We start from the raw sequence: 61466 nt of genomic DNA on the forward strand, positions 1-61466 counted from the left end.
AGGTATGTTTGAAGCTAGGGCTTTAGATGTAGTATACAGAAAATGGTGAATGTGTTGGAAATGAAATATTTGATGGCAATATGTAGTGTGAAGAAGGGTTGATGGAGCAAGGAATGGTAGGGTAAGGAAGAGGTATTGTAACAAGAGGAGCATGATTGAGAAAGCAGTAGAGGCTTTGCTAAAATGAATTAGGCATATGGAGAAAATGAGTGAGGTGACTTTGACAAAGAGGGTGTTGTATGTGTCAAAAGTTGAGACACATGAAGATGAAGACCAAACTGGAGATGGTAGAATGAAGTGAAAAAGCTTTTGAGTGCTTGGATGTAAGATATACATTGGGTAGAGTGAATTAGAATGATGTGCTATGAAGGTGGTAACATGCTGTCAATGGACTGAAACCAAAGCATATGGAGAGGTGAGTGGGGCCCGCTTCTGTAAATGGTCCTTTTCATTATGTATGATGACTGAAAAATATGTGTGAGCAAGTGAAGCCATTTCTCTTCATTAAGCCATGATTAAAATTGTTCGAGATAAGTCCAAAGTTGATTGTGTACTTTTCAGCAGAGATGAGCACCTTAACAAAACAAGCAACACATGTAGGTATGCTTTATTTTAGGCGTTTCATGGTAAAATGTTATTGTTAGAAGTCATTTACATTAACTTTCTAATTATTTTTTTATTTCTCAGCACAGTAACTTTCTAATTATTTTTATCTTTCTCAGCATTAGAGTCAGTGATATAAGAGAGTTATTTCTATTTTCAGGTCACGGTCTAGAAGCCGCTCTCGTTCACGTGGCTCTCGAAGATCACGGTCAAGGTCGCGTTCAAGATCAAGAAATACACGATCTCGTTCACGTTCTCGCTCTCGTTCACGTTCTCGCTCAAGGTCACGCTCAAGGTCCAGATCAAAATCAAGGTTGGTGGTCATTTAATTTCATTTCCTTATATATTACAAAATAAATTTTCTCAGTTCATACATTGCAGGTATTTCACAGCATAATGCTTTATTAGTACAATTGTATTTCATTAGTTTATGGTGTCTTCCAGTGGATTAGGCAGAGTAAGCAAGTTGTTTATAGCTTTGTTGTGTGTTGAGTGACACATTCCATTCAAGTGTTCTGTATTTTTGGCCTTATATGATGTGTTCTTTTCCAGAAGAATGTTTCCAAAAGTCACTCTGCTTCTTGTATGCTATTATAAGACCAAAACCGTCATGTGATTAAAATGGTCTTCATTTGAGCTAGAAATGATTACAAGTTAATGAATAAATGAAATAAGTGAAAGAAATGTAAATTAGCTCATACTAGAACATTTTCTGCTGCATTTGTACGACATTTCTTATATAGAAATTAATCCGTCTTGTGTAAAAAAAAAAAGAGTCATCCATTTTCACAAACTAAAACTAATGTTCCCTATGAACTGTACTAGGGAAAAGGCTAGAGAACTGAGGCAGCCATTGCCCTCTCTTTCTCTATATTATTATAAATCATTATGTAAGGAAGACCAGTGGAATGGACTGCATTTAGACAAAGAGGGGAAACGATTCAAAGTTAAGTTGGCAAATGGACTATTTTAAAATAAGGGAAATGGATTTTGTATTAAGTTAAATAGGGGAATGGACTAATATGTTAAGGGTGAGGATCCAGCAGGCTTTGTTTTTTAATAAAATCTTCATACACTCATCAGTTTCTTTTCCTTATTTTATCTTTTGTATAAAGTTATGTGGATTAGCCTTTAGTACATCCCACCTCTTCAATTCATCGTTTCCCAACTGTTATTAATATTATTGCCTACCTTTAACATTTTCTGTTATTTATTCTACATTACTAACAGACAAACCCTCAGTTGCATATGAAGAAGAAAATTACAATGAAATTAGAAAGAAAAGGCTGGAGAACTGAGTAAGTCAAGTGCAGGCTGGTTTATCACAGAGGAAAGACAGTATGCAACTCAAGACTACTTGTGCACTTTCTTGCCCTTTAGATTTTTATTGTTTACCTGTACATGAGCTTTAAGATTTTTTTTAGGGGATTAAAGGGAATATATTAATACATGGAAGGAAGTCATGCCATTTCATGTGTGGCGGGGTGGTGGCGGGAATGGATGAAGGCAGCATGTATGAATATGCACATATTTTTTATTTATATTTATTTTGCTTTGTCGCTGTCTCCCGTGTTTACGAGGTAGCGCAAGGAAACAGACGAAAGAAATGGCCCAACCCACCCCCATACTCAATGTATATACATACACATCCACACACGCAAATATACATACCTATACATCTCAATGTACACATATATATACACACACAGACACATACATATATACTCATGCACACAATTCACACTGCCTTTATTCATTCTCATCGCCACCTCGCCACACATGGAATACCATCCCCCTCCCCCCTCATGTGTGCGAGGTAGCTCTAGGAAAAGACAACAAAGGCCCCATTCATTCACACCCAGTCTCTAGCTCTCATGCAATAATGCCCGAAACCACAGCTCCCTTTCCACATCCAGGCCCTGCACAACTTTCCATGGTTTACCCCAAACGCTTCACGTGCCCTGATTCAATCGGATCACTGACAGCACGTCAACCCCAGTATACCACATCGATCCAATTCACTCTATTCCTTGCCCTCCTTTCACCCCCCTGCATGTTCAGGCCCCGGTCACACAAAATCTTTTTCACTCCATCTTTCCACCTCCAATTAGGTCTCCCACTTCTCCTCGTTCCCTCCACCTCCGACACATATATCCTCTTGGTCAATCTTTCCTCACTCATTCTCTCCATGTGCCCAAACCATTTCAAAACACCCACTTCTGCTCTCTCAACCACGCTCTTTTTATTTCCACACATCTCTCTTACCCTTACGTTACTTACTCGATCAAACCACCTCACACCATACATTGTCTTCAAACATCTCATTTCCAGCACATCCACCCTCCTGCGCACAACTCTATCCATAGGCCACGCTTCGCAACCATACAACATTGTTGGAACCACTATTCCTTCAAACATACCCATTTTTGCTTTCCGAGATAATGTTCTCGACTTCCACACATTCTTCAAGGCTCCCAGGATTTTCGCCCCCTCCCCCACCCTATGATCCACTTCCACTTCCATGGTTCCATCCGCTGCCAGATCCACTCCCAGATATCTAAAACACTTTACTTCCTCCAGTTTTTCTCCATTCAAACTTACCTCCCAATTGCCTTGACCCTCAACCCTACTGTACCTAATAACCTTGCTCTTATTCACATTTACCCTTAACTTTCTTCTTTCACACACTTTACCAAACTCAGTCACCAGCTTCTGCAGTTTCTCACATGAATCAGCCACCAGCGCTGTATCATCAGTGAACAACAACTGACTCACTTCCCAGGCTCTCTCATCCACAACAGACTTCATACTTGCCCCTCTTTCCAAAACTCTTGCATTCACCTCCCTAACAACCCCATCCATAAACAAATTAAACAACCATGGAGACATCACACACCCTGCCGCAAACCTACATTCACTGAGAACCAATCACTTTCCTCTCTTCCTACACGTACACATGCCTTACATCTTCGATAAAAACTTTTCACTGCTTCTAACAACTTGCCTCCCACACCATATATTCTAATACCTTCCACAGAGCATCTCTTTCAACTCTTGTCATATGCCTTCTCCAGATCCATAAATGCTACATACAAATCCATTTGCTTTTCTAAGTATTTCTCACTTACATTCTTCAAAGCAAACACCTGATCCACACATCCTCTACCACTTCTGTAATAAAATATATGTATACGTTAGATTTTCATACATGCCATTCCGCATTAGCGAGGTAGGCTACAGGGATGCTTGGGGATATCTCAGGCCCTTCTGTTCCTTCTTTGGAAAAAAAAAAAAAAAAAAAAAAAAAAAAAAAAACGAGAGGGGATTTCAGCCCGCTCCTTCCTTAGTGCTTACGCACGGGGAATCGTGGAAGTATCTCTCCTCCGGCGTCAATGTAGTATATGTGTGTGTGGACATGTATGTATATACATGTGTATGTGGGCCATTCTTTCATCTGTTTCCTTGTGCTAACATGGGAGACAGCAACAAAGTATAATAATAATAATATAATGAAGAAAAGTTATGTTTTGATGCTGTAGCCACAGCCGTAGCATACATGGAGACTAACCATAAGTAGCTCTCTTTATAATAGAATCAGCTTTGCCTCTTTCCACTTGTATCTAAATTTGTGAGATTTTAGTGGTACAGTTTTGGGTAACTCGCTCTAAAATGAATTTAAAAATTTGGCTTAGTGGCACTCAATTCTTTATGAAAAAAATTGGAAAAATGTTGAAATAGAACCAAAGCAGATGTTTTTATGCTGTAGCTGCAGCCGTAGAGTATTAGCTGAAAACTATGCTATTAATAAGAAGCCAAAGGCTCTTCATTGTTATTGTCAGTCCCACCTCATGGATAACTTGACTTTTTGTTGCTTTAAAATTAAACCTTTGCAGAAATGAGGAAAAAGTTGCAGCTCAGTGATAATTGTTCCTTTGGAAGGAAAAACCAGGAGAAATGTTAGTCTTAGATAATTTTAGAAATAGGGCATGCTAAGGTTAGGTAGCACTGGCAAGAATTCCACAGAATTTTCAAGGAACTTGTTATCTTTTCAAAAGGTATTCCTTATAAGATTAAGCTTGTCTCATGTCGTGGGAAATACAGTAAGTCTATATTTAAGTTAACCTAAATTACGAAGAAAGATGCCAGCAGATAAAAATTGCTGTAAGAAGGGTACTGTTATCTTTAGAAATTGAGGATTACTGTATTCTTTAGTTTTAATTGACTGTGCACTATTTGTCTCCCACCAGTGATGCAAAAAGATCAAGATCTAGAGAACATGATAGTCGATCACGATCTGGCTCGCATCGGATGTCTGCAGAACCTGCTCTTAATTCAAAGGAAGAGGAACATACTCGAAATGGGTCTCGCAGTCACTCAAGGTCCAGGTCACATACGCCTATAAATTCAAAACCAGAAGCTCCAAGGTCACGTTCAAGATCAGCCTCTCGTTCGCCTCGTGCTCAGGATAGTCGGTCACGATCACAATCCCCTCAAGAAAATGGACATGATAATCCTGATAACGAGTAGGTTTTGTAGTGCAAATACAAATCATGAAAGCATTGATAACATCAGCAGTTTGCTGATAATCATAGAGGTCATAGGGAGCCTCAGTGCATGTGGAACTAGAGTTGTTAATCAGCACATTATTTTTTATGAGAAATTGTATGTGGATGTATCAGAGAACAGTGTGATGAGTCAGTTTACTTGTATCCCATAATGGTGACAATATTGTATGACTGATGTGATGACACTGTATTTGGGGTTTAGACTGTTAGTAAGCAGCCCTTGCAGTTTTATTGTAGGGTGTTTCTTTGTAAATTAGTAGTGACATCAAAATTTTTAGGCATTCCTTGTCCTTTGAAGAAACCTCATTAGTGTTGAATATGATTTGAAAATGTGATTTATTGTATTAAGGTGTAAGGGTTTTCATATCCTGATGAAAAAATAAGGATGTACTCCTTTTATTATTGACAGTTGTGGTTATGAAAAATGTGATGAAATCCAAAATTTGATTTGATTTAGGTACTGTCAGCAATGTTTTCTATAAAAAAAAAAATAGTACAAATAACATCTGACATTTTTGTTTGGGTACATGTTATTGTAATTGTTTAAACATAATATACTAGCAGTATCAAATTCTGGAAGGGGTTCAAGCACTTGGCAGATTGTCGTGTCTCTTTGGTCTGTGGTTTAGAAAGTGCCTTTTGAGTTAAAATGTAAGCTTGTATGCAACAAAACCATACATTTAGTTGTAGGAAGGATGCTTATGTTAATTTGCTTGATTGTGCTCCTGTCATGCACCAAAATGCATAGTTTAATAGTTAATGTAGATTCAAATATTCTGTGATTTATTAACGATGAATTTTTGAATGATGTTCTGATAACAGTTTACCAACACAGTAAGTGGTGTAACATGCTAAATGTTTGTTGAGTGAAAGACATGATATAAGTATTTAGGCAGAATTCCAAGTTGGTAGGAGTGGTTCAGAGTTGAGGTTTAATTTCATAAAGTCTTGGGTTACCATTTGCTAATCCATGTAAAGTATAGCTTCAATAATAGTCACTTAATTATTATTCCATAAGAGTATAACTCAATTGAATTAAGCATAATTTTGTGCTTTATACCAAAGTTTTAAATGGCAGTGTACCAAGTGTTAAAATTCCTCTTAATTACACTGGCATCTTGTATAGCCATTGATTTGTGGCCATTTTGAATTGATGAATAAAACATAGATGTTGCCCCATATTTTACTAATAATGAAACTTTGAAGCCATAGGTAAGCATATGTACAGGACCCTGACTTATATGGTAATTTATGAAGTAATTCATGTTGATAGTATGAAACATAAGAAAAGGGAGATATGAGTTATCTTGGAGAGATAAGTCACCATTATGAAGAAACGTTCAGAGTTACTAATGATATGTGAATACAGTTAATGAAGTGCATGGATGAAGCTAGAAAATTGTGTAAAGAATATTTTCAGTATTGGTGAGTCAGAAAGAATAAGTTATTCTGTCCACTATAATCTCTCCTTGTCACATATATAATATAAACTTGGCAGCAATTTTAACTGACACAGCTCATTCTTTATAACTACATTTTCCTGCAGTGAGTGCTGTTCTCTAGCCCCAGCCCTTACCCTACTGTTCAGCAAAATGGTAAGAAGTAGTAAGATGGTACATTAGGTAGTAGTAGTAGTAGGCTGGAACTTTAGGTAAAAGTAGTCAGTAGGAGCATTAGTAGGAGCCTCTGGAAACACTGTCCTAGGGTTACACTATGCTAGTGGCCTCTTAAGGGTAAGGGAAGTAGCACTGGAGTTCACCAGTTATGGGGGTAACTTGCTGTGACCACCTCCTTAAGGGAGTTCCTAAAGGGAACGGGCATCAGAGATCTTTCAATGCATGTCTCATCCTTTAATTAAATGCTTTTTTTTTTTTTTTTTTAATGAAATGATGTCTGTTGTATCATTAATTTTTAGTTATCATGACAGAGCCAGAGCATCTTTAATTTTTATTGTGGATACCATGATACAAGAGTGTAATACAGAGTGTGAATTTTTCATTCGATAAAATTTCTTTGTCATTGAAGGGCACAAAAGGAAAGAAATTTAGGATTATTTTTAAGGTAAGAATGTACTGGCAATTGAAGGAGGAATCATTGTCTATTAGGGATAAACATAACATGTTTAAAGAGCAATCTTTACTGTTGTATAGGTGCAAGTCATAGGCAATTAATGGAAGAGGATAGACATGCTGGAAATATATATATATTTCCATATATTATATGGAAATATATAAGAGTAAATGTGAATAAGAGCAAGGTTATTAGGTACAGTAGGGTTGAGGGTCAAGTCAATTGGGAGGTGAGTTTGAATGGAGAAAAACTGGAGGAAGTGAAGTGTTTTAGATATCTGGGAGTGGATCTGTCAGCGGATGGAACCATGGAAGCGGAAGTGGATCATAGGGTGGGGGAGGGGGCGAAAATTTTGGGAGCCTTGAAAAATGTGTGGAAGTCGAGAACATTATCCCGGAAAGCAAAAATGGGTATGTTTGAAGGAATAGTAGTTCCAACAATGTTGTATGGTTGCGAGGCGTGGGCTATGGATAGAGTTGTGCGCAGGAGGATGGATGTGCTGGAAATGAGATGTTTGAGGACAATGTGTGGTGTGAGGTGGTTTGATCGAGTAAGTAACGTAAGGGTAAGAGAGATGTGTGGAAATAAAAAGAGCGTGGTTGAGAGAGCAGAAGAGGGTGTTTTGAAATGGTTTGGGCACATGGAGAGAATGAGTGAGGAAAGATTGACCAAGAGGATATATGTGTCGGAGGTGGAGGGAACGAGGAGAAGAGGGAGACCAAATTGGAGGTGGAAAGATGGAGTGAAAAGGATTTTGTGTGATCGGGGCCTGAACATGCAGGAGGGTGAAAGGAGGGCAAGGAATAGAGGGAATTGGAGCGATGTGGTATACAGGGGTTGACGTGCTGTCAGTGGATTGAATCAAGGCATGTGAAGCGTCCGGGGTAAACCATGGAAAGCTGTGTAGGTATGTATATTTGCGGGTGTGGACGTGTGTATGTACATGTGTATGGGGGGGGTTGGGCCATTTCTTTCGTCTGTTTCCTTGCGCTACCTCGCAAACGCGGGAGACAGCGACAAAGTATAAAAAAAAAAAAAAAAAAACTGGCAGTAGAGTTAGGCTAATCATAAAGAATGAGTGGAGAGAGAGGTGTACTTGTAAGTGTAGTTTGACGTAATTGTCAGAAGTGGATGGAACAAGAGGAAGGGTAGTATGTACTGGAATGGAAAAAAATTAAGAGGAGGAAGCTTTCATTTTTCAGATAGTGGGGTCCAAACCTCCAGGAGGTTGAAATGCATGCATGCATTTGTATAGTGCTGACATGCTGTAAGTTGGTTGAATCATGACATGAAGCAGAAAGCACAAAGAAGGGTGAATTAGTTGGCAATGAATTTTTTAAGGATAGTGATGGATACACAATATTTGAGGTTAAAATGACATTTTCATCTGTAGTGAGCAAGTGATATTCAGGGATTGGTTTGGAGTATATGGTGTGGGAGTTAAGTTGCTAGAAGCAGTGAAAAGTTTTTACTAAGGATGTAAGGCATGTGTACGAGTAGGAAGAGAGGAAAGTGATTGGTACCCAGTGAATGTCAGTTTGCGGCATGGGTGCATGATTTCTCTATGGTTGTTTAATTTCCTTATGGATGATGTGGTTAGGGAGGTGAATGCAAGAATTTTGGAGAGGAGTAAGTATGCAGTCTGTTGTGGATGAGAAGGCCTGGGAAGTGATTCAATTGTTTTTTGCTGATGATACAGCACTGGTGGCCAATTTGGGTGAGAACTGCAGAAGTTGGTGACTGAGTTTAGTAAAGTGTGTGAAAGAAAGTTGAGAGTAAATGTGAATAAGAGCAAGGTTATTAGGTTCAGTAGGGTTGAGGGACAAGTTAATTGGGAGGTAAGTTTGAATGGAGAAAAACTAGAGGAAGTGAAGTATTTTAGATATTAGCAGCAGATGGAACCATAGAAGCGGAAGTGAGTCACAAGGTTAGGGAAGGTTCTGGAAGCGTTGAAGAATGTGTGGAAGGCGAGAACGTTATCTCAGAGAGCAAAAATGGGTATGTTTGAGGGAACACCGGTTCCAACAATGTTATATGGTTGAAAGGCATGAGCTATAGATAGGATTGTGTGGAGGAGGGCAGATGTTTTGGAAATGAAATGTTTGAGGACTGTGTGTTGTGAGGTGGTTTGATCGAGTAAGTAATGAAAGGGTAAGAGAGATGTGTGGTAATAAAAGAGTGTGGTTGAGAGAGTAGGAGAGGGTATATTGAAATGGTTTGGACACATGGAGAGAATGAATGAGGAAAGATTGACAGAGGATATACATGTCGGAGGTGGAGGGAACAAGGAGAAGCAGAAAACCAAAGTGGAGGTGGAAGGATGGGATGAAAAAGATTTTGAGTGATCAGGGCTTGAACTTACAGGAGTTTGAAAGGTGTGTAAGGTATAAAGTGAACTGGAACAATGTGGTATACTGGGGTCAACATGCTGTCAGTGGATTGAACCAGGACATGTGAAGCATCTGGAGTAAACCATGGAAAGGTCTGTAGGGCCTGGATGTGGAAAGGGAGCTGTGGTTTCAGTGCATTACACATGGGGATAAGGGAGAAAGAATACTTCCCATGTATTCCCTGCTTGTCCTAGAAGGTGACTAAAAGGGGAGGGAGTGGGGGGCTGGAAATTCTCCCCTCTCGTTTTTAATTTTCCAAAAGAAGGAACAGAGAAGGGGGCCAAGTGAGGATATTTCCTCAAAGGCTTGGTCCTCTATTCTTGATGCTACCTCGCTGATGTGGGATATGGCGAATAGTATGAAAAAAAAATATAAATATATTTTTTTTTTTTTTTTATACTTTGTTGCTGTCTCCCGAGTTTGCGAGGTAGCGATAAATATATATATATATATATATATTTTTTTTTTTTATTTATTATACTTTGTCGCTGTCTCCCGCGTTTGCGAGGTAGCGCAAGGAAACAGACGAAAGAAATGGCCCAACCCCCCCCATACACATGTATATACATACGTCCACACACGCAAATATACATACCTACACAGCTTTCCATGGTTTACCCCAGACGCTTCACATGCCCTGCTTCAATCCACTGACAGCACGTCAACCCCGGTATACCACATCGCTCCAATTCACTCTATTCCTTGCCCTCCTTTCACCCTCCTGCATGTTCAGGCCCCGATCACACAGAATCTTTTTCACTCCATCTTTCCACCTCCAATTTGGTCTCCCTCTTCTCCTCGTTCCCTCCACCTCCGACACATATATCCTCTTGGTCAATCTTTCCTCACTCATCCTCTCCATGTGCCCAAACCACTTCAAAACACCCTCTTCTGCTCTCTCAACCACGCTCTTTTTATTTCCACACATCTCTCTTACCCTTACGTTACTCACTCGATCAAACCACCTCACACCACACATTGTCCTCAAACATCTCATTTCCAGCACATCCATCCTCCTGCGCACAACTCTATCCATAGCCCACGCCTCGCAACCATACAACATTGTTGGAACCACTATTCCTTCAAACATACCCATTTTTGCTTTCCGAGATAATGTTCTCGACTTCCACACATTCTTCAAGGCCCCCAGGATTTTCGCCCCCTCCCCCACCCTATGATCCACTTCCGCTTCCATGGTTCCATCCGCTGCCAGATCCACTCCCAGATATCTAAAACACTTCACTTCCTCCAGTTTTTCTCCATTCAAACTCACCTCCCAATTGACTTGACCCTCAACCCTACTGTACCTAATAACCTTGCTCTTATTCACATTTACTCTTAACTTTCTTCTTCCCCACACTTTTCCAAACTCAGTCACCAGCTTCTGCAGTTTCTCACATGAATCAGCCACCAGCGCTGTATCATCAGCGAACAACAACTGACTCACTTCCCAAGCTCTCTCATCCCCAACAGACTTCATACTTGCCCCTCTTTCCAAAACTCTTGCATTTACCTCCCTAACAACCCCATCCATAAACAAATTAAACAACCATGGAGACATCACACACCCCTGCCGCAAACCTACATTCACTGAGAACCAATCACTTTCCTCTCTTCCTACACGTACACATGCCTTACATCCTCGATAAAAACTTTTCACTGCTTCTAACAACTTTCCTCCCACACCATATATTCTTAATACCTTCCACAGAGCATCTCTATCAACTCTATCATATGCCTTCTCCAGATCCATAAATGCTACATACAAATCCATTTGCTTTTCTAAGTATTTCTCACATACATTCTTCAAAGCAAACACCTGATCCACACATCCTCTACCACTTCTGAAACCACACTGCTCTTCCCCAATCTGATGCTCTGTACATGCCTTCACCCTCTCAATCAATACCCTCCCATATAATTTACCAGGAATACTCAACAAACTTATACCTCTGTAATTTGAGCACTCACTCTTATCCCCTTTGCCTTTGTACAATGGCACTATGCACGCATTCCGCCAATCCTCAGGCACCTCACCATGAGTCGTACATACATTAAATAACCTTACCAACCAGTCAACAATACAGTCACCCCCTTTTTTAATAAATTCCACTGCAATACCATCCAAACCTGCTGCCTTGCCGGCTTTCATCTTCCGCAAAGCTTTCACTACCTCTTCTCTGTTTACCAAATCATTTTCCCTAACCCTCTCACTTTGCACACCACCTCGACCAAAACACCCTATATCTGCCACTCTATCATCAAACACATTCAACAAACCTTCAAAATACTCACTCCATCTCCTTCTCACATCACCACTACTTGTTATCACCTCCCCACTTGCGCCCTTCACCGAAGTTCCCATTTGCTCCCTTGTCTTACGCACTTTATTTACCTCCTTCCAGAACATCTTTTTATTCTCCCTAAAATTTAATGATACTCTCTCACCCCAACTCTCATTTGCCCTTTTTTTCACCTCTTGCACCTTTCTCTTGACCTCCTGTCTCTTTCTTTTATACATCTCCCACTCAATTGCATTTTTTCCCTGCAAAAATCGTCCAAATGCCTCTCTCTTCTCTTTCACTAATACTCTTACTTCTTCATCCACCACTCACTACCCTTTCTAATCAACCCACCTCCCACTCTTCTCATGCCACAAGCATCTTTTGCGCAATCCATCACTGATTCCCTAAATACATCCCATTCCTCCCCCACTCCCCTTACTTCCATTGTTCTCACCTTTTTCCATTCTGTACTCAGTCTCTCCTGGTACTTCCTCACACAGGTCTCCTTCTCAAGCTCACTTACTCTCACCACCCTCTTCACTCCAACATTCACTCTTCTTTTCTGAAAACCCATACAAATCTTCACCTTAGCCTCCACAAGATAATGATCAGACATCCCTCCAGTTGCACCTCTCAGCACATTAACATCCAAAAGTCTCTCTTTCGCACGCCTGTCAATTAACACGTAATCCAATAACGCTCTCTGGCCATCTCTCCTACTTACATAAGTATACTTATGTATATCTCGCTTTTTAAACCAGGTATTCCCAATCATCAGTCCTTTTTCAGCACATAAATCTACAAGCTCTTCACCATTTCCATATATATATATGTATATACCTTGTTGATGTAGGAAACAGTGATTTATTTTTTTTTATTTTTTTTTTTTTTTTTGCCGCTGTCTCCCGCGTTTGCGAGGTAGCGCAAGGAAACAGACGAAAGAAATGGCCCAACCCACCCCCATACACATGTATATACATACGTCCACACACGCAAATATACATGCCTACACAGCTTTCCATGGTTTATCCCAGATGCTTCACATGCCCTGATTCAATCCACTGACAGCACGTCAACCCCGGTATACCACATCGATCCAATTCACTCTATTCCTTGCCCTCCTTTCACCCTCCTGCATATTCAGGCCCCGATCACACAAAATCGTTTTCACTCCATCTTTCCACCTCCAATTTGGTCTCCCACTTCTCCTTGTTCCCTCCACCTCCAACACATATATCCTCTTGGTCAATCTTTCCTCACTCATTCTCTCCATGTGCCCAAACCATTTCAAAACACCCTCTTCTGCTCTCTCAACTACGCTCTTTTTATTTCCACACCTCTCTCTTACCCTTACGTTACTTACACGATCAAACCACCTAACACCACACAATGTCCTCAAACATCTCATTTCCAGCACATCCATCCTCCTGCGCACAACTCTATCCATAGCCCACGCCTCGCAACCATACAACATTGTTGGAACCACTATTCCTTCAAACATACCCATTTTTGCTTTCCGAGATAATGTTCTTGACTTCCACACATTCTTCAAGGCTTCCAGGATTTTCGCCCCCTCCCCCACCCTGTGATCCACTTCCGCTTCCATGGTTCCATCCGCTGCCAGATCCACTCCCAGATATCTAAAACACTTTACTTCCTCCAGTTTTGCTCCATTCAAACTTACCTCCCAATTGACTTGACCCTCAACCCTACTGTACCTAATAACCTTGCTCTTATTCACATTTACTCTTAACTTTCTTCTTTCACACACTTTACCAAACTCAGTCACCAGCTTCTGCAGTTTCTCACATGAATCAGCCACCAGCGCTGTATCATCAGCGAACAACAACTGACTCACTTCCCAAGCTCTCTCATCCCCAACAGACTTCATACTTGCCCCTCTTTCCAAAACTCTTGCATTTACCTCCCAAACAACCCCATCCATAAACAAATTAAACAACCATGGAGACATCACACACCCCTGCTGCAAACCTACATTCACTGAGAACCAATCACTTTCCTCTTTTCCTACACGTACACATGCCTTACATCCTCAATAAAAACTTTTCACTGCTTCTAACAACTTGCCTCCCACACCATATATTCTTAATACCTTCCACAGAGCATCTCTATCAACTCTATTATATGCCTTCTCCAGATCCATAAATGCTACATACAAATCCATTTGCTTTTCTAAGTATTTCTCACATACATTCTTCAAAGCAAACACCTGATCCACACATCCTCTACCACTTCTGAAACCACACTGCTCTTCCCCAATCTGATGCTCTGTACATGCCTTCACCCTCTCAATCAATACCCTCCCATATAATTTACCAGGAATACTCAACAAACTTATACCTCTGTAATTTGAGCACTCACTCTTATCCCCTTTGCCTTTGTACAATGGCACTATGCACGCATTCCGCCAATCCTCAGGCACCTCACCATGAGTCGTACATACATTAAATAACCTTACCAACCAGTCAATAATACAGTCACCCCCTTTTTTAATAAATTCCACTGCAATACCATCCAAACCTGCTGCCTTGCCGGCTTTCATCTTCCGCAAAGCTTTTACTACCTCTTCTCTGTTTACCAAATCATTTTCCCTAACCCTCTCACTTTGCACACCACCTCGACCAATTTAGTATAATGAATATAAAATAAATGAATATATAAAAAATCATTTAAAGAAAAAATGAGAATTTTTTTAAAGATAAATGAACTACAAAGTTATAGAGACACTTGCCATGGCCAACCCCTTGAAGGTCTTCCCAAAGGGAATGGGCATCAGAGACATGGACAGACAGGTAGTTTGTTATATGTGTGAAAAATTTTATGCCAAACGTGGTTACTTAATGAGAGTAAGACCAGCAATCTTGACAGAGAAGGCTCAAGGTTGGGACACAATTACTAATCTGCTGATGCTGTTTACAACCTACTACTTGTTATGGTATCATTTTTCTACCCTTCAAGGATTTTCTTGCATACATGATGTGTATTTTCAAGAGCAACCTTCTTGCTTTCTGTAGCACACTTTGTTGCTTTAAAGAAAAAAAAAAGGATGCACTTACCACCCAGTCTGAATACATGAAAAGTACAATACCCATGTTTATTTTATTTTCAAGTAAGTACTACACAACAGCTGGATAAGCAGCAAGGAAGAATATCCTGGTTAATGAAAGATTATGTCATACTTTCTTGCAGTTTCTCAAGCATTATTTCAATTCTACCGCGCATGACAGGCTGGCCTTTCTTTGTTTTCTGATTCAATTTTTTGAAGCGATGCAACCTGTTCTCTTTGTATTTCCTCTTAGCCTCCTCAATTTCTTCTTTTCTTTTTAGTGCTTCCTGCTTCTTCCTCGCTCTTTCAGCAACCTTCTTTCGATATTCTCCTTTAGCACGCTGCCAGCTATTCAGCTTCTTCCTGAATTGAAGATGTAAATTTATATATGACAAATTCAATACCTCTGTTTCAAGGGTTGACAAAAAATAATGTTTGAATTACAGAGATGTGTGCTGAGTTTACTTACTTGGTAAGTAGTATTGGAGAGTGGAAACAGAGGATGTTGCACAGGACTGTAATATAGAACCTCCCAAGAATTTGCTCTAGTTGAGGTCGAGACTTCAAAAATAGTAAGTAAGGAAGGAAACACTAACCTGGAGGGTTGCTCCCTACAACACTACCATGAGCAGATCCTATTTTCCATTTACTTAGAAAATAATTCAAAAGAATCCCTCTATTTATATGGAAGAATTTTTGTTGTAGTAGTCACTTTTTCTAGTTCACTGTGTTTACAGGATACAGAATTACTCTTTACCTCAAAAGCTGGATCTGTAGAAGGCATATGACAGGGTTGACAGAAGCTTCATGGAAGGTCTTATGAATACATGGCATGGGAGGTATGCTGCTAAAAGCAGGGAAAAGTTTTTGTCAAGGTTGTAAGGTTTGTGTATGATTACCTCATCTCTAGTCCTTCAAGGCAAAAATGCCCTCCAGATTCATGAAAATGCTAATAGCAACAATAATCATTTTGGCATTGTCTCTTGAAATACACCAAACTAATTTTGTCCATCTTTTTCTACCATCTAACGCTTTCCACACTTCTTTACACAGTTAGGCTAGTATCAAATCACGTTTGCATGTCAGATTAACTGAAGATTTCTTAACGCTATGAAAAGCATGATCTGGTAGTGATGCACACAAATAGTCTTTACTTCTATAGTGGCTCATTCCCTTCAACAAAATATTTTCAAATATTTCACATTTCTGCAAATGAATGAGTAAAATGTGTCAGACATATAACTTACCGTGACCTCTGGGAAGACAAAGATTCATCTTCAACAATATCTGTCTTCATCAGTGGGTTACTTTTGCTGTGAAGTTGTAATCCCTTAATTTGATCTGCAGGAGATTATGTACAATATAAGGGGGTATGATAACAATGTTTTCAACTTTATATGTGAAATATTTTCATTGTTTTTAAGAAACAAACAAGCGAACCATTGAGGAAATATCCTCTCCTGGATCCTTCCATTCTTACTTTAAGAAAGTGATAATGTAGTAGGAGAGGATCTCTGCCCTTCTTGGTCACCTATGATATGCAGCAGATTCGTGGATAATAATCTTTCATCCATAACCCCATGGTACTTAAGTCTTTACAACTTTCTATCCCCTCACCATAAAATAAAGTTATGAAATCTTTCATATCAATTTTCCAATAACGAACAACATTTTACCTTCTCCTTCCATTGACTGCAGATGTTGATTTCTTTTGCGCTGCCTCTCCTCATCTTTCCTTTGTTGGCGAAAGTAACGTTGAACTATGGCATTCTTTTGGACGAATGCAAGACCACGACCTATCAAAATCAATGCAGCACAAAAGGTAATTCAGTATTCTCATTTGGATAATTTGCAATTTTAAGAATTTCAACAGCCTAACTAGTTTTGTGATCTGAATAAACTTAAATCACTCTTACTCAAGCAGTGAATATTAAAATAACCTTCAGCACAAGAAAGTGCAATTCTCCTTACTGACATTTTGAGTACGTAAGAATCTCGATTACAAACTAATTTTCTTTAGGATAAGACTACATCCACAAATAAGGTAAAGCCAATTTTATATTGGTATTGTTTTTACATTAGGTTAAACATAAACTGATGATGCATTAAAATGAATTTGACTACAGAAAAATGACCATTTTCTTAGTATTTTTCTGTAATCTTAATTAGATTACTTAAAAAAACACTATGTTCACTAATCTAGACCATGAAAGCCAAATGGTGTAGAATTATTATGTGGGCATGGAAATTTCGCATGTGAATACTTATGAAAATTGCCAACTGACTTAACTATATCTTCAAACTTAACTTAGAAGTTAATTTTTTTTTATTTTTTATTATACTTTGTCGCTGTCTCCCGCGTTTGCGAGGTAGCGCAAGGAAACAGACGAAAGAAATGGCCCAACCCCCCCCCATACACATGTATATACATACGTCCACACACACAAATATACATACCTACACAGCTTTCCATGGCTTACCCCAGACGCTTCACATGCCTTGATTCAATCCACTGACAGCACGTCAACCCCGGTATACCACATCGCTCCAATTCACTCTATTCCTTGCCCTCCTTTCACCCTCCTGCATGTTCAGGCCCCGATCACACAAAATCTTTTTCACTCCATCTTTCCACCTCCAATTTGGTCTCCCTCTTCTCCTTGTTCCCTCCACCTCCGACACATATATCCTCTTGGTCAATCTTTCCTCACTCATCCTCTCCATGTGCCCAAACCACTTCAAAACACCCTCTTCTGCTCTCTCAACCACGCTCTTTTTATTTCCACACATCTCTCTTACCCTTACGTTACTCACTCGATCAAACCACCTCACACCACACATTGTCCTCAAACATCTCATTTCCAGCACATCCATCCTCCTGCGCACAACTCTATCCATAGCCCACGCCTCTCAACCATACAACATTGTTGGAACCACTATTCCTTCAAACATACCCATTTTTGCTTTCCGAGATAATGTTCTCGACTTCCACACATTCTTCAAGGCCCCCAGAATTTTCGCCCCCTCCCCCACCCTATGATCCACTTCCGCTTCCATGGTTCCATCCGCTGCCAGATCCACTCCCAGATATCTAAAACACTTCACTTCCTCCAGTTTTTCTCCCATTCAAACTCACCTCCCAATTGACTTGACCCTCAACCCTACTGTACCTAATAACCTTGCTCTTATTCACATTTACTCTTAACTTTCTTCTTCCACACACTTTACCAAACTCAGTCACCAGCTTCTGCAGTTTCTCACATGAATCAGCCACCAGGCTGTATCATCAGCGAACAACAACTGACTCACTTCCCAAGCTCTCTCATCCCCAACAGACTTCATACTTGCCCCTCTTTCCAAAACTCTTGCATTTACCTCCCTAACAACCCCATCCATAAACAAATTAAACAACCATGGAGACATCACACACCCCTGCCGCAAACCTACATTCACTAGAACCAATCACTTTCCTCTCTTCCTACACGTACACATGCCTTACATCCTCGATAAAAACTTTTCACTGCTTCTAACAACTTTCCTCCCACACCATATATTCTTAATACCTTCCACAGAGCATCTCTATCAACTCTATCATATGCCTTCTCCAAATCCATAAATGCTACATACAAATCCATTTGCTTTTCTAAGTATTTCTCACATACATTCTTCAAAGCAAACACCTGATCCACACATCCTCTACCACTTCTGAAACCACACTGCTCTTCCCCAATCTGATGCTCTGTACATGCCTTCACCCTCTCAATCAATACCCTCCCATATAATTTACCAGGAATACTCAACAAACTTATACCTCTGTAATTTGAGCACTCACTCTTATCCCCTTTGCCTTTGTACAATGGCACTATGCACGCATTCCGCCAATCCTCAGGCACCTCACCATGAGTCATACATACATTAAATAACCTTACCAACCAGTCAACAATCAGTCACCCCCTTTTTTAATAAATTCCACTGCAATACCATCCAAACCTGCTGCCTTGCCGGCTTTCATCTTCCGCAAAGCTTTCACTACCTCTTCTCTGTTTACCAAATCATTTTCCCTAACCCTCTCACTTTGCACACCACCTCGACCAAAACACCCTATATCTGCCACTCTATCATCAAACACATTCAACAAACCTTCAAAATACTCACTCCATCTCCTTCTCACATCACCACTACTTGTTATCACTTTGAAGTTAACATAATTGTACAGCAAGTTTAAACACATGGCTACAGTAAGTGAACAATAAAATTATAACATGAAAATGAGATAAAATAGCTTATCTGGGAAGTTTGAAGTTTCATTGATCCTTTTGCTTTCAGAATATATACTTGGCCTTAGATTTACTCTTACTTTAATACCCAACTTTTTTTTTTTTGATTACTGGTTATAAGTATTTCAAAGTTACCTCAAAGTTAATTCTGCTGGTAAAGCAGTACTATACTGGTATTCAAATTACCATAAATCTAGTGACACGAATTCTATTAATGATTATCACTTCTAAACACATATGTAACATAAAACTTTACTGACAGCATACACTGCGTTTACCTTGAAATCATTTTTATTAAGAAAAAATGTAAATTGGATGTTAGAGGGCTGTATTTAAAAGGTGTGGCATCAAATATAACTAATCCAACTTTAACTCGGCTTTAAAGCTACAAAAAAAGATCTTGACATAATATATGAAAATGACATTGTTACAGTTATCCAAATAATTTACCATGTGTCTTAAGAGTTAGAAAGCAATTTTCTGGCTACTGAATTGCAGCTATTAAAATATCTGGTATATGATGCAGGTAGTAGCGCCGCTATGCCCACTGGTAAATCTTAACTATGGTTTCCTATTACCGAAATGACTGCGAAATAAATTTCTAAAAATACATAAAGCAGTAAACTACAAATATGGACATGAATTTCCTTAGTTGACTGTCTCGAACAGTACTGAAGGTGTATTTCATCAACCCTATTGCAACCCCTGATCCTAACCTATCCAGTAATACTGTGGTGATGCAGGAAAACAAAAACTAGGTATTGTTGCCGATATACTTATAAAAACCTGTTAGCACACTAACCACGATGTTATTTACTTATATTCATTTAATTTACTTTGTCGCTGTCTCCCGCGTTAGCAAGGTAGCGCAAGGAAACAGACGAAAGAATGGCCCAACCCACCCATATACACATGTATAAAGATACACGTTACACATTACCAAGATGTTACCAACTAAACAATTGCAACAACGCACCCTCTTGCCGACTCCCGAAATTTGTCTTCAATTTTTGCTTAAGGTAAGCTCTTTTATTGAATTTCTTCTTCACGGTTCCTTTACTGGTAGAATCCATTGCCAAGGAATAATTTGACGTTTTCAACAAATTTGCCCTTGTCGGTGACACACAATTTCCCGAGTCCTTTCCTGTCTTTTTCTTGTATGGAACCAACTTCTTTTGGTCTTCCTCAAGATAATATTCACTTTCAATCAGCTGTCTTTTGTCCTGCGTGAGAGGCAGTATGGTCAGAGCCTTAGCTCATCTCCTATGGCTATTTGCCACGACCATGAAGCCCATCAACCACAGATAAAAAAAAAAACTATCCTGAATAACTTCCTCTGGCATTCAAGATCACTCTAACACCACACACGCAGGTTAATATGGCTCAGTCATAGACTATTTTCACCAGGTCACATGTCGAGAGTTTTTGTTTACAAACGTGTCGAGAAATGGGTGCATTCTGGTTCACAGTTCGGAAAACATTAATCCAATCTATAATGTCCAATACACCTTGAATAATTTTCAAAGGACTGTATAATTATGAAGGTCTTATAATAGGATGTCAGTCTATATTTCTACCTTAACCACATTAGACATGGATTGGAGTTGCATGAAATAAAATCAAGGACTCAGTGCACTCGATCCATCCTCCAGACTTGTGAAGGGATTATATCTAATATAGATATATATATATATATACTTCCAGAATGGTGATCGTTATATTCATCCTAAAATTCTTGCTTCCCTTCTGTCTGGCGAGTTGGTATTCATCTAATGATCAGACAAACAAATTCTTACTTTGGAAGTCATCTTCCACTTATTCTGAATTTGAATTTGGAGTCGAGGTACACTGTATAGAGAAAAAAAAACTAAACCAACCATATGATCCCTATTAAGCCAAACACAGAATAAAGATGATATAGTTTCCTCTTAGACATTTAGCGAACGTAATGAAAAAATTGCCTTGGAATAGATTAAAAGAATATACAGCGTTAGGAATACCAAGGTTAAGCAGATGCAAACGACGGGCTACTATAAAATCACAAGATTTAATAACGGTATCCATCCATCTACGTTTTTATTTCTGAAATATTTTTAACTTTTATTATGAAGAGAAACCATGAAATTGCCATCATAATTAATTATATATGATTGTCTTGTCTGTTTACATGTCCCGTGCCGTTGCTAGGGCGTTGCTAGGGTCTCGCATTGGCTTCCAGTATGGACGGTAGACGCAGAGAAAACCGTTTAGCTAACTACTCTGACATAGGATAAGGTAGTCATGTTTGTTCGACGTGATCTTTAAGTAATAGTAGATCAGCTGAACGTAATATTATAAGTCTACTCAATGTATATACGTAGGGTACACAATGTACATGATGTGTCCACCACCAGTCAAACCGAACGACGAGAATTTGTGGGATTTGGAATAATTACGATGACGTTAGACGTTAACGTATGTCATTATGGTTGTATTATCCAGTATCAGAGTGATAATGAAGCTGAGTGTGAAACTTTAACTCATTTTTATGAGACTCGAGGTGCATTAACCAACCACAGTCCACCTGGATTTCATGTCCAGACCATTGTGATTGTTGCATACCAGTAAACAGTAAAAAAAATATTTTGTAAAAAATGTTTCTCAATGTTTACTCTTACCAAGGAGAATTCTAGTCATTTAACTGCGTTAATTTATTACTAGTCTATCAAGTAAACATATTTGGAAGTGTGACATTTTGGCTGATAGGAAAATGTGATATTTTTCAAGTTAAGGCCCCACAGAAACTACGAAAGTTTTTATCTCTGCAATAGATGGATCTATTCTTTTAGAAGCTGTTGTCTAAGAATACTCATTTCCTAGGTTAGATTAGGTAGGGGTCATTAGATTAGGATGTATACCAACACTCGCCAAAAAATCTCTTTGATGTAGGAACTGTTAAATTACCGAAAATGCCAACTTAATATTGGACTTGGGATTTTACTTGAGAATTGATTAGTTTTTATTAGGATTCCACAGATACCAGGTATTAGGAAGAATTCATTTAAGGTATGTGCTTTGAATTCTTTATCTGACGGAATCATATGAAATTATTTGCATAATACAGTTGATTAAAGTCTGACATTTGTATATAAGTTTGGAGCTTTTGTTTCCCTCTTGGACTGAGTTTTGTTAGATTAAGGAAATGGAAGGTACAGTTATCCCAGAAGGACCTAACCTAATCAAGGAAAATAAATACTGGATGCTTACCTACCGCAGCCACATTATGAGTATCATTTGTAGCTGCAGTACATTATGCCGAGGGTAAAAGTTTATTTTAGCTTTACATACAAGGGTAATTTAGGTCATATTAAGTTGTTTACAAAATTTTTATCATCATTTATTATCCTTCAATAGAACATGATGTTCCTAATCATTCTTCTCAACTGTTATGGAATTGTGTAAATATACAATCAGTTAGGAGCGAGGTACCCAATGTGTGTTAACTCTGACATTAGATAGCTGGGTACTATGGCTACAAAAGCTCTTCCAAAGAAATAGGGAGTTCCCTGGAACGAGTAAATGGTTCCCAGTTTCTCTAGGTTGATTAGATGAGAGATAGGTTTGTGCAAGATTTCATGATTTAGTTAGATATTCATTTGTTATACGGTAGGCTACAGCCTGCACAGGAGCAGGGAAAGGTTGGTTCCTTCTGGGCTAGAAGATCCTCAACAGCACTGTACTCTCCACCAGCCACTAATGTTGATACAATCTCATTGAAGATGACTTTCTGCTCACAGGTGGAATACCATTCTGGTGCATTATTAGTGTTTTAGATTTTTTTTTTTACACGAGAGACATTGTGCAAAGATTAACTGTCTCTACACAGATTACTGTAATATAAAGAGCCCTTTCTTACATTAATTATTATATATTTTTGCAGTATGCCAAAATAATGATTTTATTATTCTAAAAACAAGAGTATGATTGTACAGTACCTTAAGTATAAGCTGTTTGATAGTAGATTGATAAGCTGTCTGATGGTAGATTTTCACTGTATTCTTTTCCACAGAATATTATTATGCCAAGTGCTCTGACTTGAAAGTAAAACCATGGGAAGCTTGAGTGACTCTGATCCTGACTTTTGGGACTTAGGTGGGGATGATGGTTGCAAATCTCCACAAAAACGAAGGGGCCGTCCCAAAAAAAGGTACGGAAAATAAATGAAAAAGAAAATATTTTTCCTTGGCACTAAAATGTACCATTAGATGTACATGTATCTCTAGTAATTTTGATTCCTGTAAACCTCTTACAAGTGAGATTTCTAGATATTCAAAGGCCCCATGATCTCTCTTGACTGAAAATGTTTTATTGCATTTTTTCTTGCATGTGTTTGTATGGTTGCCCTTATTATTCTGAATTTCTTTTCCCATGGATGTAGGATGTTAGAATAACTCTAAGTTTGTCCTCAGATGAGCTGTTATTTAGAAAACAGCAGATGAAAAACCTGCCAGAAACCATGAACCATTTAGACTAGACAGGTCAGGCAATGGGACATAGTGTACTTATAGGGATTAAAATCACGTGTTTTACCAGTGCTAGCAGATGTACCTCAGTTTGTTAACAGACAAAATCCAGAAAGTAATGTAACATAAACTACCATTGGTCTCAGAGGATAGGAGTACAGCTGTCATCTCTGTCTTCTCTCAGAGAGCTAGGTTTTTGTCAGGAACACAAATCTCGATGTAGCAAATACATCTAATCCATTCATTCCCCATTCCGCACCCACCTTAGCAACAGTCTCTGGATTTTCCATATTGTTTGGAGAATAAGTGATTTGGTTGTGTTGGTGTGCTTAGTAATCTCAAGATGTTACTAATGTGTTTTCACCCTGTGAGTCATTTGTAAGTTCTTTTTTTAGCCTTTTACCTTTAGGCCACAGATTTATGTAGCAACCAGTGTCTTAAGGTGACAAGTGCAATTACATAACTGAAGCACGGTAGCTTTCCTTCACAACCACCCACTTTAGCAATATATATATTTCCTTGAGATCTTGTAGCAAGGGTACCTGGCTATCTTTTATCCATGAAGCTTGGGTTTAGTTCCCAGCTTGTGATTTATTTTTCTCTCATTGAAGATTAGAATGAGTGAGACAGATTTAGTATGAACCCTTCATGCATGTCCTATGGAACAATCCTGTACAGCTTTGCAAATAAGTCCTTAACTGAGTCCTTTCCTTATCTTGATGACTACCTTAAAAGTATTGTGGAACTCATTAGAAAATAACATTTCTGAGATGTTTTAGAAAATTTGCATACCTTTATCTGCTGATACCAATGAAGTCACACTAATGCACCCAGAATTAGTTTTTTCACAAACATTCCGTTATAGGACTGCATTTGCCTTAAGGCCTTTGGGAAGGTTTACAAGAAAACTTACAAACACAGCTTCCCTTAGAATCATTTTCTTGTCTGTCAGTTCATGATCTAAACCATTCTCTTACCTGTTAGTTCTTACCTCAGCCTATATCCGTACTTATCAGCTTTCCTTGAGACTGTTCTTTTGCCTGATGGTTCTTTCATTGAACTTAGCCATCTGTCTATATAAATCTCTGGCTCCTGATCCCCCTGGAAACTTCCTCAAGGTGGTGGCCATGGAAAAAGTCTCCATAAATGGTGAATTCCAGTTCTTTCCTTGAACCATTTCCTTTCTTAGTGGTTGTTCTCCTAACCGTTCCCTTGCTTAGGGGTCTCTACTTTTTCATTTCTTTACTCTGGAGTTCTCTTCTGGACCATTCCATTGCTTTGTAGTTCATATTCTGGACTGTTTTCTCACTTTTTCTAGGTGAAACTTTGAACCATTTCCTTTTCTTGCAATGTTGCCTCAAACTGTTCCTTTGCCTACACTTTTCCTGCTTTGGAATGTTCCCCTACTTTATGGTTTTTATGTATCATTACAGTCTTGGTTTTTCATTGGGTTTATTTTCTACTACAATTTCTCATCTTGGATAGCATTTAGTTTACTGTATCTTAAGTCAGTATTTTTTCCCCTTTTTGTTTATGTTCCTTGATCTTCCGAACTGTTCAAATATTTATTTTCATTTGAGTGTTACAGGAAGGGTTTTTATTTTTGTCTGTTTTGCTTTTCTCCAGTGATGGTGTCACCTGAACATCAGTCGCTGTGTCCATTGTATGCCGTGGATAGCTACCATGGAAATCTATGAAAAGACAGTTTGCATTACCATTATGCTGCCCACGGTCTTTACATCGTAGGGGATCCCCATTATTATGGTCCATCCAGCTGAAACGTTTGCTGTTCATAGGGATGTAGACGCTGGTTTTTATACCCAACCTCACACATCATAGAGGAAAGCCAGAGAACACTTTCATCAACAGCAGAGCTGACAAGGTGCATAGGACTCACTGCTACACTCAGCTCAGTACACAAACCAGGTAGATGAATGTAGCTCTTATGAAGCAATTAGGGATTTTGAGGTTCCATTACCATTTTCTAGAATGGCAGCATGTTTCTCTCCCTGATAACAGCAAATTCCTCTTTAACCTAATCATCTGCTTGCTTTCAGCAACTGTTTTCCCCTAACTTGAATTTTCCTCTACCAGAGTCATATTTGGCTTGGTTCAAATACTGTAACACTTCTACCATCTTCTGAAATGGACCTTTTCAGTTTCACTTTCACTGTCTGCAGGTAATATGTGAAGCTTCCTTCCTTCACTGTTACTGGATTTTAGAACTACCCTCCTCTAACAACTGGGTTCTAAAATGACCTTTCAGGTCATTCTTCTGACATGGTCTCTCTCCAGTTGTGCTTCAGAACCAGTCATATTGCTATAAACTGTGTTGCTGGACTTTCTTCAGAGCCAAGTTTTCTTCACAGAGGTAGTCCTTGCATTACCTTATGGGACATTTCCTTAATGGAACCTTTTTGAGGCATTTGTTGCCAGCATACACAAATGTGACATGAAAGAAGAAAAGCTACTTTAAGGAGTGAGATCATCTCTTTCATTTTAAAGTCAGTAGGAGGCATGTGAAGTTTTCTTCCCTGGCCACTCTTTCTCAAAAGATCTTTTAGCACATCTGAATCACTGACACAGATGTGGTGTATCTTATTACCAAAGAATTCTAACCTAAATAAAGCATGGGCTTCTGGAGCAATTGGCAATTTCCCATCAGTTAAATCTATGCATTCACATAGGTGTATTTGAAGTACAATAATCAAAGACTTTATTATCAAGCTGATGTGATAAGTAACTCTTTGTTATACATGAATTTTGATAATGCCATTCAGTGAGCAGTTAGCAATATATCAAATCCATTGTTTCTTCATTAGGTATGTGTTCGAATTATAGGATTCTAAAATTACAAAATCTGAGCACTGCTTGGTTTTTAGGATTACTGACTTTTGATACACTACCTATGTGATTGTACCATGAGACTTCAGTGTACCAGACCATTCTTAACACTGTTAACTTTATATGAATCTTAGTGTGATGGTAATTCTGAAAATTTATGCATTGCTGTGATGCTAATATCGATCAGATAATTTTTTCATATAAATCCATATATTTTCATACGTTTAAACTGGATGAATTGGTTATCAGAGCTTTATATATCTAACATGCTATGGAGTGAGTATGAGAGGCAGAGATGTTGCCAAAGGTTTAGATACAAGGAAATTTATCCTTTCATATGTAATGTAGATTTCAAACTAGATCATGTGACATTGTTTGGTTGTTGAGATGTGTCAGATAAATCTCATTAATGTTAGATGGCGATGAAACATTGAGAAATCCTAGAAATATATATTACTTTAAAGAGATATCCTAGAAATATGTGTATATTGCTTTGATATAATATCCTAGTAACTTTGAAGAAGTCAATGGAACTTTGTTCAACAGAAATCCTAGAAATAGGTATATTGCTTTAATACAATACCCTAGTTGTTTACCAGAAATCCTAGAAATATGCATAGTGTGGTTAGCTCTAATCCTGTTTCTTTATTACTAATGTCCCAGTACTTCATTCTAACATCTTAATCTTGTCTCTGAACACAAAAATACGTAAATTACTGTAATAATGATATCCCAGTTTGTCATTTAGCTGTCAGTTCCTCTTTAGAGGTTAGTGAGGGAATATTGTGCATGGTCATTCTGTTATCCAATTGCTGCACATGAGAGTGGTATGGGGTAGATAGGTTTAAAATGCTGTCCATCTCTAATCACAAATGACTGTTAAAAAACATGTAATACAGATTTGAAATATGACTCATGAAGGTGCTTCTGTAATTCAAGATATTCCTGAGATAAAGCTAGTTATCTGTCATCCTCCTAGGTTAGATTCATGAAATTCATAAAATGTTTAAAAGTAAATTTTGTCATTAATATGAAAATGGTTACATTCTTTGGTATGATCATTGTCCAGAAGGGTGGAATTTTTTGGATGGGGGTAGTCTAAATGCATATTGGTGTTTCTATAACATGGCACCAATGTTTCATATTCTCCCTTATCATTATTTCGTCAGTACTTTTTTTTTTGTAATATGAATGAACATATGTACTTTGACAGGCTTTGAAATTTTTCCATTTTAGTTACATGAAATTATTTTGCACTACATATTAAATGTAAAGTGCTGCACCATGTTGTAATCGGTATGTTGTATTTGCTTGGTATCTGAAAGATCTGAGTTTGTTTGAATGATGGCAAGTATGCTATTCATGCCCAAAAATATTTTCTCTTCTACAGCAAGGGGTTTCCTGAATTTCCATTGAACGTACCTGATAGTGTGAATAAAGAAAACAGTGCTAGCCTTCCCAACATAAATTCCAAAGAAGATGCAAAGATCCCTGAACGTACCGATAAGAGACCCAAGCAAGAAGATGTTCATTTGACAGATAAACTTGAAATAACTGAAGAGAGGATTGAGGATGATGGTAATGAAAGTGATAATCAAGATAGCACCGATGATGAATTGGTTGATGCAAACAAGGATGAGGGTAATGCTCAATTGAAAGAGCAAGAAGAGGAGGAAAGTGGCAGTAGTGATTCTAGTAAACGTACTAGTCTCCTTAGTGGTTCTGACTTACCTCAGGACTCCATGAAAGATACTCCCTTGAGTGATGAATCTGCAAAATGTTCCAAAAGCTCCACAACTGGTATGTTTACAATTCGTATATTGGGGCTATATTTTGCCTGTTAAGTGACTGTGCACACATTAACAATGCTTACAAGCAGTGTGTTCATCTCTGACACATGCACATAATGACCTTGCCTCACCCGAATTAAAAAGACTAACTGCCTTCAGTAACCTGTGGAAATGGTACTGTGGGTTCTCGTACCTTTTCACGTCTCAGCAATATGTCTGAAGGCAATTAGTATGCATGTTCCACATATGTTTGGATAATGAGCACATTTGTTGACCCTTTGTTGAGTTTATTATTGATACAGTTTATTAGGAGAATTTTTGTGTAATGGTAACATTTCTTGATGAGATGATATCAGTTCTTGTGGGAGGAATTTGGATGATCTTTGAATTTCATAAAGTTTGCATGGTTAAGAGAGGAGAGATCAAGAGTATTTGATCAAGAATCCTCATTCTAGTTCACTTCTGTAAATCATTTGCCTTATAGCAATGACACATGAAGGTGTGAAAAGAAAGAATGCTTAAGCAAGTTTATGTAATGAGAAAAGTGGATGTAAGTATACCTGAAAGAAAAGGAAAATGGTTATATTAAGAAATATGAATGGCAAAATGAGTTTGTAAGTGAAAGCCACAGTTTTGTGTTGGGGAATTAATGAATGATACAAGTGCTCCAAAGTACAGTTATTAGAAAATTGAAGCACCTGTAGTAGTTGTCAAATGATAGTCACACCCATGTTGAGCATTCCTTACTGCATCCCACATTGTCCCTTCAGCTGTCATAAATCATAAATCTTGTTTGGATCATAATTACCATGTTGGCTGGTCTTAAAACTTTTATCTCTTCTAATGTAGTTAGGAACCATAGCACTTCTTTCACTAGGATGTCAAGATTACCATTGAACACATACTAAATCTACAGATTGAGTTCCACGTATGCTAACTTTTTCCTCCATTCTTCCTTTGGTTCACCTTAAAACTGTTGAATCTAAACCAAATTTTCTGTACATGGGACTGATTGACCATAGAAAAGGGCCTCAGCCACTTAAACATGTTAGGCCTTGCTGAATGTCATTGCCTCACACTGACATCAGTATCACTTCTTCAATTATCATATTATTGAACTGTGCTTACATATTGTGGACAGTGTCATCCTTGCCCTACCTAGTAGTTGTGTTTACTACTGCTGGCTATTACTTCAAGATTAATGAGAATGAGACTAGCCATATGGTGTATTTCCTTAATGGTCATTGTTGTCAAAGACCTGCATCTTGCTGCATCATACAAGTCAATATTGATGAGTGTAGGAGGACATGAGGATGAGCTGAACTATATCTGCAAGCCCCTTTAGAATTATTACTTCTTGTGAAGTTGTCATATTCACACAGTAAGTGTGAGGAAAGTCAGTTCTCTGGAATGCAGAAACTTCTCATAACCATTGAATAAAAGATTGTTTGACATGATCTTTGGAATGAACAGGACAAACCTGACTGGTGCGAAGAGTATCTTGAAATGGGATTAGTGCAGTCTAGTGGTCAATTTCTGAAGCAGGGAAGGCCTAATTTGAATAGTTATTGAGAAGCTGGCAGTTGTTAACTGTATGATATTTTGCTTTCCATCTGGTCGTGCTGGCTGTTGCAGTATCTGGGTTCAGAAAATAAAACTCCATGAATGATTAAGAGTTTGAGATATGTGGAAAACTATCAAGGAGTGCTGCAGTATGAATGTACCAAAAGGGATATCTATTATAAGTATTATTTCAGTACATTACAGATGTTCAGGAAGTGAATCTACATGCATTATCCTGCTGTGAATTATATAGACTGACTTACTGACCTATTTTCCTTTTCTTTTCATTAGAATCTCAGTGGCTGGTTGAAGAGTACCTTCTTCCACCACAGCAGAAACTTAAATTGGCACTCTACAGGGGTAGAAAACTTCTGGCTGCCAAAGAGGCTGATGGTGCTGTGCGAGAATTTGTTCGTGCTCAGGCTCTTGCCAGAATTGTTCATGGAGACCAACATTGGCGCTATTGTCGATGCAAGGTGTTCTTAGCACAAGCTTATTTGTATTTGAAGGTGAGAACTTAAGAATCTAGTTCTACAAGATTTTTTCAAAGTGTATTTAGCCAAGAACTTCATTACATTAAGAGGTTTGTAATGCACTAGAACAATACCACCCTAACATATGATTTTATTGAACTAGAAGAGGGATGCAGATTTAATGGTGGTTGTTGGATAGAGGATGAAATATCAGAGCTTGTCCTGGAGGCTAGTTGAATTGCTTGAAAACTAAGGAGCAAAAGAAAGAAAAATGTGTCACTGTCTAGTAATGCTACGTATTTTGATTTTTGTTTTTGAAATGTGGTTATGGAATAGGAGACTTACTAATGAGTAAAATAATTGATAAATATTTTTTTCTTGACAGTTGGTGTCAGGTAAGGGTAAAATATAGAGTGAGAAATGAAGTTTATGTCAAGATATGGTATGATAATGAAAATAGCTCCTTGATTAATTGTGTATTAATTAGTATAAATATGTGGAAGAGCAATGTAAGGGTAAGAGATGTGTGGAAATAAAAAGAGTGTGGTTGAGAGAGCAGAAGAGGGTGTTTTGAAATGGTTTGGTCACATGGAGAGAATGAATGAGGAAAGATTGACCAAGAAGATATATGTGTCAGAGGTGGAGGGAATGAGGAGAAGTGGGAGACCAAATTGGAGGTGGAAAGATGGAGTGAAAAAGATTTTGAGTGATCGGGGCCTGAACATGCAGGAGAGTGAAAGGCGTGCAAGGAATAGAGTGAATTGGAACGATGTGGTATACCGGGGTCAGCGTGCTGTCAATGGATTGAACCAGGGCATGTGAAGCGTCTGGGGTAAACCATGGAAAGTTCTGTGGGGCCTGGATGTGGAAAGGGAGCTGTGGTTTCGGTGCATTATTACATGACAGCTAGAGACTGAGTGTGAACGAATAGGGCCTTTGTTGTCTTTTCCTAGCGCTACCTCGCACACATGGGGGGAGGGGGTTGTTATTCCATGTGTGGCAGGGTGGCGATGGGAATGAATAAAGGCAGACAGTATGAATTATGTACATGTGTATATATGTATATGTCTGTGTGTGTATATATATATGTGTACATTGAGATGTATAGGTATGTATATTTGCGTATGTGGACGTGTATGTATATACATGTGTATGTAGGTGGGTTGGGCCATTCTTTCGTCTGTTTCCTTGTGCTACCTCGCTAACGCGGGAGACAGCGACAAAGCAAAATAATGAAATAAAATGTGGAAGAGAAGGATATTGAGACATAAAGAATCATGATCTAGATAAAATATTTGGGTTTCAGCATGGGGAAATGAAATAGGAGGACTTTCAGGTTTTTAACTATGTAAATGGTCTTACTTGGATAGGTGATATGAGAACTTGGAATTATTTAGAAAAACATTTTAAGCCATTTTAAACAACCACAGAAATTTGAAACTCCTTCACCTTTTATACTTAAACCTTGGCATAATTGAAAGGAAATTAAGTATCACACATCACTGCCACTTAAATTTAGTACAAGCTCAGTGACCTCAGTTTATGATGCTCCCCATCAGTAAACTCCACTGTGCTCGGATATTGATTCTTCAACTAATTATATATTCAAAATAACTTATTGTAGGCTCATATGTTGAAATATGATAGCTGTTTTTTGTCATCTGAGCTACTCAAAATCTTGTGTGTTTACACTGCATAGCAGGTTGGTGGGTAGAGATATGAGTGATCTTTGGATTACTGAGCTTTGAGGATTTTTTTGCAGAATGATTAGAGTTGTGTGTGACCCATTGCCTCAATATGTGATGCTAGAAAGCACTATCCCATTCACATGTGGGTGGGAAATAGGAGAACTTGCATGGGCTATATCCTTACCCAGTAAAATGGACATATGTGTCCATACCACTTACGAGTTCAAGGTGATGTATTATGCATTTTGCCTTAAGAGGTAGTGTGTTGAATTTGCCAAAATTAGAGGTCAAAAATTCATTTCTTCCTTGGCAGGGATAATTTTTTGAGCATAGAATGTGAAAAAATCTCCCTTTATCCAAGAAAGAGGGTACTGTGCATTGTATGTCATATTTATGATACACATTATCCTATATTGGTTTAAAGATTAGAAAATTACTACTCTTTTGATTATACATTGAGTATGGTAGAAGATAATTTGGTCAAGAAGATATATAGCATTACAGAAGGAGTTACAAGTAAGAGAGGTAGACTTTAGACGAGATGGATAGATGTAGTGAAGGAATTGAATGCGACTAGGGGTAATTCAGACTATGTTCAAGGAGTTATTTGTGATCAGATGTAATGGAAGCATTTTATGTATGGAGGTGGTGTGAGTAGAGACACAGATCTCACTTAACAAATTAACTTAGTGTGTAAAGTGGAAAAGTAAAAGAAGTACTTCTGTAAGTGTGAAAGTCCATTTTTTCTGTAAAACACTTGTCATTGGTGCATGATGTTTGAGAATGATGTTAAAGAGCCTGTTACATCCTTGATGCATGCCATTAGATTGTGAATGGAGTAATGATAATAGATAGATCACTGCAGTTTGTCTTCGGAGACATATTCGGTACATCAGTATAAGCAATGTCTTATGGGTTTTTATCTTGTGTAAACTCCATTCCCAAACCAAGAAGTTGTTGATCACAAGTATATAGGCAATTAGGCTCATGCAACAAAAGTAACCACCAATAGAGCTATATTTATAAACCTATCATTATGGTCATTTCTGGCTAATGCCTCATATTGAAGTAACTTCAGTAGAATTTTTGTCTTACCTTATATTGGCTTGTCAATAATTTTACTAAATACATTTGTTTCCATGATGTTTTTTTTTTTTTTTTTTTCCCCCGCTGTCTCCCGCGTTTGCGAGGTAGCGCAAGGAAACAGATGAAAGAAATGGCCCAACCCACCCCCATACACATGTATATACATACGTCCACACACGCAAATATACATACCTACACAGCTTTCCATGGTTTACCCCAGACGCTTCGCATGCCTTGATTCAATCCACTAACAGCACGTCAACCCCGGTATACCACATCGCTCCAATTCACTCTATTCCTTGCCCTCCTTTCACCGTCCTGCATGTTCAGGCCCCGATCACACAAAATCTTTTTCACTCCATCTTTCCACCTCCAATTTGGTCTCCCTCTTCTCCTCGTTCCCTCCACCTCCGACACATATATCCTCTTGGTCAATCTTTCCTCACTCATTCTCTCCATGTGCCCGAACCATTTCAAAACACCCTCTTCTGCTCTCTCAACCACGCTCTTTTTATTTCCACACATCTCTCTTACCCTTACGTTACTTACTCGATCAAACCACCTCACACCACACATTGTCCTCAAACATCTCATTTCCAGCACATCCATCCTCCTGCGCACAACTCTATCCATAGCCCATGCCTCGCAACCATACAACATTGTTGGAACCACTATTCCTTCAAACATACCCATTTTTGCTTTCCGAGATAATGTTCTCGACTTCCACACATTCTTCAAGGCTTCCAGAATTTTCGCCCCCTCCCCTACCCTATGATCCACTTCCGCTTCCATGGTTCCATCCGCTGCCAGATCCACTCCCAGATATCTAAAACACTTCACTTCCTCCAGTTTTTCTCCATTCAAACTCACCCCCCAATTGACTTGACCCTCAACCCTACTGTACCTAATAACCTTGCTCTTATTCACATTTACTCTTAACTTTCTTCTTTCACACACTTTACCAAACTCAGTCACCAGCTTCTGCAGTTTCTCACATGAATCAGCCACCAGCACTGTATCATCAGCGAACAACAACTGACTCACTTCCCAAGCTCTCTCATCCCCAACGGACTTCATACTTGCCCCTCTTTCCAAAACTCTTGCATTCACCTCCCTAACCACCCCATCCCTAAACAAATTAAACAACCATGGAGACATCACACACCCCTGCCGCAAACCTACATTCACTGAGAACCAATCACTTTCCTCTCTTCCTACACGTACACATGCCTTACATCCTCGATAAATGATGTTGTTATGGCAACGTAATACTTTTCAGAGTGGGGTTGCACCCCAGGCTCTGGAAGTATCAGTGCCATATTTATGAAAGCGGTGTTCTTACTTTACCAGTGTAAAATCAGAAATTCAGATCAGTGCATCACGAATACTAATGTATGATGAGCCATCAGAATTTGTTAAATCTCTTCCAACTAATGAAATTTTGCCTCTGCTGTTTTCACATTAAAAGATGTTTCTGCCCTTTTAACAGTCAGTTTTGTATTCCTGGGACTCCATATCATGGAATGCTGTTTTCTGAATTATATTCAGTATCCCCCTTGCTAATCTGTGTACTGTTCCCTATTGCTTTCCATTGAAATCCAGTCAGTCAGTATTTATCCAGATTTTTTTTCATTAGCATTGGCTTAGACTTTAGAGAGTGAATTAATGCTGCTGAATATCTTAGGCTTTATATCTTTAACCCTTTTACATATTTTTTTGGTTGTAATGGAAGAAATTTTTTAGAAAGCATGTTTTTAGTTGAACAAATCTATCCCTGATACCTGAGTGTTTGCCAAGTGATTCTTCTCCATGAACAGTGAGAAAACAAGTTGCAGTAGAGGACATTAAGGTTCACCAAATATTAGTTGGAATTTCATATTTACTCTCCAGTATGAATAATGCTTATTCCTTTTCAGATAAATGTTTATATTTTTTTTGTGAAAAATATATTTTTTTCCTCGTTCTGTGTAGAAGTAGCATTTCCTTTTAGTGTTTCTATAGGTAGTTTGCCAAATTTTTTTGTGTTAGATATTTAAAAAAGCTTGCTGTAAATAGTGTGGTTATTATTTTTTTATTGTACTTAGTCGCTGTCTACCACATTAGCAAGGTAGCGCAAGGAAACAGACGAAAGAATGGCCCAACCCACCCGCATACACATGCAGATACATAAACACCCACACATGCACATATACATACCTATACATTTCAACGTGTATATACATATACATACACAGACGTATACATATATACGCATGTACATATTCATACTTGCTGCCTTGGTATTATTAGAAAAAGAAATTCCTTTCTTGTTAAAGGCATATGCTCCCCAAGGAGAAGCTCAGGCTCAGGAGGCTGTGAACACTATCAATCTCCACCTCTCTACAGACCTTGCTCCAGCGAAGAAGCCACAGGTAATGTTTTAGGTATTTCATATGTCCAGCGACTTAGAAAAATTTTATAAAGGTTGGTGTAGCTTTGTTCCTCCCTGTCCTCTAAAAGCATTCACCTCCAGAGTTTTACTGCACCTATCAACAAGTTAAATTTAAAACATGTGCAACACTCATCCCTACAGCACCTTATCTTCAGCTCACCACTGCCTGTCTGGCATTCGTCAAGGCAGGAACATGAATGATGCCTGCTTACTAGACTGGCATCTGTGCTCTGCAGTACTAACCCACATTGCTGAGCTCATTGTTAGCTCCAGGACTGCAACCTTATGTATCTTGCCCTCTACAACAGTCACCTATGATACCCAGCTGTCTGTGGCATGCACCTAGAGGCATCATGTTTTGCTGGAATCAACTGGCAAATGCACCAACAATTTCACTACAAGCCATCATCATTTACAGTTATCCTAAACTTATAGTTCTACTATCATTTGACTGCTCCTACAGCCTACTGTAAGTAGACAGTGCCCTGCAAGATAGGTATCATTCTTGTGGGCCCATCTGTGGGGAGATCTTAGAGGACTGGATAAATCATATAGCTGCTAGTTATGACCTTAAACTATTCTGCAGTTTCCTGCCTTGACATAGTCATTTGGTTACCTTGATTCATTGATTCAGAAATTCAGTCTTTAGCATTATTTAAATGAGTGGCTTCCAAATTGTTTATTTATGTACTTCTTTAAGCTAGTGTTTCTTGTAGATATGCCCTTGTGTTAGCTAACTTGATTCTTTACCTATCTATTGAAAGAATTGGAACTACAAAGCATTTATCAACTATTGGTCTGATTTAGTGCTATGTTGCTTCAATTCTAGGTTACTAATTATATGAAGTAAAGCTATGATATTGATACAAGTTTCACTTTCAGTGCACCATACATTTTGATAGCATTCTGCATCCTTCCCTTTTCATCTTTTCATGTTTTTTCCAAATCATCAAATCATACTTCTTTCAGCATTACTTCTATAATGTAAATAAGGTTATTTTTCTGTATACTTAATAGCTTGTGGAGTTGCTTATGAAATACATGTAATTTACATTGAAATCAAATATGTTAGTGTAAATGGTTTCAGTTTATAAAGTATAGAATTTGATCACATATTTTCCTACAGGTTCATCACACTTTATTGTGGGGACATCTAGTCAGTGGTGAAGCACGGATTAAGTTAGGTCAGCTTGCTGGTGCCCAGGAGGCTCTCAGTCATGCTCTTTATCATACACAAATCTATTCACGGATGGTATGTAACATTCATAACTTATTCCTTGGAACTATGTACAATATGATTCTAATGATTAGATTTACAGTGTAATGCAATGAAACTCTTACTAGGAATGCATAATGTGGTTGCTTTTTTTATCTCTGTATCAGATTATTCCCTTATTGCACTGAGTAGGATGTCCCAAACATAATGCTTTTCAAATAGTTCAGCCATTACTAATTTTTACATTTCAAAAGTGGGTACAAGAAATTGTACCTGAAGTAAGGGAGCTAAACAGTATGGAAAGGATGGCAGCTATGAACTTGCCTACATTAGAAGGTAAAAGAAAAAAGGGAGATAAGGAAATAGAATTCTGAATGATAGAACACAAAGAAGTAAGAAATGGGGTCCCGTGTGTGGCAAAACTTCCTCCTCACATGTTAAATAGGTGATCCCATATTCATACATGTATTTGATGTTGATTCAAAAAGTGAAGTTTTAAAGATTCTTTTTTTCTGCACCTAACACCAAGTCAGAGACACATGCATCATTGCATTCTGTCCTCTGTTATCTTATTGTTAGCTGTGGATCCATTTATAGGGTGCTTTTTTATGGACGATCTTGGTTTATGTATATATTTTTTATACTTTTTGCCATTTTCTGTCTTAGTGAGATAGGAGCAGGAACAGACAAACAAGGCCTCATTTGCTCACATCCACTCTCTAGCTGTCGTATATAATGCACCAAAACCAGAGCCTCCATCCACAACCAAGCCCCACAGATCATTCCATGGTTTTTTCCCTGACCATTGCATGTTCCCTTGCTCAGGGTTGAGGGTATAAATCAATGTTTATATTTATTTTACAGAACATCAGATGCTGTTTACTGTACTTTTATTGATGAATAAATTTTTCATTTAGACCATACAACTGTATCTACAACATATGAAATGTTTCTGGAATTGCTACTGCAAAACTCATATTTGGGTTTAGAGAGAAATAATCTTTAATAGCAATGAAGTCACATATTTTGAAAATTTCTGATGTGATTTTTATCGACAATAACAGGTATCCCGACGAAAGAAGAAACTGACACCTTCTCTCACAATGGACCGTGCACTTGACCTTCAGGTGAAAGTTCTGTGTGCTCAAGCAACCCTGTATACAAAGAGGAGAAAATACACAAAGGCCAGGGTATGCTTACTACGTAGTTTTGTTTATAATGAATTGTGTGGGTTTTGTAAGTATATATTAATCTTTCATTCACTAATAACACATACTAATTCTTTGATAGAAGATTTTGTACAAAATCATTTCCTAGAACCTTTGCAGAAGTTGTTTCATCCAAATTTGTCACCCTTAGAGAATGAATATGAGTAGATTTGTCTTTTCTCTTTGTCTATCTATCTCTATATATCTCTGAAGCCTGTTTCCTCTGGGATATCCCTCAAGGGGATGGCCACGGTAAAAGAGTCTCTGTAGCTGGTGAACTCCAGCTATACCATCTCTCATTGCTCTGCATGTTTTTGGAGTGAATGTCACCAACGTCTTTTATGACACCTTATATTGGTATTTGTAGATTGTACTTCTAATGACCATTCATAATCTTTGTATGTCATAGGTAAATATAATGGTACAGATTGCAGTTTATTAGAACATAATGGATATGTTTGAAGCAGTTATGCTACTACTTCATTGATGCATTTTAACTATATGTGTGCAACAGTGAGTTGGATATAGTAGTAATTAGTGGTGGGGTAGTTCCCTCAGTGAGCCCTTCCTTCTCCCCTGGGACTCGAGAGCAGAACACCATATTTGACCCCAAGAAACTAGCCCCTTTGAAACATTGTTTGGCATAACAATGTAAATTTTGGTATTCCTTGTGAGCTCTCTATCATGACAATAGTTATTACTTACCTTCATTCACATAAATAAGCCCTTCTGAAAATTTGCCCAAGTAGTGAAGATTTCTTAAAAGACGCCCTGACTAAACCAATGGTAGAATAAGGTTTAGGTTCACCCAGTAGCTGGTTTCACCAGCAGATGGCAGAGTTCAGCTAAAGTCTTAACCTGCTTATGAGTCATATTCATCTAATTACTTCTTTCGATTGCTATTACATTCATTTTTCCCATTACTGATTTTAAAATTTTACTGATGCATACTGCTGGCATCATCTCTTGTCAGTGGAGGACTGTTTTTGCCTTTGATAGCTCTTTAGTTTCTGTAACAACTTCAGTTTACCCCTTTTTTAAAAAACAGGGTTTCCATCTCCTCAGAACCCTTTTTTTTTTAAGGATTTTTGTTCTACTAACATAAATAGAATGTATATAAATTTTTCTATTTGAGTGGAATTGAAAAGTCAGATTTTGCAGTGATTATTTTCTTATAAGAAAAAGACTGAATTTGCAATTTTTGCATCTAGTCATCTTCATTCATGCCTTTAGAATAGATATGTATCATATGTAGTTTATAAGTTTGTTTTGACCACTTGTCTCATATTCTTTAGTCATTATTACATAATTTTCTTAGATATGCTGCTTCTATTTTGGTTCAGGTATGGCAGATATCAGCTCTTGGTTATATAAAACATGGGATCCAGAATTTCATCTAATGTTAATGTGTCCTGCTCCTCAGTTAAGAGTTTATATTTTAGCTAGGATGACAGTTTTTCTTTCACTAATGAAAGTTTTGTGTAGTAAACATGTTTAAGGGCAGAAGTACACATAATGTTTAATTTGACAGTTTTGTCTAGAAAACCAGTTAGAAGGAAAATGTTCATATTATATTTCACCTGCCTTTTGCATACTGCTTCAAAACATTTGTTCTTTGATTGGATACTAATCAGTAGCCACCTCCTTCTCAGTAAGACTAATTTACCACTTATGTAAGGGACAGTTTTCTTTAGATTAGCTTAATGTTCAGGAGATCATGTTTGAGTATGGGACTATTTTTACGTAAATAAATATGAACTTTGGAGGTACTGATTACCTTCCCATCCTGTCCTTGTGTTTCAATGTCTTGGCTATATTTATGTCAGACATCAGAGCCAGTGAGTAAGGCAGCCTAATAAACTTAATGTTGCATCTTCTTGGGTTGGGTGAATAATTATTTACATATTTTAGCAACTCAGTCCTTGCTTGTGGGTCTCAACCAGTTTGTTATTTAGGGAAAAGAGGTATTCTTTTTGTATTGGTTTATCTGCCTTGCACCTGATATGTTATCCAAGCTACCTGGATACCTCCATATCTCATACCTGTCAAAAAGGAGTAAAGCTTTAATTTTGACTCTTAACCACTATTTTGGCCCACATTCAGCTTCTTGTGTTTATTGCTTTTGAAGCTAATGGTCATAATTATTTTCATAAATCTCTTTTCATTAACCATGGACTTCTTTATCCTTAGTCTTCACAGACTTTGAAGTATGTTTGGTTTGATCGAGTAAGTAATGAAAGGGTAAGAGAGATGTGTGGTAATAAAAAGAGTGTGATTGAGAGAGCAGAAGAGGGTGTTTTGAAATGGTTTGGTCACATGGAGAGAATGAGTGAGGAAAGATTGACAAAGAGGATATGTGTGTCAGAAGTGGAGGGAACAAGGAGAAGTGGGAGACCAAATTGGAGGTGGAAAGATGGAGTGAAAAAAATTTTGAGTGACTGGGACCTGAACAAGGAGGGTGAAAGGCGTGCGAGGAATAGAGTGAATTGGAACGATGTGGTATACTGGGGTAGACGTGCTGTCATTGGATTGAACCAGGGCATGTGAAGTGTCTGGGGTAAACCATGGAAAGTTTTGTGGGGCCTGGATGTGGAAATGGAGCTGTGGTTTCAGTGCATTATGCATGACAGCTAGAGACTGAGTGTGAACGAATGTGGCCTTTGTTGTCTTTTCCTAGCACTACCTCACACACATGCGGAGGAAAGGGGCTGTCATTTCATGTGTGGGGGGTGGCAACGAGAATGAATAAGGGCAAACAGTATGAATTATGTACATGTGTATATATGTATTATCCCTGGGGATAGGGGATTAAGAAGATTAAGAATACTTCCCACGTATTCCCTGTGTGTCGTAGAAGGCAACTAAAAGGGGAGGGAGCGGGGGGCTGGAAATCCTCCCCTCTCATTTTTTTTTTTATTTTTCCAAAAGAAGGAACAGTGGGGCCAGGTGAGGATATTCCAAAAAAGGCCCAGTCTTCTGTTCTTAACGCTACCTCGCTAACGCGGGAAATGGCGAATAGTTTAAAAGAAAAAAAGAAAGTATATATGTATGTATCTGTGTGTGTATATATATGTGTGTGTGTGGACGTGTATGTAAATACATGTGTATGTTGGTTTGTTGGGCCATTCTTTCGTCTGTTTCCTTGCGCTACCTCGCTAACACGGGAGACAGCGACAAGGTATTACAAATAAAAAAGAATAAATAATAAATGTAAAAACCAGGTTTGTAACAATCCTTCCTTATACCTCATTACTTATCATGTCACTTCTTATGGTTCTTAATTACATACCTGAATTCACATTTAGCCTTTAATTTTCTTATAGTTAATTGCTCCTTCTGCCTCACTAAGGTAAAGTCAGGAACAAATGAACAGTGGCCTCATTTATTTACATTCAAAATCTAGGCATCATGTATACTTTATTGAAACCAGTATTTGCTGTCAACAGCCAAGCCATAGATACTTTTCCATAGTTCACCTTAGGAGTACCCTATTATTGGGTTTTTGTACCCTGGTTCAGCCTATTGTCAGCAGTGCCATATTGATCCAATTCATTCTGTCACATGGATTCTGAATGTTCAGGCTCCAGTACCCAAAAGTTTCCTTCGACCTCCCTCCATCTCTTCTTTCGTCTTCCCCTCCCCTTTGCTCCCCTCACTTATGGCATGGTAATCTTGATTTAATATGCACAAAATAATGATGAAATATTCCAAATCCTGTGCCATGGTAATCTCAGTTCCAGTCAGTACATGATTGTTCCCAGACACTCCCACTTCAGACCCCCTGTTCACTTTGAAATCCAGCATTTTATTTTTTTTTACATGTTTTAGTTTAAAAGCTGTTTTTGTGATACATTCTTTGGTATGTTGTATACTAGTCCTTCAGGTTTTCACCATTGTCCTGGAGGGATACCCTTCACTGGTTTCTCTTACTGTAGCATCTAACACAGCAGTCTTTGTAGTCTCCCCTAGTTATGATAAGCTGCCTAAAAACCATCTTTTATGATCCTCTTTAACATTATTCATTGTATGTCCAACTGTAAACCTCTCTCCTAGCATTTTGTTTTGACATTATCACCCATCCATGTATCCAACCTAACATTCTCTATTCTTCCACAGAATGCAGAGTTAGAGTTTTCCCTTATACCACAGCTTTTCAGTGTTCTGTAGTCCTTCTTTTTTTAATCAGGAAAAATTGGATTTAAGCATCAAAACAATAGAGTCGGGTGGGACAGGAGTTGATGACCCAGGACTTGTGGGTCCACTACAGCAACTAGGCCAGCTTCTCCTTAACCACAATCAGAATGACCAAGATATGGAGGCTGGCCTGGAGTGCTTGGCACGAGCTGTTCATATAACGCAAGTTAGGTAAAGTTTGAAATTTCACTTTCTCAGAACTAAAGAACACTTCACATATCAGGATACATCACAGGCAATATTAAGACATATCACCAAAAAGTTTCATCTCTTCATAAGGTATAGTGTAAACTCAGAGGAAAGGAGGGCCATTGTAGCTTTGCCCACAACTTACTGAACTGTAAGGCACTTAAAACTAGTGTGAAGAAGGGAGGACAACTGAAAGTTTATTCCTTTCCCACTCCTTTTCCCCAAAGAAATGTCAGCATGATTCATGTTTTTTGATGAATTCTCAAAATATTAAGAATCCTGGAGATCATATCTTAATTACCTTTCACTCTCAACCTTTTCAAACAATATACAGCTTTTCTTCCATTCTTGTGCCTCCAGTTTTTGTTGATGAAGACTCTCTTGAATTCCATATTGCTAATTTCCTCTTTTATATCAAAACTCAAGATTGCTTGTAGAGAATTTTAATCTTAGACTTCTTTACTTCATAGTAACTTTAGTTTCTTAGTTTCATCCCCAAAGTAGTCAGTATTGTTATTTAAGAAAGCCATTATCACATGTTTCCATAAATTGCACTTGAAAATGTAGCATACATTTTAGCATTCTGGTATTTCCCAAAATGAATGTGAAAACATGAAATGTACCCAAATAAGGTTGTCTTTTCATACACAGGCCTCCTGATAGCCCGACATATTTCTGTACTGTCAACCTGGCAATCTGGGACATTTCAGTTGTGTTTTTCTTCCATCAGTCCACTCTAGTCATTTGGCATTGAATTAGAGGGCAGCTGATCAAAGACTGAAGCTCTAACTAACCCTCTTAACTTGGTCTGTGTGTTGAAGTATGGGCAGCAGTGATAGTGCTGTCTACTGCAAATTGTTAACTAATAAGGGAGTACCCTATAAAGAGGTACAGTGTACTGGTGTGGGAACACCTGGTACTCCTGAAAATTTCCTGGTCCAGAATGCTTCTGCAGTGAATTGTGCTGGACTCTTGGGAGGTTTGTGTGATTTTTGGATCAAACTAAATTTCAAGAATATCTTAATTATCCTTATCTCTAAAATCTCCAAGAGACAAACAAGCATGACCAGCCATCAGTATTTAGTGGCTAAGATAAATTTTGTTAGAAGTGCATTTGTTGTCTATTGTATGTTATTACCATGAAAAACGTATGGGGAACAAATAGAATTTATTGGTATGGTATAAGACACATTGCAAACCCATATATGGATAAAAAACAAAATTCATTCTTTTACCTAAACCATAGTTTTATCATTCACCTTTGATAAGCTGAAAAATTACCAGTTATATCTTGTGTGAAGCTATGTATTATCTCATTTGTAAGGCATCATTAGCATAATATAATTTTTTGTAGATATATTGCATTGTACACACATATAAGCAGTTAAAAGTCATTAATTTACTTGCTGTTGGTACAACCAGAATGTCAACTAAGTAATTATCATGAACTGATCTGTTTGTTTAAAAATGTGATGACCTTGATTGTTACAAAAGTATAAAAGAATATATGGATGGCGTTACAAAGATGATCATCACAGATAATAAAGGTAAAAGGTTTGGAATGGTAAAGATGGTAGTGTAGAATATGGATTTTCTTATAAAGAGTATGATACTGTTTTAATGGATGAAACATCAGAACAGTTACAGTGAAATGGAATTAAGCAGAGTATGCAAGAAAGTTAAAAGTTTATGTTAACAAAGGCAAGGTGATGTTATATGAGAAGGGAGATAAGGAAAGTGACATTGTTGGATGATAAAAAGTTGGAGAAAGTATGTCATTTTAGGTGGTCAGGGAGTATGTATAGAGAGAAAAAAGAAATGTTAAGATATTGAAAAGAAGATTGAAAGATTGGCAAGTGACTAGAGTTCTTTGGAAAAATAGGTTGTAGGGATTTAAATATGGTAACATCACTGAGCTGATAAACATGAATTGCATGAGAGTAATTGATTCCTTAACAAAATGATAGGAAACAATATATTTTTACAACAGCAATCGACCAGGAAGTATAGCTGAATGTGAAGCCCGAGGATTACTGGTAGAGCATCAGTTACGTTTACGGAAAGTGAACACACAAGAAGCTTTACGGGAACTCCATAAACTTAGCCTCTTGTATTCTCGACTTCATGGAGAACAAAGCCCTAAGACCGTGGCTATGCATAACCTTACTGTTCAGGTCAGTCTTATATTATCCCTAAATCATTCACTTTCAATCCTTTCATGGCAGTAGATTTTCCACTGAAAATATTTGGAGTCTTACCAGTAGTGGATGTAAATGCAGTTGTAACTTAATCTTTAAATGAACAGTACTTTAGCTGAAAATAAGGTATGATAGATAATGAAAGCCCTCATTGATGCCTGTAACATTCTTTATTCTTTGATCAGTATGCATTATAATGACTTAAATAGTATTTACAATGCCAGATATGTGCTTTACAGGTTTTAGTGCAGGAGGAAGACTATGAACAAGCTATCCAGCAACTAAAGACCAGACTTAAGCACTGCCGGGATGCATATGGAGACTACAGCTCACAGGTGAAGCATAGCTTTTGTGCACTGTATAGCAAGCAGAGGATTTACCCCTTTGTAAGATGTTCTCTTTGCCAGATATCTTTGATTACTTGGCTTTCATTGCCAGTTGGCAAGTTGAGGATACCATTGCTCCAAGGCCCTCTGTTCAAGCTTGTATGATTATAAAGGAGATATAACAGAAAAAGAATCCAGTAAAGAATCATCGTTGTAAACGTCCATAAATTTTGTTCACCTCCTTTCCCCATACAGCCTTAAGAAACTTTCAATAATGATAATGATATTGATAAATTTAGCATCAGGAACAAATGAATATTGGCCTCATTCGCATTCATTCACTCTAGCTGTCATATCATAATGTTTATTTTATTTATTTTGCTTTGTCGCTGTCTCCCGTGTTTGCAAGGTAGCGCAAGGAAACAGACGAAAGAAATGGCCCAACCCACCCCCATACACAATGTATATACATACACGTCCACACACGCAAATATACATACCTATACATCTCAATGTACACATATATACACACACACAGACACACACATATATACCCATGCACACAATTCACACTGTCTGCCTTTATTCATTCCCATCACCACCTCGCCACACATGGAATACCATCCCCCTCCCCCCTCATGTGTGTGAGGTAGCACTAGGAAAAGACAACAAAGGCTCCATTCGTTCACACTCAGTCTCTAGCTGTCATGCAATAATGCCCGAAACCACAGCTCCCTTTCCACATCCTGGCCCCACACAACTTTCCATGGTTTACCCCAGACGTTTCACATGCCCTGATTCCATCCACTGACAGCACGTCAACCCCAATATACCACATCGATCCAATTCACTCTATTCCTTGCCCTCCTTTCACCCTCCTGCATGTTCAGGCCCCGATCACACAAAATCTTTTTCACTCCATCTTTCCACCTCCAATTTGGTTATGAAACCAGAACATACCACCTGCAGCCAAGCTCTACAAACTACCCTATGGTTTATCTTGATCTCTGCATATGCTTTGCTTCAACCCACTGATAGCACATTGATCTAATTCATTCAAGCCCACACATCTAATTCATTCAAGCCCAAACACACACACACCTTTTGCTGTCATGATATTTTGCATTCCGACTCCCTCTTTCTGAATGATAACCATGATTTGCTTACACTTATAATTGACTAGATTCACCAAGGTTTTCTGCTGTACCAGTAATGACTTTCATTCAGTGAATGTAACTGATCGGAAACCTATGTTTACAGGTATGTGGAGTGTTACGTCAGCTTTCCCGTGTCCACGCCCTTAGTGGCGACCTCAGTGCTGCAGCTGCAGCTCTTGACCAGTGCCTTCATGCTGAGACTTTGATTTATGGATCCTCTTCTAGAAGGGCTCAAGCATCTCGTTTAAGACTTCAGGACATCATTCAGTGAGTTTCAGGCTTGATTTTTTCAAAAATATTCATTTTATCTAAGCTGGATGTGCAAGTCAACAACTTAATGTTTTGATTCCTCATAGAAGTCCAGATGGAGTGTACAATATAGTTAACCTTCTAGAAACGTCATTGATACCCTTGCTGAAATTGGTAAGGATATAAGCTATGATTTTGAAATTATTTGTGATCACACCACCTTCACTTATGATTTTTTTTCATCCTTATTCGATGTTTTCCATGATGGCAAGATAGCACCAAGAAACAGTTGAAGAAAGACACAGCTGCTCACATATACATGTATGCACTTACGCAAACATATATTTTTGATTGCCATTTCCCGCATTAGCACCAGGAAACAGACAAGGAAAGATCCATCCCAGAGGTAAGGGAGTAAGAATTGTAACTCCATATTCCCTGTGTGTTGTAGAAAGCAACTAAAAGGGGAGAGAGTGGGAGGTCTGGAAATCCTCCCCTCCAGTTTTTACTTTTCCAAAAGAAGGAACAAAGAAGGGGGCCAAGTGAGGATTTTCCTCTGTTCTTAAAGCTACCTTGCTAATTCGGGAAATGGCAAATATGTATGAAAAAATATATGTATACATACATTCATAAATATACATATATACACATGAACATATTTATAGTTATGTGTCTTTATCCATTTCCCAACACCACCCCACCCCACAGGAAACAGCATCACCAATCCCTGTAACTGCAAGATAGCACCAGAAAACATGGAGAAAGGGCACATCTGTTTACATCCATTCTCTAGTTGCTATGTTTAATGCACCAAAATACCAGCTTCCTATCCACATCCAAAGGCCACAGACCTTTTTGTGGTTACCCCAGACACTTCACATGCCCTGGTTCAGCCCATTGACAGAACGTCAACCCCAGTAAACCGTATTGTTTCAATTCACTCTATTCTGTGCATTAATCCCGAGTTTCTACTTTCAAAGAACTTATTTAGGTATGTAGAGTTGCTCTGATTGTATTTCCTGTTTGAGTCCCGTCTCCCCCTCATGTGTCTTCCTCATCCATATTGTCAGACTCAAGCATTACACATCCCCTTTTTCCACATGGTGAATATTGTTTGATATGTTCAGTTTCCAGGCTGTTGTGTTTTGAGGTACATGCATAAGCCACTCCACTATGAAGTAAGAAAGAGTACATTTGGATATTAAAAATGGAAGATTTCTGCATTACATTTTGTATGATTAGTTGTATATAGATACAAGAAACTAATTTAGGCTGTGATCAGTGGGTTAAAAACAAGATATAGAATGTTATGGCTTGATATTTAGTTATATGCGGTTATTATTTTCATCTTTCAGAAAATTACCATTGTCACTGAGGATGAAGATGTGGAGAAAGCACCCAGAACTGCAAAACAAACCACGGTTTAGAAATCTGTGATCATTAGTACAGCAGTGTTTATATTTCTGGGAGATATATTACAAAGAAGCAAATAAGCTTGCCCTTACAAAATGGCTTTGAAATTTGGTCTGTGTTAAAATTGCATTAGACAAATGTACTGATCAGTTATACTACTATGCAAAAGGTATGGAAGTACTTTTCCTTGTTACTGTATAAAATTGTCATGCTTACACACTGAATTACCACATATAAGTCTTGATTATACTTAAAGTATCACTCCAATAAAATGTCAAATGATCACATACTGAATTACTTTTTTTTTTTATTTTCTCTGGATCACCATTTCTTGCGTTAGCGGGGTAGCACCAGGAACTGACAAAGAAAGGCTGCATTCACTCACTGATATATGAAGTATCATAGTGTCCGTATGATACTAAATTATTGTTTTAGGAAAGTCTTGTTGTTAGATTTACACTGTTGCTGTATTAGTGTCATAATGCTTTTTACATTGATTCAGTATCATATATATGAGACTATCGTAAACACACTTGTAATGTATGGTGTATTTGCAGTGTAAACAAGTGAGATGGTGAAGAGCATAAGTGATGTTGTTGAATGGATCTGGAAAGTGTGTATAAAAGCACAGAAAAGCAGTCATACAACTTAACGAAGGTAGTAATTGTTCCACTGTATAAAGGCAGAGTTAAAGGGATTGCTAGAGTGATAGAATAATGAATCTCCTTAGCATGGTTTGTACATTAATGAATGTTGATGTTAAAAGGCTCACTGAACCTCTTTCAGTATATTGATAAATAATGGGGAGAAATGAAGAAGGAAATGTTTGCAACATATATGGATTTAGAAGCCATGTGATGAGATAAATATAAAAGCTTCCTGGGAATGATTTGACTTTACAGAATATGCAAGGAAAAAGTAGTAATTCTTCTAAGAACTTACATAGTGGAAGGAATTCATGTCCGAAATTGTAGGTATGAGTGAGTTGTTTGAAATAAAATTGGGAGTGCTTCAAGCTTATGTGATGCCATCATGGTTTATATCTTATGGATGGATCATGCAATACAAATGAGGGGGGGTTAACAGAATCATACTGCTTACCATGGTGAAAGAAAATCGACGTTACCACAAAGTTACAATGATGCTGTGGTATCAACTAAATCAGAGGAGCTGAATACAGTAGTGGGTTGGTGTGATGATGAGTGTAAGAGGAAATGCTGAAATTGAATGCTAGTAAAAGTCTGAATGATTTTTAGAAAGGGATTGGAGGTGCATGGTAAAAAAAAAAAAGAAACTGTAGATGAGTTTTGATATCTGAAAGTAAAATTTAGTAAGGATGGTAGTGAAAAAGCAAAAGATAAAAGTCCTTCATAGGATAAGAGTTGGAGGTGCATTGAAAGCCTGGGTGGACATAAAAAATGTAAGTGTAGAGTGTACATGAAACTTGCATGGAGTACTTGTACCACCTCTGATGCATGAATGAGAAACCCAGATTAAAAGTTAGTACATGTAAAAAAGTAAGAACAGTAGAGATCAGTAACTTGCATATGATAGTTGGAATTATGAGAATAGATGTATGTATAAATGAAGGTGTGAGGAATTATGTGTAAAGAAATCCCTAAGACTGAGCACATATAAGTCAAATAGGATAGTATAGACAAGTAAAAAGTAGCTTACGAAATATGTTAGTACAATCAGAGTACAAAGAGGAGAGACAGGCTGCTAAAAAAATGTGAATAGATGCTGTAAGAAAATTGATTAGGGCGAGGGGTTATTTCTGACATGGATGCCAGAGGATTGATTTGGGATCATATGCAACAAAAGCATTTCATGTATAAGGTGTAGTACCTAGTGAAAAAGTAAGAAGCAGCTTTATATGTACAGAAATTAGAGTTTCACACTAACCTAATTAGCAAAGGTTGTGGATGTGTATTGAGTGATAGAAACATTGTATGTAGTACCTGACCCATCCAACAAAAAGTGGGGCTGGAGTTAATGATAATTGAGAGTAATAATATGAATTTGAATTCTGCTTTTTCTTGTCTGACAGTGATTCTACAGTACTCTAGCTCAGATGTCATACTCAAACACATTCTTGGGAAATGTTTGTATGACAAGTCCTATAAATGGGATTTTGAACAAAAAATGCTGTTCTTGATGATAAGACCAGTTAACAAGGATAATGAAAGTTGAACTCTCTTTAGGAATTATGTATAAAATCTCAGCACCTACACTAAATGGGAAACTCTCTTCTTACAGACATGTCTTTTACAGCACAATCCAAAACCATCTATCAAATATCTTTGCCTGATTTCTGATTTACATAAAGTAGATCCAGTACATATGGTTAATCCAGAGGAAGAGCTAAAAAATATGAATTGTGATCTTTAACAACCAATTATGTACAGTAAAAAAAGGTAATATTCCTTTATACACACCATACATTGAGTGCCTGATCCTAATTAGGATATCTCCTCTGATTTCTTTGCATCTGCTCTCCGATTACGCCAGGCTTTCATGTACGACTTTGGATGGATGGGTAGTAATCCCGCTAGACCTGTGAAATGAAATATATTAGAATTTCAAAAATAAAAGATAATTTATCCACTATATCTTTACCTCTAAACTGTTTCTTTCAAAGAAAGTAAGGTGTAATATGCAAATTCTTCCTAAAACAGAAAACAGTATTTCATTCATTCCAACAAGTTTTTAACACAGGCAACAACATTACCCATATAATGTGCTTAAGAATTTATTTAGCTAAGTTTACAGACATACAAGTGAAAATGTTACTTTCAAGTTGCACCATATGAGATTGAATAGTTACACAGATGAGATTCTTCTCCTCAATGGCATGTTTCTACAGCATATATCTAGGGCTAATAGATCAACTGTGTGATCAGTTTAATTTTATATTTACAATGTGTCCTATCTGGTCAGTGTGAACTTAATTATTTGAAACGAACTTTAAGACTCCCTATATTAACTACTGATGTATTCTTTAGTGTTAAGTACAAGGAATCTGCAAAGATATATAATTAACTATACTTTTAGATACGTCAAGCAAGCATGAGTGTTGCAAATACATGCTTTAAATATGTTTCCCTTTTTAGAAATTGAAATACAAGGAAGGAAGGGTTTCCAGCCCCACACTCCCTCCCCCTTTAGTTTCGGGAAAGTATGTGAAAGGAGAATGCTGAGAGTAAATGTGAATAAGAGCAAGGTTATTAGGTTCAGTAGGGTTGAGGAACAAATTAATTGGGATGTAAGTTTGAATGGAGAAAAATCGGAAGAATTGAAATGCTTTAGATATTTGAGAGTGGACTTAGCAGCAAACGGAACCATGGAATGGAAGGGAGTCACAGGGTGGGGTAGGGGGGCAAATGTTCTGGGAGTGATGAAGAGTGTGCACAAGGAGAGAATGTTGTCTGAGAGAGCAAAAATGGGTATTTCTGAAGAAAATTAGTTCCAATGATGTTATAATGTTATATGGTTGCGAGGCATGGGCTATAGATAGGGTTGTATGGAGGAGGGTGGATGTGTTGGAAATGAAATGTTGAGGACAATATGTGGTGTGAGATGGTTTGATGAAGTAAGTAATGAAAGGGTAAGAGAGATGTGTGGAAATAAAAAGTGTGGTTGAGACAGCAGGAGAATGTGTGTTGAAATGGTTTGGACATACGGAGAGAATGAGTCAGGAAAGACTGACAAAGAGGATATATGTGTCAGAGGTGGAGGGAACAAGAAGCAGGAGACCAAATTGGAAGTGGAAGAATGGAGTGAAAACGATTTTGAGCAAATGGGACCTGAACATACAGGAGGATGAAAGGCATGCAAGGAATAAAGTGAATAGGAACGATGTGGTATACCAGGGTCGATGTGCTGAGAATGGACTGAATCAGGGCATGTGAAACATCTAGGATAAACCATGGAAAGGTCTGTGGGACCTGGATGTGGATAGGAAACTGTGGTTTCGGTGCATTACACATGACAGCTAGAGACTGAGTGTGAACGAATGTGGCCCTTTTTTTGTCTGTTTTCCTGGTGTTACCTTGCTGAAGCAGGGGGTAGAGATGGTGTTTCCTGTGGGATGGGGTAGCACCAGGAATGGATGGGTAGCACCAGGAATGGATGAAGGCAAGCAGTTAGGAATATGTACATATGTATATATTGTATATGTCTGTGTATGAGTGGATGGGCAATTCTTTCTTCATCTGTTTCCTAACACTACCTCGCTGACATGGGAAACGGCGATCAAATATAATAAATAAATAAATTTGAATATTCTCATCAATACACAAACTACAGACACAGGGAAGACAAGGTAAACATAAGCATGACTTATATATTTGTGGTATGTCGGATTAATTAGTAGTAATATTTTATTAAGCCTATTATTGCAAATGATACTGTACTGGATTAGAAATGAGTGAAAAATATGAGAGGATGAAAACTGAAAAGTTTAGGAATGAAAGCTTAAGACTAAACTTTTGTGTTCAATAAATATATAACCTTTGATGTCAAGGTGATATGAAGGCAGTTTTTTAGTGCATTACCAGAAGCTGTCTTGGAGATGTATGGAACTGTAGGGATATACTATACAATGAGATAAGATGCATGGCAGAAAGATTATTGAAAAAAATTTAAGGAGAAAAGTAAAGCTTGGAAGGAAGATATTAACCTGCCAGAAAACAGCAAAATCTGCTACATGAATTCTAGCTAATGGGGGAACACACGCAGCCAGCTCTCAGGTGCAAAAGCCAGGTAATACCTTATGAAGATGGATAGTGAACATTTTGTGGTGTAGGGCAACTAGGTCAAACTTTGAAGTTTGACTTGGATAGTTTATAAATTCCACTGTTTTAGACTTGAATGTGAGGTAAGCATATAGAGCTAGAACCAACCCCAGATGTGAGAACAGAACTCTATACAAGGATAGATCAATCAGACAGGACACACACATATATTTACTTACATGTGACTGATTGTCATAAGTGAGAAAAAAATATGACACGGGTCATCCCAAGTGTGTTATGAATCTTAAGGTAAGTCCATTGACAACAAAGAATTCTATGGACCTTAAAAAGTAATTGAATAATATGGTTTATTTCCAGACAACAGCTTCCCATCCCCCAACAGGAAGAACTTATAAACAAACAGTATGACATCTAACAAAAACATAAAACCAATGATTGAAACTGCAATAATTATATAACTAGATCCATATTTCTATTTCTTTTATAAATGATTTTACAAGCGTTATGAAATTATTTATGAAACTTAAAAATACTTATTTTTTGGTATAACACTGACATCATGCATCTATTATATTTTCTCTTAGGACAGAGTTGAAAGAAATAGGATTCATGACTTAGCAGGGTGGGAGTGGTAAGCTGGAATCTTTCCCTGCTGTATTGTTACTTTCTAGGTGTGGAAATCGAAAAGGAGCAAAGAGAGGATTATTTCTATGGCTCCGTCATCAAAGGTATCCACCCTTGTATACCACATTGCTCCAATTCACTCTATCCCATGCATGCCTCTTATCCTCCTGCAAGTTCAAGCCACATACACTCAAAGTATCTTTAAATCCATCCTTCCACCGCCTCCTTGGTTTCCCCCTTCTCATTGTTCCCTCTACTTCTGACATATACACTCTCTTAATATATGTCCAACAACATGCCGTCCTCAAACATACAATTTCCAACACATCCACCCTCTTCCATATTTTTTTTTTCTATCTAGGGGCCTATGCCTCGTATTCACACAACACTACTAAGACTACTATATCATCGAACATACCCATCTTTGCCCACACAGACTTCCCTTTCCACACACTTTTCACTGTGCTTCCTCATCAACTCCATGGCTTACTTCTACTCCCATGGTTCCAACCACTGCCACATCCTTTCCCAGGTATCTAAGAGACTCCACTTCCTCCAGTGTCTTTCCACTCAAACTCATACTCCAACTTATCTGTCTTTCTCCAATTCCTCACATGATAACCTTACTTTTGTTCACTCTAACTCTCACATCTTTCACTCACTCCCAAACTCAGAATCCAGATTCTGCATTTTTCTCTTGAATCTGTCACCATAACAATGTCCTCAGCAAACAGCAATTGATTCATCTCCCAGCCCCATCAAGTCTGGCTTAAATATTTTTCCTCTTCAATGTTCTCACGTTCCATTTTCTCATATGGTCTCTAAAGCTGGGTGGCATATACCAATCAGCATTCATAAGAAAGAAGCAATTAGGTACCTACCCTAGAGTAGGATGGGATACACCACCCAACCCTTATAACAGGACAACCAGATTATTTCACAAACAAAAGTAGGAACATTTAGGTAGGAGCATTAGGTAGAAGTAGTAGGTACAGGTATTAGATAAAACTAGTCATTAGGAACAATTGGTAGGAGCCTCTACAAATGCTGCACTAGACTTTCCCTTTACCAGTGGCCTATTAAGGGTGAGGCACTAAAGGCTAAGAAGCAGCACTGGAGTTCTTTAGTTATGGAGACTGCTGTCATAGCCACCTCTTTGAGGGGGTTCCAGTTGGAATACGCATCAAAGATATAGATAGATAGACCAAAAAATATCAAAAACCACATGAGGGAAGAAAATAAGAAAAGCAATGACAGGATAGGAAATGAGAATGAAGGAAAGGAACTGGGAAATGGGGTAATAACTAGAGAGATAAGGAATAGGGGAAAGATGCAACAAATTATAAAGGGGAGAGATGAAAGAGTAAAGGTGGAGGGAGAGAAAAGACAAGGAGGATAAAACAAACTAAAGTGGGAAAATTGCACTTATAGGAAATTAAAATAAAAGTACTTGGAAAGGAGACTAAATTTTTTGGTACAAGATAACAGAAAGAGCCATACTGAAAAAAATGCAAAAAAGAAGGGAAACAAACAGTGGTAAAAACAATTACACATGGATGGATGAGAACATAATGAAAAGTGTGGATAACACTGCGAAACATTAATAAGATTTACAAGTAAATAAAATGTAACTATTATTGTTACTCTTACCAAAAAGCACTGCACAGCTATCGGAGATAAGAGCACCACGGCCAATCCAATAACATGTTCGTTCCAAATTGATTGCACATAACTTCTCTCCATAAGCATTGACCATAGGATCGTAGGTCCCAAGTTGCTCAATCACAGGGCCTTGACGAGGACATTTTTTCTGTAAGATTAGAAACGGTGCAGTAACTGAATCACAGGATGATGATGATAATACGATATCAATGACATGGTAAGTCACCTGTTATCTCACTCTGTTCCCAGTTGAATAAAAGTGGATCACACATACAGACTCATAGTTCATTCGCATATCCATATCTTATGTCCTGTGTGTTAAAAGGAGGAAATTTTCACACTAATGTATGTTCTCATTTCCCATTTTGGATGTCAAGATGATTTTTCAAGTGAGACTATAGTCTCAATTCCACCACCTTCACATACAAAGCAACATTTCACAAGACTGAAAGTTCCTCCTCTAGCATACTTATCATAGGTACCTTTGCAAATGTCCATCTCTTCTGCATTCTGCAAATTCACTTTATACCTTTAGTGAATTTGTACTTTATACTTTTAGTGAATTATATCTTGACCAAATTATCATCTGCCATGCATGTTACATGGCAGTACCATCTTCAAAAGCTTTCAAAAGACTTCTTGCTTCAAAGGAGTTCATCCTGTCCAGCTATGAGTATAGCGAGAAGTCATATATATATTTTTATTTTTATTTATTATACTTTGTCGTCTCCCGCGTTAGTGAGGTAGCGCAAGGAAACAGACGAAAGAATGGCCCAACCCACCAACATACACATGTAGATACATAGATGCCCACACACGCACATATACATACCTATACATTTCAACGTATACATACATATACATACACAGACATATACATACATATACACATGCACATATTCATACATGCTGCCTTCATCCACTCCCACCACCACCCCGCCACACATGAAATGACACCCCCCTCCCCCTCCGTGTGTGCGAGGCAGCGCTAGGAAAGGACAACAAAGGCCACATTCATCCCGAATCAGACTCTAGCTGTCACGCGTAATGCACCGAAACCACATTACCCTCCAACAGTCAAGATTCTGTTCCAGGGAACAGAAGGGAAAGTTACCAAACCCTCCCCCGCTCCCACCCCTTTTAGCTGCCTTCTACAATATGGAGGTAGAATTATTTCTCCCCTACCCCAGGAGGAGAGTGAATGGTTACAAATGAAGGTTGGTCTGCAGCACAGGTGTGTGATGTTGCAGTGGTTGGTCAGTTTATTTATGGATGGGGTGGTGAGGAGGGTAAATGCAAAAGTCTTGGAGAGAGAGGCGAGTATGCAGTCTGTGGCAGATGGGACTTGGAGAGAGAGGTGAGTATGCAGTCTATGGCAAATGAAAGGGCCTGGGAATAGAGTCAGTTGTTAGCTGATGATACAGCACTGCTGGCAGATTCAAGTGAGAAACTGCAGGAGGGTGGAAGGTATGCATGTGATAGAGTGAACCTGAACGATGTGGTATTCTGGGTCGACGTGCTATCAATGGATAAACTGAGTATGTGAAGCATCTGGAGTAAACCATGGAAAGGTCTGTGGAGCCTGGTTATGGATGGGGAGCTGTTGGTTTGATGCATTACACATGAGAGTTAGAGAATAGATGTAAGTGGATATGGCCTATCTTCAACTGTTCCTGGTGCTACCCTTTTTATAGGGCTCCTGCAGATACTGGACTGCACCTCATGCAGAAGCAGGGTGGGCTTTAGTTTTCCAAATTATCCTGCAAACAAGAAATTTTTCTCAAAATTAAATGCTGCTCCTTACCTCCATAACAACTATGTGGAAGAAAGGTCTGTTTGCACATCCATGTCTGGCAAATCTTATGCATTTAGTTGTTCTGAAGCCTATCCTGGCTCCTCCTGAAGCGTGGAACATCTTGATGTTTACTGCCTGAAATATTCAAAATATTGGTTATCAGGTCATTAAAGAGAAATTATTGAAACTTACGTGCAAAAGTAACTTAATGATTGTTCAAACTATTTTTTGAAACAGAAAGGAATCAATAGTCATTCCACTTACACAAAATACTAAATCTAGATAAAATACGTTCATGCAATTATGATGGATCTGAGAAAATTACAAGTTTCATTGACACCCAAAGTATATTAGTAGGGTGTTCCATGGAACACTTGTGTTGTTGAAAGCACAGCATAAGTAATGGTAGAGAGAGTAGGTTAAGCATTTTAACAAGAATAATAATAAAACCAGTATTATGGGTCTTATGCCAATAAATTCTTCAAATGCTGAGAAACAACTCAAGGGTGGGTCACTTTGATAACTTTCTTTCCCTACACCTCAAAGCTTTGAAACTCTCTCCCTTCTCATATCTTTCCTAATAATCATGACAGGCACATTTTAAGAGATTTTTCAATTCCTCCAAAATTTGTAAATACCTTCCCTTGTCTCTTCTTTTTCTCTTTCATGATCCTCTCTATATTATATACTGTCATGATTAAGGCCCTACCTTGATGTGGACTTTTGTCCGTGACTGTAGCCTCCAACGTAAAAAAACATAAATGAAGATTCATAGCACAACTCGGATGTTCCTTCAGATTATGACCTACATTACGTTCCAAGTTAAACCTTTTAAGAAGCTGCATACCTAATTAAAGTTCCAGGTAAACCTTTTAGAAGTTACAAAATAAAAAAGCAGTTATGAGTCATATGCCAGTCAGTTCATTTAATGACAGGAAACAAGTTTGTTTAATTTTCATACGGTAATGAGGTAGGCTAAAATCCATGCACAATCTGTACTAGAACCATGTATCTTATGCCATTCAATTTACTGGATGCTGAAACACAACTGTGTCCAGTTTTATAATTATTTGATTTTAAATGTCAAGTTGAAAGTTCAAGTGTAACAAAACAAGAGAGACATACAATAAAAACAAAGCAATCCGTGAGATTGCTGCACTATGCACGATTCTAACCATTACTTTTTTTTCAAAAAAAATAAATAATAAAAAGGATCGGGGAAAATAAATGGCAATTTGTCAAGCAACCTTAATAATTCACTATTCCCACACAGTAGACCTAAAGTTTGGTTGCTACATTGTAATACAGTTCATATTGAAGTATCAGTCTATTTTACATCTAAAACTGGCTTAAGATACCAAGTGACCTTCTCCAATCCTAATCCTGTGTTTTAAGGAAGTACAATAAATCATTATAAATATGACCACATTCGACATTACCTTAGCTACAGAGAGAACCTTTCTTTTTCCTCTAAGTTTATATTATGAGGATCTTGCATAGAGCTTTTGTGCATCAGATTCCTGCTCATTCACTTCTTAAACATTAGCTTTACGAAACTAGGTTCATCACATCAGCTGTCGGCTGCTTGTTGTCGATCTTGGTGCGTTCGTTACAGTAATCCGGATTCTAGATTTCAGTGTATTACAATTTGAAAAAACGATGATTGTCGTTACTTTCGTAATAGACTTTTACACAACAGCTGTATTCTATTTCATAAAAATCTGATTAATGTTAGGGATTTTATTCAACATACAACTAACTCAAAAAGAACACTAAGTTTTGTAAGATTCTTTATTATTATTTTTTTTTACGATGGAGGCTCCATTTAAGTCAGGCCCACATAATGGGCGGATCTAAAATGAAATATAAACAGAATTATGAAAGGAAAAAGAAGTGTGAAGAAAAATTATCTACAAATTTTAGAACGTGAAAATTTTATTTACAAAAGGCTTTTAGGTATGGAAAACATCAAGATAGAGCGTTTCAAGAGTTCCGGTGTCGGTAAACATCATAGATTAGAACGTTCCAAAAGGTATGGTGCATGGAAGACACCAGTGATTAGAGCGTTTCAAAACACAGGTGCACGAAGAGCATCATAGGTTAGAGCGTTCCAAAAGGTTTGGTGTAGGGAAGACACCAATAATTACAGCATTTCAAAACATAGGTGTACGGAAAACACCAGAGGTTATAGCGTTTGAAAACAGTCTATGTAGAAAAACATCAAAAGTTAGAGCGTTCCAAAAGTGTCAGTGTAGGAAAAACATCAAAAGTTAGAGCGTTCCAAAAGTGTCAGTGTAGGGAAAACATCATAAGTTAGAGCGTTCCAAAAGGTATGTAGGGAACACAGTAATTAGAGCGTTCAAAAGGTATGGAACGAGGTAGGCGTTCAAAAGGTATGGTGAGGAACACCAGTAATTAGAGCGTTTCAAAACATACGGGTATGGAAAGCACCAGAGGTTAGAGCGTTCCAAAAGGTATGGTGTAGGGAAGACACTAGTAATTAGAACGTTTCAAAACATAGGGGTATGGAAAACATCATAGGTTAGAGCGTTCCAAAACAGTCGATGTAGGGAAATCATCATAGGTTAGAGCGTTCCAAAATGGCGGTGTAGGTTAAACATCTGAGGTTGGAGCGTTCCAGAAGTGTATGTGTGGGGAAGACAGAGATTAGAGCATTCCAAAAGTGTAGATGTGGGTTAAACATCAGAGGTTAGCGCATTCCGGGTATTCCGGTGTAAGGGAACCATCAGATGTTAGAGCGTTCCAAAAGTGTCGGTGTTGGATAAACTTGAAAGCCACTCAAAAAGGGCATTAAGCTCAGAAAAAAAAAATGTTTTTTCGATGGAGGCTTCATTTTTGGTCAGGTACACATCAAGGCCGGGACTTGATTGAAATATAAATAGGATTAAAAAAGCAAAATTATCTACGAATTTTAGATGTTGTGAAAACTTGTATGTTAAAAGTGATTGGTCATGGGTATTGAAAAAAACATCAGAGGTTAGAGCATTTCAAGAGTTCCGGTGTAGTTTAAACATCAGAAGTTAGAGCGTTTGAAAACAGCAGGTTTAGAGAAATCATCCGAGGTTAGAGCGTTCCAAAAGTTTCTGTATGGGAAAGACAGGTTAGAGCGTTTCAAAACAGTCGGTGTAGGAAAATCATCAGAGGTTAGAACGTTTCAAAAGTGTCGGTGTAAGGAAAACAGAGGTTAGAGCATTCCAGACGTGTTGGTGTAGAGAAAACATCAGAAGCTAGAGCGTTCCAAAAGGTATAGTGTAGGGAAGACACCATTGATTAGAGCGTTTCAAAACATAAGTGTACGGAAAACATCACAGGTTAGAGCATTCCAAAACAGTCGGTGTAGGGAAGACAGAGGTTAGAGCGTTCCAAAAAATGTAGGCGTTGGGGAAACCTCAGAGGTTAGAGCGTTCCAAGCGTTACGGTGTAGGGTAAAACATCAGAGGTCAAAACTTTCCACGTGTCGGTGTCGGGTAAACATCAGAGGTTAGGTCGTTCCCCAAATTACGAGGTGCGGCGAATGTGTTACCCTAAACAGCCCACGCTTGAGTTACCAAGACCCACAGAGTAATCATGTGACGCAGCAGCTTGTTGAGTACTACGATGTCGAGCTGATGGTGGGGCACACAAGCAGCCACCTCTCGGGAGCGCAAAACCAAAGTAGGGAACCAGCATTACTGCGCAGGGCTGACCCCTACAACAACAGAACACCCCCAGATGCGAGAGCAGTAGTCTATACAAGGACGGATCTGTCCTTTTTATATAAACAGAGCAACTGCTCAGGAGAAATGTCCACATCTAAATAGGACTCCCCCAGTTTCTTTGAGGCAGACTTAACTATTTTTGTAGTGTGTGAGGTGTGTAGGGAAAACCTAAGAGGTTAGAGCGTTTTAGAACAGTCGGTGTAGGGAAATCATCACAGAGGTGAGAGCATTTCAAAAGTTTCCATGTATGCAAGAACTAGAGGTTAAGTTAAACATGAGAGGTTGCAGCGTTTCAAGTGATACCCAAATAAGTTCATTGAGTCAAGAGGTGGAATTTGCAGATCCTTCAAAGGTGTAAAGAGGAAAGTTGTGAGGAATTTTCGATAGAGAGATGGTTAGAGACACTGTTGGTCTTGGAGGTAATAACGACCAGATTTCGTCTACCCCACCGAGATATTCTCTCCAAATTTGAGTTTATCGAGGAAGTTGTGTCGAGACGAGATGCAGATCAAGTGACAGAAGAAGCAGATTTGAAGAATGTGGAGGAATGAGCGTCTGAGTGCATTTGGTTATTTTTTAGAAAGGAATACTTTGATTAAATGGGACAGAACTGAATATGTTCCCATATTTTGTTGAACTTTCACACAAATCCTGAGGGTTGACTTCTGAAAATTGGTCAATGGCCTGCCCCCCCCTCCTCCCAAGTTGAGAGAGAGAGAGAGAGAGAGAGAGAGAGAGAGAGAGAGAGAGAATTTGTACAACGCGCTCACTCCTCCATTGACTGGAATCTTATCAACTTAAGATACTAAGTGAGAAGTACCATTAATTAATTAATTCCAATTATCGACTAGAACTGTAGGTAATAAGATGAGAACACATAAGTTCTTATCACATATAATATAGGTCCTTAACCTACCCCCCTCATAACATAGGTTCTTCACCCATCCCAAATTCATCAAGAAAGTCTTTGATTAATATATACAATCTTTTCCTATTAATTTTTTTTTCTCCGAAATGCCCTCTGTTAGGGTATCTTTATTTGAGCTAGGTTGTTCAATGATAATAGATAATTAGATATATTTACAATTAGCTCAGGACCTTTGTAAAGGTCCTACAGCCTAAAGG

General features: G+C 38.2%; 4 protein-coding genes across 11 annotated transcripts in view; 2 read left to right on the forward strand and 2 right to left on the reverse strand.

The window, feature by feature from the left end:
• The window catches only part of LOC139763103 (serine/arginine-rich splicing factor 6-like), an 81255-nt gene extending 74913 nt beyond the window's left edge, over positions 1-6342 (forward strand). For all 7 annotated transcript variants that reach the window (XM_071688750.1, XM_071688755.1, XM_071688749.1 and 4 more), the window contains 2 exons: positions 764-916; positions 4851-6342. In XM_071688750.1, the coding sequence (XP_071544851.1) occupies positions 764-916; positions 4851-5130 (433 nt within the window). In that variant the 3' untranslated portion in view covers positions 5131-6342. The remainder of the gene's footprint in view (positions 1-763; positions 917-4850) is intronic.
• Positions 6343-15019: 8677 nt separating this feature from the next.
• On the reverse strand, positions 15020-20706 carry LOC139763105 (uncharacterized). The gene is made up of 4 exons (XM_071688758.1): positions 20234-20706; positions 16657-16776; positions 16228-16321; positions 15020-15343 (listed from the first exon to the last, which is right to left on the reverse strand). Exons 1-4 carry the CDS (start codon positions 20328-20330, stop codon positions 15103-15105), a joined length of 552 nt encoding a protein of 183 aa, XP_071544859.1. The 5' UTR covers positions 20331-20706; the 3' UTR covers positions 15020-15102.
• A 733-nt stretch (positions 20707-21439) lies between these two features.
• On the forward strand, positions 21440-48141 carry LOC139763106 (tetratricopeptide repeat protein 23-like). Its single transcript, XM_071688759.1, has 12 exons — positions 21440-21531; positions 23306-23443; positions 27994-28403; positions 30248-30465; positions 35519-35614; positions 36761-36886; positions 37915-38040; positions 42245-42423; positions 44432-44615; positions 44879-44974; positions 46226-46389; positions 47727-48141. The coding sequence occupies exons 2-12, from the start codon at positions 23346-23348 to the stop codon at positions 47806-47808; spliced, it is 1779 nt and encodes a 592-aa protein (XP_071544860.1). The 5' UTR covers positions 21440-21531; positions 23306-23345; the 3' UTR covers positions 47809-48141.
• mRpS16 (mitochondrial ribosomal protein S16) lies at positions 44790-58239 on the reverse strand. 2 transcript variants are annotated; one of them, XM_071688761.1, is made up of 5 exons: positions 58062-58239; positions 56632-56757; positions 54816-54975; positions 50223-50341; positions 44790-47775 (listed from the first exon to the last, which is right to left on the reverse strand). In XM_071688761.1, exons 2-4 carry the CDS (start codon positions 56740-56742, stop codon positions 50247-50249), a joined length of 366 nt encoding a protein of 121 aa, XP_071544862.1. In that variant the 5' UTR covers positions 56743-56757; positions 58062-58239; the 3' UTR covers positions 44790-47775; positions 50223-50246. The 2 variants fall into 2 exon arrangements, with proteins under 2 accessions (XP_071544862.1, XP_071544861.1); XM_071688760.1 differs by lacking the exon at positions 44790-47775 and having other exon boundaries at positions 49980-50341.
• Between the last annotated feature and the right edge of the window lie 3227 nt (positions 58240-61466).

Source organism: Panulirus ornatus, chromosome 46 (genome assembly GCF_036320965.1).
Source record: "Panulirus ornatus isolate Po-2019 chromosome 46, ASM3632096v1, whole genome shotgun sequence".
NCBI classification, from domain to species: Eukaryota; Metazoa; Arthropoda; class Malacostraca; order Decapoda; family Palinuridae; genus Panulirus; species Panulirus ornatus.

Bases quoted from the DNA above. Each gene is read 5' to 3' on its own strand.
- mRpS16 (XM_071688761.1), bottom strand. From the start codon at position 56,742: ATGTTCCACGCTTCAGGAGGAGCCAGGATAGGCTTCAGAACAACTAAA. The intron at 54,976-56,631 runs GTAAGGAGCAGC...CTAATCTTACAG, and splicing joins TCCACATAGTTGTTATGGAG to AAAAAATGTCCTCGTCAAGG. The intron at 50,342-54,815 runs GTAAGAGTAACA...TTCATTTCACAG, and splicing joins TAGCTGTGCAGTGCTTTTTG to GTCTAGCGGGATTACTACCC.
- LOC139763105 (XM_071688758.1), bottom strand. From the start codon at position 20,330: ATGGATTCTACCAGTAAAGGAACCGTGAAGAAGAAATTCAATAAAAGA. The intron at 16,777-20,233 runs GTGCGTTGTTGC...TGATTTTGATAG, and splicing joins TTTCGGGAGTCGGCAAGAGG to GTCGTGGTCTTGCATTCGTC. The intron at 15,344-16,227 runs GTAAGTTATATG...TCTTCAATTCAG, and splicing joins TTGTCTTCCCAGAGGTCACG to GAAGAAGCTGAATAGCTGGC.
- LOC139763106 (XM_071688759.1), top strand. From the start codon at position 23,346: ATGGGAAGCTTGAGTGACTCTGATCCTGACTTTTGGGACTTAGGTGGG. The intron at 28,404-30,247 runs GTATGTTTACAA...TCTTTTCATTAG, and splicing joins TTCCAAAAGCTCCACAACTG to AATCTCAGTGGCTGGTTGAA. The intron at 44,616-44,878 runs GTCAGTCTTATA...TGTGCTTTACAG, and splicing joins TGCATAACCTTACTGTTCAG to GTTTTAGTGCAGGAGGAAGA.